The following is a 70,433-nucleotide window of genomic DNA, read 5'->3' as shown; positions in this document are numbered from 1 at the left end:
GCATCATAGCGAAAAGCTTTGGCAGTGTGTCTCGCAGAGAGATAGCTTAGGAGCGCAGCGCACTTATGCCTCCCTTGTCCAGAAACTCGATTTTACTGCACACTCCAAAAACAGTGCTCTTACCAGGGAAAGATGTCAGATGCTCCCTGATGGCCGTGCTCTCTTCCTCCTCTTGCCCAACTTGTTGTTTTAACGTGCACATGCCGTCCTGGCATTCAGTGCACAGTGAAAGCAATCGCAAAAGTCCAGGTGCTGCTGACTCCCAAACACAAGGCGCTGGCTATGTTCTTGCTTCTCGACAACTCAACGCAGCCCTTCATTTCTGCAGTTGCCATCGAGGTCTCTGCACTCGGAGACTCAGAGGACGCGCACGAGTTTCCCACGAGGGGCTGCATCAGGACGAATTCAAAACTCAGGAAAATTGTCCTGGAACACCTTCCCTAAGGATGCTAGAATGCAATTGAAGAGGCAGGCGAGCGGCCACCACGGTCCTCTAGCAGTCCTTAGGGTGCGCGCAGAAGCCCGGTGCTCTGCGGCTTCGTTCTTCGCCCTCGTACAAGCTACCGCTCTGTCCGGCTCGCGGAGCAGGAGAAGCGGCTGCTTCGCGCACACAACAGCCGTACGCTCCGAAGCGCAGCTTCAGCCGAAAGACGCCGGCGACCGGCGCTTGGCTTCGGACGGCTCCGGAGAGCCGTAGTGTGCGTCTGCACTAGACTGCATCATAGCGAAAAGCTTTGGCAGTGTGTCTCGCAGGGAGATAGCTTAGGAGCGCAGCGCACTTATGCCTCCCTTGTCCAGAAACACGATTTTACTGCACACTCCAAAAACAGTGCTCTTTCCAGGGAAAGATGTCAGATGCTCCCTGATGGCCGTGCTCTCTTCCTCCTCTTGCCCAACTTGTTGTTTTAACGTGCACATGCCGTCCTGGCATTCAGTGCACAGTGAAAGCAATCGCAAAAGTCCAGGTGCTGCTGACTCCCAAACACAAGGCGCTGGCTATGTTCTTGCTTCTCGACAACTCAACGCAGCCCTTCATTTCTGCAGTTGCCATCGAGGTCTCTGCACTCGGAGACTCAGAGGACGCGCACGAGTTTCCCACGAGGGGCTGCATCAGGACGAATTCAAAACTCAGGAAAATTGTCCTGGAACACCTTCCCTAAGGATGCTAGAATGCAATTGAAGAGGCAGGCGAGCGGCCACCACGGTCCTCTAGCAGTCCTTAGGGTGCGCGCAGAAGCCCGGTGCTCTGCGGCTTCGTTCTTCGCCCTCGTACAAGCTACCGCTCTGTCCGGCTCGCGGAGCAGGAGAAGCGGCTGCTTCGCGCACACAACAGCCGTACGCTCCGAAGCGCAGCTTCAGCCGAAAGACGCCGGCGACCGGCGCTTGGCTTCGGACGGCTCCGGAGAGCCGTAGTGTGCGTCTGCACTAGACTGCATCATAGCGAAAAGCTTTGGCAGTGTGTCTCGCAGGGAGATAGCTTAGGAGCGCAGCGCACTTATGCCTCCCTTGTCCAGAAACACGATTTTACTGCACACTCCAAAAACAGTGCTCTTACCAGGGAAAGATGTCAGATGCTCCCTGATGGCCGTGCTCTCTTCCTCCTCTTGCCCAACTTGTTGTTTTAACGTGCACATGCCGTCCTGGCATTCAGTGCACAGTGAAAGCAATCGCAAAAGTCCAGGTGCTGCTGACTCCCAAACACAAGGCGCTGGCTATGTTCTTGCTTCTCGACAACTCAACGCAGCCCTTCATTTCTGCAGTTGCCATCGAGGTCTCTGCACTCGGAGACTCAGAGGACGCGCACGAGTTTCCCACGAGGGGCTGCATCAGGACGAATTCAAAACTCAGGAAAATTGTCCTGGAACACCTTCCCTAAGGATGCTAGAATGCAATTGAAGAGGCAGGCGAGCGGCCACCACGGTCCTCTAGCAGTCCTTAGGGTGCGCGCAGAAGCCCGGTGCTCTGCGGCTTCGTTCTTCGCCCTCGTACAAGCTACCGCTCTGTCCGGCTCGCGGAGCAGGAGAAGCGGCTGCTTCGCGCACACAACAGCCGTACGCTCCGAAGCGCAGCTTCAGCCGAAAGACGCCGGCGACCGGCGCTTGGCTTCGGACAGCTCCGGAGAGCCGTAGTGTGCGTCTGCACTAGACTGCATGATAACGAAAAGCTTCGGCAGTGTGTCTTAGCAGGGAGAAAGCTTAGGAGCGCAGCGCACTTATGCCTCCCTTGTCCAGAAACACGATTTTACTGCACACTCCAAAAACAGTGCTCTTTCCAGGGAAAGATGTCAGATGCTCCCTGATGGCCGTGCTCTCTTCCTCCTCTTGCCCAACTTGTTGTTTTAACGTGCACATGCCGTCCTGGCATTCAGTGCACAGTGAAAGCAATCGCAAAAGTCCAGGTGCTGCTGACTCCCAAACACAAGGCGCTGGCTATGTTCTTGCTTCTCGACAACTCAACGCAGCCCTTCATTTCTGCAGTTGCCATCGAGGTCTCTGCACTCGGAGACTCAGAGGACGCGCACGAGTTTCCCACGAGGGGCTGCATCAGGACGAATTCAAAACTCAGGAAAATTGTCCTGGAACACCTTCCCTAAGGATGCTAGAATGCAATTGAAGAGGCAGGCGAGCGGCCACCACGGTCCTCTAGCAGTCCTTAGGGTGCGCGCAGAAGCCCGGTGCTCTGCGGCTTCGTTCTTCGCCCTCGTACAAGCTACCGCTCTCTCCGGCTCCCGGAGCAGGAGAAGCGGCTGCTTCGCGCACACAACAGCCGTACGCTCCGAAGCGCAGCTTCAGCCGAAAGACGCCGGCGACCGGCGCTTGGCTTCGGACAGCTCCGGAGAGCCGTAGTGTGCGTCTGCACTAGACTGCATGATAACGAAAAGCTTCGGCAGTGTGTCTTAGCAGGGAGAAAGCTTAGGAGCGCAGCGCACTTATGCCTTCCTGGTCCAGAAACTCGATTTTACTGCACACTCCAAAAACAGTGCTCTTACCAGGGAAAGATGTCAGATGCTCCCTGATGGCCGTGCTCTCTTCCTCCTCTTGCCCAACTTGTTGTTTTAACGTGCACATGCCGTCCTGGCATTCAGTGCACAGTGAAAGCAATCGCAAAAGTCCAGGTGCTGCTGACTCCCAAACACAAGGCGCTGGCTATGTTCTTGCTTCTCGACAACTCAACGCAGCCCTTCATTTCTGCAGTTGCCATCGAGGTCTCTGCACTCGGAGACTCAGAGGACGCGCACGAGTTTCCCACGAGGGGCTGCATCAGGACGAATTCAAAACTCAGGAAAATTGTCCTGGAACACCTTCCCTAAGGATGCTAGAATGCAATTGAAGAGGCAGGCGAGCGGCCACCACGGTCCTCTAGCAGTCCTTAGGGTGCGCGCAGAAGCCCGGTGCTCTGCGGCTTCGTTCTTCGCCCTCGTACAAGCTACCGCTCTGTCCGGCTCGCGGAGCAGGAGAAGCGGCTGCTTCGCGCACACAACAGCCGTACGCTCCGAAGCGCAGCTTCAGCCGAAAGACGCCGGCGACCGGCGCTTGGCTTCGGACAGCTCCGGAGAGCCGTAGTGTGCGTCTGCACTAGACTGCATGATAACGAAAAGCTTCGGCAGTGTGTCTTAGCAGGGAGAAAGCTTAGGAGCGCAGCGCACTTATGCCTTCCTTATCCAGAAACACGATTTTACTGCACACTCCAAAAACACTGCCCTTTCCAGGGCAAGATGCCAGATGCTCTCTGATGCCCGTGCTCCCTTCCTGCTCTTGCCCAGCTCGTTGTTTTAACGTGCACATGCCGTCCTGGCATTCAGTGCACAGTGAAAACAATCGCGAAAGTCCAGGTGCTGCTGACTCCCAAACACAAGGCGCTGGCTATGTTCTTGCTTCTCGACAACTGAACTCAGTCCTTCATTTCTGCAGTTGCCATCGAGGTCTCTGCACTCGGAGACTCAGACGACGAGCACGAGTTTCCCAGGAGGGGCTGCATCAGGACGAATTCAAAACTCAGGAAAATTGTCCTGGAACACCTTCCATAAGGATGCTAGAATGGAATTGAAGAGGCAGGCGAGCGGCCACCACGGTCCTCTAGCAGTCCTTAGGGTGTGCGCAGAAGCCCGGTGCTCTGCGGCTTCGTTCTTCGCCCTCGTACAAGCTACCGCTCTGTCCGGCTCGCGGAGCAGGAGAAGCGGCTGCTTCGCGCACACAACAGCCGTACGCTCCGAAGCGCAGCTTCAGCCGAAAGACGCCGGCGACCGGCGCTTGGCTTCGGACAGCTCCGGAGAGCCGTAGTGTGCGTCTGCACTAGACTGCATGATAACGAAAAGCTTCGGCAGTGTGTCTTAGCAGGGAGATAGCTTAGGAGCGCAGGGCACTTATGCCTCCCTTGTCCAGAAACTCGATTTTACTGCACACTCCAAAAACAGTGCTCTTTCCAGGGAAAGATGTCAGATGTTCTCTGATGGCCGTGCTCTCTTCCTCCTCTTGCCCAGCTCGTTGTTTTAACGTGCACATGCCGTCCTGGCATTCAGTGCACAGTGAAAGCAATCGCAAAAGTCCAGGTGCTGCTGACTCCCAAACACAAGGCGCTGGCTATGCTCTTGCTTCTCGACAACTCAACGCAGCCCTTCATTTCTGCAGTTGCCATCGAGGTTTCTGTACTCGGAGACTCAGAGGACGAGCACGGGTTTCCCACGAGGGGCTGCATCAGGAGGAATTCAAAACTCAGGAAAATTGTCCTGGAACACCTTCCCTAAGGATGCTAGAATGGAATTGAAGAGGCAGGCGAGCGGCCACCACGGTCCTCTAGCAGTCCTTAGGGTGCGCGCAGAAGCCCGGTGCTCTGCGGCTTCGTTCTTCGCCCTCGTACAAGCTACCGCTCTGTCCGGCTCGCGGAGCAGGAGAAGCGGCTGCTTCGCGCACACAACAGCCGTACGCTCCGAAGCGCAGCTTCAGCCGAAAGACGCCGGCGACCGGCGCTTGGCTTCGGACGGCTCCGGAGAGCCGTAGTGTGCGTCTGCACTAGACTGCATCATAGCGAAAAGCTTTGGCAGTGTGTCTCGCAGAGAGATAGCTTAGGAGCGCAGCGCACTTATGCCTCCCTTGTCCAGAAACTCGATTTTACTGCACACTCCAAAAACAGTGCTCTTACCAGGGAAAGATGTCAGATGCTCCCTGATGGCCGTGCTCTCTTCCTCCTCTTGCCCAACTTGTTGTTTTAACGTGCACATGCCGTCCTGGCATTCAGTGCACAGTGAAAGCAATCGCAAAAGTCCAGGTGCTGCTGACTCCCAAACACAAGGCGCTGGCTATGTTCTTGCTTCTCGACAACTCAACGCAGCCCTTCATTTCTGCAGTTGCCATCGAGGTCTCTGCACTCGGAGACTCAGAGGACGCGCACGAGTTTCCCACGAGGGGCTGCATCAGGACGAATTCAAAACTCAGGAAAATTGTCCTGGAACACCTTCCCTAAGGATGCTAGAATGCAATTGAAGAGGCAGGCGAGCGGCCACCACGGTCCTCTAGCAGTCCTTAGGGTGCGCGCAGAAGCCCGGTGCTCTGCGGCTTCGTTCTTCGCCCTCGTACAAGCTACCGCTCTGTCCGGCTCGCGGAGCAGGAGAAGCGGCTGCTTCGCGCACACAACAGCCGTACGCTCCGAAGCGCAGCTTCAGCCGAAAGACGCCGGCGACCGGCGCTTGGCTTCGGACGGCTCCGGAGAGCCGTAGTGTGCGTCTGCACTAGACTGCATCATAGCGAAAAGCTTTGGCAGTGTGTCTTAGCAGGGAGATAGCTTAGGAGCGCAGCGCACTTATGCCTCCCTTCTCCAGAAACTCGATTTTACTGCACACTCCAAAAACAGTGCTCTTACCAGGGAAAGATGTCAGATGCTCCCTGATGGCCGTGCTCTCTTCCTCCTCTTGCCCAACTTGTTGTTTTAACGTGCACATGCCGTCCTGGCATTCAGTGCACAGTGAAAGCAATCGCAAAAGTCCAGGTGCTGCTGACTCCCAAACACAAGGCGCTGGCTATGTTCTTGCTTCTCGACAACTCAACGCAGCCCTTCATTTCTGCAGTTGCCATCGAAGTCTCTGCACTCGGAGACTCAGAGGACGAGCACGAGTTTCCCACGAGGGGCTGCATCAGGACGAATTCAAAACTCAGGAAAATTGTCCTGGAACACCTTCCCTAAGGATGCTAGAATGCAATTGAAGAGGCAGGCGAGCGGCCACCACGGTCCTCTAGCAGTCCTTAGGGTGCGCGCAGAAGCCCGGTGCTCTGCGGCTTCGTTCTTCGCCCTCGTACAAGCTACCGCTCTGTCCGGCTCGCGGAGCAGGAGAAGCGGCTGCTTCGCGCACACAACAGCCGTACGCTCCGAAGCGCAGCTTCAGCCGAAAGACGCCGGCGACCGGCGCTTGGCTTCGGACAGCTCCGGAGAGCCGTAGTGTGCGTCTGCACTAGACTGCATGATAACAAAAAGCTTCGGCAGTGTGTCTTAGCAGGGAGAAAGCTTAGGAGCGCAGCGCACTTATGCCTTCCTTATCCAGAAACACGATTTTACTGCACACTCCAAAAACACTGCCCTTTCCAGGGCAAGATGCCAGATGCTCTCTGATGCCCGTGCTCCCTTCCTGCTCTTGCCCAGCTCGTTGTTTTAACGTGCACATGCCGTCCTGGCATTCAGTGCACAGTGAAAACAATCGCGAAAGTCCAGGTGCTGCTGACTCCCAAACACAAGGCGCTGGCTATGTTCTTGCTTCTCGACAACTGAACTCAGTCCTTCATTTCTGCAGTTGCCATCGAGGTCTCTGCACTCGGAGACTCAGACGACGAGCACGAGTTTCCCAGGAGGGGCTGCATCAGGACGAATTCAAAACTCAGGAAAATTGTCCTGGAACACCTTCCATAAGGATGCTAGAATGGAATTGAAGAGGCAGGCGAGCGGCCACCACGGTCCTCTAGCAGTCCTTAGGGTGTGCGCAGAAGCCCGGTTCTCTGCGGCTTCGTTCTTCGCCCTCGTACAAGCTACCGCTCTGTCCGGCTCGCGGAGCAGGAGAAGCGGCTGCTTCGCGCACACAACAGCCGTACGCTCCGAAGCGCAGCTTCAGCCGAAAGACGCCGGCGACCGGCGCTTGGCTTCGGACAGCTCCGGAGAGCCGTAGTGTGCGTCTGCACTAGACTGCATGATAACGAAAAGCTTCGGCAGTGTGTCTTAGCAGGGAGATAGCTTAGGAGCGCAGGGCACTTATGCCTCCCTTGTCCAGAAACTCGATTTTACTGCACACTCCAAAAACAGTGCTCTTTCCAGGGAAAGATGTCAGATGTTCTCTGATGGCCGTGCTCTCTTCCTCCTCTTGCCCAGCTCGTTGTTTTAACGTGCACATGCCGTCCTGGCATTCAGTGCACAGTGAAAGCAATCGCGAAAGTCCAGGTGCTGCTGACTCCCAAACACAAGGCGCTGGCTATGTTCTTGCTTCTCGACAACTCAACGCAGCCCTTCATTTCTGCAGTTGCCATCGAGGTTTCTGTACTCGGAGACTCAGAGGACGAGCACGGGTTTCCCACGAGGGGCTGCATCAGGAGGAATTCAAAACTCAGGAAAATTGTCCTGGAACACCTTCCCTAAGGATGCTAGAATGCAATTGAAGAGGCAGGCGAGCGGCCACCACGGTCCTCTAGCAGTCCTTAGGGTGCGCGCAGAAGCCCGGTGCTCTGCGGCTTCGTTCTTCGCCCTCGTACAAGCTACCGCTCTGTCCGGCTCGCGGAGCAGGAGAAGCGGCTGCTTCGCGCACACAACAGCCGTACGCTCCGAAGCGCAGCTTCAGCCGAAAGACGCCGGCGACCGGCGCTTGGCTTCGGACAGCTCCGGAGAGCCGTAGTGTGCGTCTGCACTAGACTGCATCATAGCGAAAAGCTTTGGCAGTGTGTCTCGCAGGGAGATAGCTTAGGAGCGCAGCGCACTTATGCCTCCCTTGTCCAGAAACTCGATTTTACTGCACACTCCAAAAACAGTGCTCTTACCAGGGAAAGATGTCAGATGCTCCCTGATGGCCGTGCTCTCTTCCTCCTCTTGCCCAACTTGTTGTTTTAACGTGCACATGCCGTCCTGGCATTCAGTGCACAGTGAAAGCAATCGCAAAAGTCCAGGTGCTGCTGACTCCCAAACACAAGGCGCTGGCTATGTTCTTGCTTCTCGACAACTCAACGCAGCCCTTCATTTCTGCAGTTGCCATCGAAGTCTCTGCACTCGGAGACTCAGAGGACGCGCACGAGTTTCCCACGAGGGGCTGCATCAGGACGAATTCAAAACTCAGGAAAATTGTCCTGGAACACCTTCCCTAAGGATGCTAGAATGCAATTGAAGAGGCAGGCGAGCGGCCACCACGGTCCTCTAGCAGTCCTTAGGGTGCGCGCAGAAGCCCGGTGCTCTGCGGCTTCGTTCTTCGCCCTCGTACAAGCTACCGCTCTGTCCGGCTCGCGGACCAGGAGAAGCGGCTGCTTCGCGCACACAACAGCCGTACGCTCCGAAGCGCAGCTTCATCCGAAAGACGCCGGCGACCGGCGCTTGGCTTCGGACGGCTCCGGAGAGCCGTAGTGTGCGTCTGCACTAGACTGCATCATAGCGAAAAGCTTTGGCAGTGTGTCTCGCAGAGAGATAGCTTAGGAGCGCAGCGCACTTATGCCTCCCTTGTCCAGAAACTCGATTTTACTGCACACTCCAAAAACAGTGCTCTTTCCAGGGAAAGATGTCAGATGCTCCCTGATGGCCGTGCTCTCTTCCTCCTCTTGCCCAACTTGTTGTTTTAACGTGCACATGCCGTCCTGGCATTCAGTGCACAGTGAAAGCAATCGCAAAAGTCCAGGTGCTGCTGACTCCCAAACACAAGGCGCTGGCTATGTTCTTGCTTCTCGACAACTCAACGCAGCCCTTCATTTCTGCAGTTGCCATCGAGGTCTCTGCACTCGGAGACTCAGAGGACGCGCACGAGTTTCCCACGAGGGGCTGCATCAGGACGAATTCAAAACTCAGGAAAATTGTCCTGGAACACCTTCCCTAAGGATGCTAGAATGCAATTGAAGAGGCAGGCGAGCGGCCACCACGGTCCTCTAGCAGTCCTTAGGGTGCGCGCAGAAGCCCGGTGCTCTGCGGCTTCGTTCTTCGCCCTCGTACAAGCTACCGCTCTGTCCGGCTCGCGGAGCAGGAGAAGCGGCTGCTTCGCGCACACAACAGCCGTACGCTCCGAAGCGCAGCTTCAGCCGAAAGACGCCGGCGACCGGCGCTTGGCTTCGGACGGCTCCGGAGAGCCGTAGTGTGCGTCTGCACTAGACTGCATCATAGCGAAAAGCTTTGGCAGTGTGTCTCGCAGGGAGATAGCTTAGGAGCGCAGCGCACTTATGCCTTCCTTGTCCAGAAACACGATTTTACTGCACACTCCAAAAACAGTGCTCTTTCCAGGGAAAGATGTCAGATGCTCCCTGATGGCCGTGCTCTCTTCCTCCTCTTGCCCAACTTGTTGTTTTAACGTGCACATGCCGTCCTGGCATTCAGTGCACAGTGAAAGCAATCGCAAAAGTCCAGGTGCTGCTGACTCCCAAACACAAGGCGCTGGCTATGTTCTTGCTTCTCGACAACTCAACGCAGCCCTTCATTTCTGCAGTTGCCATCGAGGTCTCTGCACTCGGAGACTCAGAGGACGCGCACGAGTTTCCCACGAGGGGCTGCATCAGGACGAATTCAAAACTCAGGAAAATTGTCCTGGAACACCTTCCCTAAGGATGCTAGAATGCAATTGAAGAGGCAGGCGAGCGGCCACCACGGTCCTCTAGCAGTCCTTAGGGTGCGCGCAGAAGCCCGGTGCTCTGCGGCTTCGTTCTTCGCCCTCGTACAAGCTACCGCTCTGTCCGGCTCGCGGAGCAGGAGAAGCGGCTGCTTCGCGCACACAACAGCCGTACGCTCCGAAGCGCAGCTTCAGCCGAAAGACGCCGGCGACCGGCGCTTGGCTTCGGACAGCTCCGGAGAGCCGTAGTGTGCGTCTGCACTAGACTGCATGATAACGAAAAGCTTCGGCAGTGTGTCTTAGCAGGGAGAAAGCTTAGGAGCGCAGCGCACTTATGCCTTCCTTATCCAGAAACACGATTTTACTGCACACTCCAAAAACACTGCCCTTTCCAGGGCAAGATGCCAGATGCTCTCTGATGCCCGTGCTCCCTTCCTGCTCTTGCCCAGCTCGTTGTTTTAACGTGCACATGCCGTCCTGGCATTCAGTGCACAGTGAAAACAATCGCGAAAGTCCAGGTGCTGCTGACTCCCAAACACAAGGCGCTGGCTATGTTCTTGCTTCTCGACAACTGAACTCAGTCCTTCATTTCTGCAGTTGCCATCGAGGTCTCTGCACTCGGAGACTCAGACGACGAGCACGAGTTTCCCACGAGGGGCTGCATCAGGACGAATTCAAAACTCAGGAAAATTGTCCTGGAACACCTTCCATAAGGATGCTAGAATGGAATTGAAGAGGCAGGCGAGCGGCCACCACGGTCCTCTAGCAGTCCTTAGGGTGTGCGCAGAAGCCCGGTGCTCTGCGGCTTCGTTCTTCGCCCTCGTACAAGCTACCGCTCTGTCCGGCTCGCGGAGCAGGAGAAGCGGCTGCTTCGCGCACACAACAGCCGTACGCTCCGAAGCGCAGCTTCAGCCGAAAGACGCCGGCGACCGGCGCTTGGCTTCGGACAGCTCCGGAGAGCCGTAGTGTGCGTCTGCACTAGACTGCATGATAACGAAAAGCTTCGGCAGTGTGTCTTAGCAGGGAGATAGCTTAGGAGCGCAGCGCACTTATGCCTCCCTTGTCCAGAAACTCGATTTTACTGCACACTCCAAAAACAGTGCTCTTTCCAGGGAAAGATGTCAGATGTTCTCTGATGGCCGTGCTCTCTTCCTCCTCTTGCCCAGCTCGTTGTTTTAACGTGCACATGCCGTCCTGGCATTCAGTGCACAGTGAAAGCAATCGCGAAAGTCCAGGTGCTGCTGACTCCCAAACACAAGGCGCTGGCTATGTTCTTGCTTCTCGACAACTCAACGCAGCCCTTCATTTCTGCAGTTGCCATCGAGGTTTCTGTACTCGGAGACTCAGAGGACGAGCACGGGTTTCCCACGAGGGGCTGCATCAGGAGGAATTCAAAACTCAGGAAAATTGTCCTGGAACACCTTCCCTAAGGATGCTAGAATGCAATTGAAGAGGCAGGCGAGCGGCCACCACGGTCCTCTAGCAGTCCTTAGGGTGCGCGCAGAAGCCCGGTGCTCTGCGGCTTCGTTCTTCGCCCTCGTACAAGCTACCGCTCTGTCCGGCTCGCGGAGCAGGAGAAGCGGCTGCTTCGCGCACACAACAGCCGTACGCTCCGAAGCGCAGCTTCAGCCGAAAGACGCCGGCGACCGGCGCTTGGCTTCGGACGGCTCCGGAGAGCCGTAGTGTGCGTCTGCACTAGACTGCATCATAGCGAAAAGCTTTGGCAGTGTGTCTCGCAGGGAGATAGCTTAGGAGCGCAGCGCACTTATGCCTCCCTTGTCCAGAAACTCGATTTTACTGCACACTCCAAAAACAGTGCTCTTACCAGGGCAAGATGTCAGATGCTCCCTGATGGCCGTGCTCTCTTCCTCCTCTTGCCCAACTTGTTGTTTTAACGTGCACATGCCGTCCTGGCATTCAGTGCACAGTGAAAGCAATCGCAAAAGTCCAGGTGCTGCTGACTCCCAAACACAAGGCGCTGGCTATGTTCTTGCTTCTCGACAACTCAACGCAGCCCTTCATTTCTGCAGTTGCCATCGAGGTCTCTGCACTCGGAGACTCAGAGGACGCGCACGAGTTTCCCACGAGGGGCTGCATCAGGAGGAATTCAAAACTCAGGAAAATTGTCCTGGAACACCTTCCCTAAGGATGCTAGAATGCAATTGAAGAGGCAGGCGAGCGGCCACCACGGTCCTCTAGCAGTCCTTAGGGTGTGCGCAGAAGCCCGGTGCTCTGCGGCTTCGTTCTTCGCCCTCGTACAAGCTACCGCTCTGTCCGGCTCGCGGAGCAGGAGAAGCGGCTGCTTCGCGCACACAACAGCCGTACGCTCCGAAGCGCAGCTTCATCCGAAAGACGCCGGCGACCGGCGCTTGGCTTCGGACGGCTCCGGAGAGCCGTAGTGTGCGTCTGCACTAGACTGCATCATAGCGAAAAGCTTTGGCAGTGTGTCTCGCAGAGAGATAGCTTAGGAGCGCAGCGCACTTATGCCTTCCTTATCCAGAAACACGATTTTACTGCACACTCCAAAAACACTGCCCTTTCCAGGGCAAGATGCCAGATGCTCTCTGATGCCCGTGCTCCCTTCCTGCTCTTGCCCAGCTCGTTGTTTTAACGTGCACATGCCGTCCTGGCATTCAGTGCACAGTGAAAACAATCGCGAAAGTCCAGGTGCTGCTGACTCCCAAACACAAGGCGCTGGCTATGTTCTTGCTTCTCGACAACTGAACTCAGTCCTTCATTTCTGCAGTTGCCATCGAGGTCTCTGCACTCGGAGACTCAGACGACGAGCACGAGTTTCCCAGGAGGGGCTGCATCAGGACGAATTCAAAACTCAGGAAAATTGTCCTGGAACACCTTCCATAAGGATGCTAGAATGGAATTGAAGAGGCAGGCGAGCGGCCACCACGGTCCTCTAGCAGTCCTTAGGGTGTGCGCAGAAGCCCGGTGCTCTGCGGCTTCGTTCTTCGCCCTCGTACAAGCTACCGCTCTGTCCGGCTCGCGGAGCAGGAGAAGCGGCTGCTTCGCGCACACAACAGCCGTACGCTCCGAAGCGCAGCTTCAGCCGAAAGACGCCGGCGACCGGCGCTTGGCTTCGGACAGCTCCGGAGAGCCGTAGTGTGCGTCTGCACTAGACTGCATGATAACGAAAAGCTTCGGCAGTGTGTCTTAGCAGGGAGATAGCTTAGGAGCGCAGGGCACTTATGCCTCCCTTGTCCAGAAACTCGATTTTACTGCACACTCCAAAAACAGTGCTCTTTCCAGGGAAAGATGTCAGATGTTCTCTGATGGCCGTGCTCTCTTCCTCCTCTTGCCCAGCTCGTTGTTTTAACGTGCACATGCCGTCCTGGCATTCAGTGCACAGTGAAAGCAATCGCGAAAGTCCAGGTGCTGCTGACTCCCAAACACAAGGCGCTGGCTATGTTCTTGCTTCTCGACAACTCAACGCAGCCCTTCATTTCTGCAGTTGCCATCGAGGTTTCTGTACTCGGAGACTCAGAGGACGAGCACGGGTTTCCCACGAGGGGCTGCATCAGGAGGAATTCAAAACTCAGGAAAATTGTCCTGGAACACCTTCCCTAAGGATGCTAGAATGCAATTGAAGAGGCAGGCGAGCGGCCACCACGGTCCTCTAGCAGTCCTTAGGGTGCGCGCAGAAGCCCGGTGCTCTGCGGCTTCGTTCTTCGCCCTCGTACAAGCTACCGCTCTGTCCGGCTCGCGGAGCAGGAGAAGCGGCTGCTTCGCGCACACAACAGCCGTACGCTCCGAAGCGCAGCTTCAGCCGAAAGACGCCGGCGACCGGCGCTTGGCTTCGGACAGCTCCGGAGAGCCGTAGTGTGCGTCTGCACTAGACTGCATCATAGCGAAAAGCTTTGGCAGTGTGTCTCGCAGGGAGATAGCTTAGGAGCGCAGCGCACTTATGCCTCCCTTGTCCAGAAACTCGATTTTACTGCACACTCCAAAAACAGTGCTCTTACCAGGGAAAGATGTCAGATGCTCCCTGATGGCCGTGCTCTCTTCCTCCTCTTGCCCAACTTGTTGTTTTAACGTGCACATGCCGTCCTGGCATTCAGTGCACAGTGAAAGCAATCGCAAAAGTCCAGGTGCTGCTGACTCCCAAACACAAGGCGCTGGCTATGTTCTTGCTTCTCGACAACTCAACGCAGCCCTTCATTTCTGCAGTTGCCATCGAAGTCTCTGCACTCGGAGACTCAGAGGACGCGCACGAGTTTCCCACGAGGGGCTGCATCAGGACGAATTCAAAACTCAGGAAAATTGTCCTGGAACACCTTCCCTAAGGATGCTAGAATGCAATTGAAGAGGCAGGCGAGCGGCCACCACGGTCCTCTAGCAGTCCTTAGGGTGCGCGCAGAAGCCCGGTGCTCTGCGGCTTCGTTCTTCGCCCTCGTACAAGCTACCGCTCTGTCCGGCTCGCGGACCAGGAGAAGCGGCTGCTTCGCGCACACAACAGCCGTACGCTCCGAAGCGCAGCTTCATCCGAAAGACGCCGGCGACCGGCGCTTGGCTTCGGACGGCTCCGGAGAGCCGTAGTGTGCGTCTGCACTAGACTGCATCATAGCGAAAAGCTTTGGCAGTGTGTCTCGCAGAGAGATAGCTTAGGAGCGCAGCGCACTTATGCCTCCCTTGTCCAGAAACTCGATTTTACTGCACACTCCAAAAACAGTGCTCTTTCCAGGGAAAGATGTCAGATGCTCCCTGATGGCCGTGCTCTCTTCCTCCTCTTGCCCAACTTGTTGTTTTAACGTGCACATGCCGTCCTGGCATTCAGTGCACAGTGAAAGCAATCGCAAAAGTCCAGGTGCTGCTGACTCCCAAACACAAGGCGCTGGCTATGTTCTTGCTTCTCGACAACTCAACGCAGCCCTTCATTTCTGCAGTTGCCATCGAGGTCTCTGCACTCGGAGACTCAGAGGACGCGCACGAGTTTCCCACGAGGGGCTGCATCAGGACGAATTCAAAACTCAGGAAAATTGTCCTGGAACACCTTCCCTAAGGATGCTAGAATGCAATTGAAGAGGCAGGCGAGCGGCCACCACGGTCCTCTAGCAGTCCTTAGGGTGCGCGCAGAAGCCCGGTGCTCTGCGGCTTCGTTCTTCGCCCTCGTACAAGCTACCGCTCTGTCCGGCTCGCGGAGCAGGAGAAGCGGCTGCTTCGCGCACACAACAGCCGTACGCTCCGAAGCGCAGCTTCAGCCGAAAGACGCCGGCGACCGGCGCTTGGCTTCGGACGGCTCCGGAGAGCCGTAGTGTGCGTCTGCACTAGACTGCATCATAGCGAAAAGCTTTGGCAGTGTGTCTCGCAGGGAGATAGCTTAGGAGCGCAGCGCACTTATGCCTTCCTTGTCCAGAAACACGATTTTACTGCACACTCCAAAAACAGTGCTCTTTCCAGGGAAAGATGTCAGATGCTCCCTGATGGCCGTGCTCTCTTCCTCCTCTTGCCCAACTTGTTGTTTTAACGTGCACATGCCGTCCTGGCATTCAGTGCACAGTGAAAGCAATCGCAAAAGTCCAGGTGCTGCTGACTCCCAAACACAAGGCGCTGGCTATGTTCTTGCTTCTCGACAACTCAACGCAGCCCTTCATTTCTGCAGTTGCCATCGAGGTCTCTGCACTCGGAGACTCAGAGGACGCGCACGAGTTTCCCACGAGGGGCTGCATCAGGACGAATTCAAAACTCAGGAAAATTGTCCTGGAACACCTTCCCTAAGGATGCTAGAATGCAATTGAAGAGGCAGGCGAGCGGCCACCACGGTCCTCTAGCAGTCCTTAGGGTGCGCGCAGAAGCCCGGTGCTCTGCGGCTTCGTTCTTCGCCCTCGTACAAGCTACCGCTCTGTCCGGCTCGCGGAGCAGGAGAAGCGGCTGCTTCGCGCACACAACAGCCGTACGCTCCGAAGCGCAGCTTCAGCCGAAAGACGCCGGCGACCGGCGCTTGGCTTCGGACAGCTCCGGAGAGCCGTAGTGTGCGTCTGCACTAGACTGCATGATAACGAAAAGCTTCGGCAGTGTGTCTTAGCAGGGAGAAAGCTTAGGAGCGCAGCGCACTTATGCCTTCCTTATCCAGAAACACGATTTTACTGCACACTCCAAAAACACTGCCCTTTCCAGGGCAAGATGCCAGATGCTCTCTGATGCCCGTGCTCCCTTCCTGCTCTTGCCCAGCTCGTTGTTTTAACGTGCACATGCCGTCCTGGCATTCAGTGCACAGTGAAAACAATCGCGAAAGTCCAGGTGCTGCTGACTCCCAAACACAAGGCGCTGGCTATGTTCTTGCTTCTCGACAACTGAACTCAGTCCTTCATTTCTGCAGTTGCCATCGAGGTCTCTGCACTCGGAGACTCAGACGACGAGCACGAGTTTCCCACGAGGGGCTGCATCAGGACGAATTCAAAACTCAGGAAAATTGTCCTGGAACACCTTCCATAAGGATGCTAGAATGGAATTGAAGAGGCAGGCGAGCGGCCACCACGGTCCTCTAGGAGTCCTTAGGGTGTGCGCAGAAGCCCGGTGCTCTGCGGCTTCGTTCTTCGCCCTCGTACAAGCTACCGCTCTGTCCGGCTCGCGGAGCAGGAGAAGCGGCTGCTTCGCGCACACAACAGCCGTACGCTCCGAAGCGCAGCTTCAGCCGAAAGACGCCGGCGACCGGCGCTTGGCTTCGGACAGCTCCGGAGAGCCGTAGTGTGCGTCTGCACTAGACTGCATGATAACGAAAAGCTTCGGCAGTGTGTCTTAGCAGGGAGATAGCTTAGGAGCGCAGCGCACTTATGCCTCCCTTGTCCAGAAACTCGATTTTACTGCACACTCCAAAAACAGTGCTCTTTCCAGGGAAAGATGTCAGATGTTCTCTGATGGCCGTGCTCTCTTCCTCCTCTTGCCCAGCTCGTTGTTTTAACGTGCACATGCCGTCCTGGCATTCAGTGCACAGTGAAAGCAATCGCGAAAGTCCAGGTGCTGCTGACTCCCAAACACAAGGCGCTGGCTATGTTCTTGCTTCTCGACAACTCAACGCAGCCCTTCATTTCTGCAGTTGCCATCGAGGTTTCTGTACTCGGAGACTCAGAGGACGAGCACGGGTTTCCCACGAGGGGCTGCATCAGGAGGAATTCAAAACTCAGGAAAATTGTCCTGGAACACCTTCCCTAAGGATGCTAGAATGCAATTGAAGAGGCAGGCGAGCGGCCACCACGGTCCTCTAGCAGTCCTTAGGGTGCGCGCAGAAGCCCGGTGCTCTGCGGCTTCGTTCTTCGCCCTCGTACAAGCTACCGCTCTGTCCGGCTCGCGGAGCAGGAGAAGCGGCTGCTTCGCGCACACAACAGCCGTACGCTCCGAAGCGCAGCTTCAGCCGAAAGACGCCGGCGACCGGCGCTTGGCTTCGGACGGCTCCGGAGAGCCGTAGTGTGCGTCTGCACTAGACTGCATCATAGCGAAAAGCTTTGGCAGTGTGTCTCGCAGGGAGATAGCTTAGGAGCGCAGCGCACTTATGCCTCCCTTGTCCAGAAACTCGATTTTACTGCACACTCCAAAAACAGTGCTCTTACCAGGGAAAGATGTCAGATGCTCCCTGATGGCCGTGCTCTCTTCCTCCTCTTGCCCAACTTGTTGTTTTAACGTGCACATGCCGTCCTGGCATTCAGTGCACAGTGAAAGCAATCGCAAAAGTCCAGGTGCTGCTGACTCCCAAACACAAGGCGCTGGCTATGTTCTTGCTTCTCGACAACTCAACGCAGCCCTTCATTTCTGCAGTTGCCATCGAGGTCTCTGCACTCGGAGACTCAGAGGACGCGCACGAGTTTCCCACGAGGGGCTGCATCAGGACGAATTCAAAACTCAGGAAAATTGTCCTGGAACACCTTCCCTAAGGATGCTAGAATGCAATTGAAGAGGCAGGCGAGCGGCCACCACGGTCCTCTAGCAGTCCTTAGGGTGCGCGCAGAAGCCCGGTGCTCTGCGGCTTCGTTCTTCGCCCTCGTACAAGCTACCGCTCTGTCCGGCTCGCGGAGCAGGAGAAGCGGCTGCTTCGCGCACACAACAGCCGTACGCTCCGAAGCGCAGCTTCATCCGAAAGACGCCGGCGACCGGCGCTTGGCTTCGGACGGCTCCGGAGAGCCGTAGTGTGCGTCTGCACTAGACTGCATCATAGCGAAAAGCTTTGGCAGTGTGTCTCGCAGAGAGATAGCTTAGGAGCGCAGCGCACTTATGCCTCCCTTGTCCAGAAACTCGATTTTACTGCACACTCCAAAAACAGTGCTCTTTCCAGGGAAAGATGTCAGATGCTCCCTGATGGCCGTGCTCTCTTCCTCCTCTTGCCCAACTTGTTGTTTTAACGTGCACATGCCGTCCTGGCATTCAGTGCACAGTGAAAGCAATCGCAAAAGTCCAGGTGCTGCTGACTCCCAAACACAAGGCGCTGGCTATGTTCTTGCTTCTCGACAACTCAACGCAGCCCTTCATTTCTGCAGTTGCCATCGAGGTCTCTGCACTCGGAGACTCAGAGGACGCGCACGAGTTTCCCACGAGGGGCTGCATCAGGACGAATTCAAAACTCAGGAAAATTGTCCTGGAACACCTTCCCTAAGGATGCTAGAATGCAATTGAAGAGGCAGGCGAGCGGCCACCACGGTCCTCTAGCAGTCCTTAGGGTGCGCGCAGAAGCCCGGTGCTCTGCGGCTTCGTTCTTCGCCCTCGTACAAGCTACCGCTCTGTCCGGCTCGCGGAGCAGGAGAAGCGGCTGCTTCGCGCACACAACAGCCGTACGCTCCGAAGCGCAGCTTCAGCCGAAAGACGCCGGCGACCGGCGCTTGGCTTCGGACGGCTCCGGAGAGCCGTAGTGTGCGTCTGCACTAGACTGCATCATAGCGAAAAGCTTTGGCAGTGTGTCTCGCAGAGAGATAGCTTAGGAGCGCAGCGCACTTATGCCTCCCTTGTCCAGAAACTCGATTTTACTGCACACTCCAAAAACAGTGCTCTTTCCAGGGAAAGATGTCAGATGCTCCCTGATGGCCGTGCTCTCTTCCTCCTCTTGCCCAACTTGTTGTTTTAACGTGCACATGCCGTCCTGGCATTCACTGCACAGTGAAAGCAATCGCAAAAGTCCAGGTGCTGCTGACTCCCAAACACAAGGCGCTGGCTATGTTCTTGCTTCTCGACAACTCAACGCAGCCCTTCATTTCTGCAGTTGCCATCGAGGTCTCTGCACTCGGAGACTCAGAGGACGCGCACGAGTTTCCCACGAGGGGCTGCATCAGGACGAATTCAAAACTCAGGAAAATTGTCCTGGAACACCTTCCCTAAGGATGCTAGAATGCAATTGAAGAGGCAGGCGAGCGGCCACCACGGTCCTCTAGCAGTCCTTAGGGTGCGCGCAGAAGCCCGGTGCTCTGCGGCTTCGTTCTTCGCCCTCGTACAAGCTACCGCTCTGTCCGGCTCGCGGAGCAGGAGAAGCGGCTGCTTCGCGCACACAACAGCCGTACGCTCCGAAGCGCAGCTTCAGCCGAAAGACGCCGGCGACCGGCGCTTGGCTTCGGACGGCTCCGGAGAGCCGTAGTGTGCGTCTGCACTAGACTGCATCATAGCGAAAAGCTTTGGCAGTGTGTCTCAGCAGGGAGATAGCTTAGGAGCGCAGCGCACTTATGCCTCCCTTGTCCAGAAACACGATTTTACTGCACACTCCAAAAACAGTGCTCTTTCCAGGGAAAGATGTCAGATGCTCCCTGATGGCCGTGCTCTCTTCCTCCTCTTGCCCAACTTGTTGTTTTAACGTGCACATGCCGTCCTGGCATTCAGTGCACAGTGAAAGCAATCGCAAAAGTCCAGGTGCTGCTGACTCCCAAACACAAGGCGCTGGCTATGTTCTTGCTTCTCGACAACTCAACGCAGCCCTTCATTTCTGCAGTTGCCATCGAGGTCTCTGCACTCGGAGACTCAGAGGACGCGCACGAGTTTCCCACGAGGGGCTGCATCAGGACGAATTCAAAACTCAGGAAAATTGTCCTGGAACACCTTCCCTAAGGATGCTAGAATGCAATTGAAGAGGCAGGCGAGCGGCCACCACGGTCCTCTAGCAGTCCTTAGGGTGCGCGCAGAAGCCCGGTGCTCTGCGGCTTCGTTCTTCGCCCTCGTACAAGCTACCGCTCTGTCCGGCTCGCGGAGCAGGAGAAGCGGCTGCTTCGCGCACACAACAGCCGTACGCTCCGAAGCGCAGCTTCAGCCGAAAGACGCCGGCGACCGGCGCTTGGCTTCGGACAGCTCCGGAGAGCCGTAGTGTGCGTCTGCACTAGACTGCATGATAACGAAAAGCTTCGGCAGTGTGTCTCGCAGGGAGAAAGCTTAGGAGCGCAGCGCACTTATGCCTTCCTTATCCAGAAACACGATTTTACTGCACACTCCAAAAACACTGCCCTTTCCAGGGCAAGATGCCAGATGCTCTCTGATGCCCGTGCTCCCTTCCTGCTCTTGCCCAGCTCGTTGTTTTAACGTGCACATGCCGTCCTGGCATTCAGTGCACAGTGAAAACAATCGCGAAAGTCCAGGTGCTGCTGACTCCCAAACACAAGGCGCTGGCTATGTTCTTGCTTCTCGACAACTGAACTCAGTCCTTCATTTCTGCAGTTGCCATCGAGGTCTCTGCACTCGGAGACTCAGACGACGAGCACGAGTTTCCCAGGAGGGGCTGCATCAGGACGAATTCAAAACTCAGGAAAATTGTCCTGGAACACCTTCCATAAGGATGCTAGAATGGAATTGAAGAGGCAGGCGAGCGGCCACCACGGTCCTCTAGCAGTCCTTAGGGTGTGCGCAGAAGCCCGGTGCTCTGCGGCTTCGTTCTTCGCCCTCGTACAAGCTACCGCTCTGTCCGGCTCGCGGAGCAGGAGAAGCGGCTGCTTCGCGCACACAACAGCCGTACGCTCCGAAGCGCAGCTTCAGCCGAAAGACGCCGGCGACCGGCGCTTGGCTTCGGACAGCTCCGGAGAGCCGTAGTGTGCGTCTGCACTAGACTGCATGATAACGAAAAGCTTCGGCAGTGTGTCTTAGCAGGGAGATAGCTTAGGAGCGCAGCGCACTTATGCCTCCCTTGTCCAGAAACTCGATTTTACTGCACACTCCAAAAACAGTGCTCTTTCCAGGGAAAGATGTCAGATGTTCTCTGATGGCCGTGCTCTCTTCCTCCTCTTGCCCAGCTCGTTGTTTTAACGTGCACATGCCGTCCTGGCATTCAGTGCACAGTGAAAGCAATCGCGAAAGTCCAGGTGCTGCTGACTCCCAAACACAAGGCGCTGGCTATGTTCTTGCTTCTCGACAACTCAACGCAGCCCTTCATTTCTGCAGTTGCCATCGAGGTTTCTGTACTCGGAGACTCAGAGGACGAGCACGGGTTTCCCACGAGGGGCTGCATCAGGAGGAATTCAAAACTCAGGAAAATTGTCCTGGAACACCTTCCCTAAGGATGCTAGAATGCAATTGAAGAGGCAGGCGAGCGGCCACCACGGTCCTCTAGCAGTCCTTAGGGTGCGCGCAGAAGCCCGGTGCTCTGCGGCTTCGTTCTTCGCCCTCGTACAAGCTACCGCTCTGTCCGGCTCGCGGAGCAGGAGAAGCGGCTGCTTCGCGCACACAACAGCCGTACGCTCCGAAGCGCAGCTTCAGCCGAAAGACGCCGGCGACCGGCGCTTGGCTTCGGACGGCTCCGGAGAGCCGTAGTGTGCGTCTGCACTAGACTGCATCATAGCGAAAAGCTTTGGCAGTGTGTCTCGCAGGGAGATAGCTTAGGAGCGCAGCGCACTTATGCCTCCCTTGTCCAGAAACTCGATTTTACTGCACACTCCAAAAACAGTGCTCTTTCCAGGGAAAGATGTCAGATGCTCCCTGATGGCCGTGCTCTCTTCCTCCTCTTGCCCAACTTGTTGTTTTAACGTGCACATGCCGTCCTGGCATTCAGTGCACAGTGAAAGCAATCGCAAAAGTCCAGGTGCTGCTGACTCCCAAACACAAGGCGCTGGCTATGCTCTTGCTTCTCGACAACTCAACGCAGCCCTTCATTTCTGCAGTTGCCATCGAGGTCTCTGCACTCGGAGACTCAGAGGACGCGCACGAGTTTCCCACGAGGGGCTGCATCAGGACGAATTCAAAACTCAGGAAAATTGTCCTGGAACACCTTCCCTAAGGATGCTAGAATGCAATTGAAGAGGCAGGCGAGCGGCCACCACGGTCCTCTAGCAGTCCTTAGGGTGCGCGCAGAAGCCCGGTGCTCTGCGGCTTCGTTCTTCGCCCTCGTACAAGCTACCGCTCTGTCCGGCTCGCGGAGCAGGAGAAGCGGCTGCTTCGCGCACACAACAGCCGTACGCTCCGAAGCGCAGCTTCAGCCGAAAGACGCCGGCGACCGGCGCTTGGCTTCGGACGGCTCCGGAGAGCCGTAGTGTGCGTCTGCACTAGACTGCATCATAGCGAAAAGCTTTGGCAGTGTGTCTCGCAGAGAGATAGCTTAGGAGCGCAGCGCACTTATGCCTCCCTTGTCCAGAAACTCGATTTTACTGCACACTCCAAAAACAGTGCTCTTTCCAGGGAAAGATGTCAGATGCTCCCTGATGGCCGTGCTCTCTTCCTCCTCTTGCCCAACTTGTTGTTTTAACGTGCACATGCCGTCCTGGCATTCAGTGCACAGTGAAAGCAATCGCAAAAGTCCAGGTGCTGCTGACTCCCAAACACAAGGCGCTGGCTATGTTCTTGCTTCTCGACAACTCAACGCAGCCCTTCATTTCTGCAGTTGCCATCGAGGTCTCTGCACTCGGAGACTCAGAGGACGCGCACGAGTTTCCCACGAGGGGCTGCATCAGGACGAATTCAAAACTCAGGAAAATTGTCCTGGAACACCTTCCATAAGGATGCTAGAATGGAATTGAAGAGGCAGGCGAGCGGCCACCACGGTCCTCTAGCAGTCCTTAGGGTGTGCGCAGAAGCCCGGTGCTCTGCGGCTTCGTTCTTCGCCCTCGTACAAGCTACCGCTCTGTCCGGCTCGCGGAGCAGGAGAAGCGGCTGCTTCGCGCACACAACAGCCGTACGCTCCGAAGCGCAGCTTCAGCCGAAAGACGCCGGCGACCGGCGCTTGGCTTCGGACAGCTCCGGAGAGCCGTAGTGTGCGTCTGCACTAGACTGCATGATAACGAAAAGCTTCGGCAGTGTGTCTTAGCAGGGAGATAGCTTAGGAGCGCAGCGCACTTATGCCTCCCTTGTCCAGAAACTCGATTTTACTGCACACTCCAAAAACAGTGCTCTTTCCAGGGAAAGATGTCAGATGTTCTCTGATGGCCGTGCTCTCTTCCTCCTCTTGCCCAGCTCGTTGTTTTAACGTGCACATGCCGTCCTGGCATTCAGTGCACAGTGAAAGCAATCGCGAAAGTCCAGGTGCTGCTGACTCCCAAACACAAGGCGCTGGCTATGTTCTTGCTTCTCGACAACTCAACGCAGCCCTTCATTTCTGCAGTTGCCATCGAGGTTTCTGTACTCGGAGACTCAGAGGACGAGCACGGGTTTCCCACGAGGGGCTGCATCAGGAGGAATTCAAAACTCAGGAAAATTGTCCTGGAACACCTTCCCTAAGGATGCTAGAATGCAATTGAAGAGGCAGGCGAGCGGCCACCACGGTCCTCTAGCAGTCCTTAGGGTGCGCGCAGAAGCCCGGTGCTCTGCGGCTTCGTTCTTCGCCCTCGTACAAGCTACCGCTCTGTCCGGCTCGCGGAGCAGGAGAAGCGGCTGCTTCGCGCACACAACAGCCGTACGCTCCGAAGCGCAGCTTCAGCCGAAAGACGCCGGCGACCGGCGCTTGGCTTCGGACGGCTCCGGAGAGCCGTAGTGTGCGTCTGCACTAGACTGCATCATAGCGAAAAGCTTTGGCAGTGTGTCTCGCAGGGAGATAGCTTAGGAGCGCAGCGCACTTATGCCTCCCTTGTCCAGAAACTCGATTTTACTGCACACTCCAAAAACAGTGCTCTTTCCAGGGAAAGATGTCAGATGCTCCCTGATGGCCGTGCTCTCTTCCTCCTCTTGCCCAACTTGTTGTTTTAACGTGCACATGCCGTCCTGGCATTCAGTGCACAGTGAAAGCAATCGCAAAAGTCCAGGTGCTGCTGACTCCCAAACACAAGGCGCTGGCTATGCTCTTGCTTCTCGACAACTCAACGCAGCCCTTCATTTCTGCAGTTGCCATCGAGGTCTCTGCACTCGGAGACTCAGAGGACGCGCACGAGTTTCCCACGAGGGGCTGCATCAGGACGAATTCAAAACTCAGGAAAATTGTCCTGGAACACCTTCCCTAAGGATGCTAGAATGCAATTGAAGAGGCAGGCGAGCGGCCACCACGGTCCTCTAGCAGTCCTTAGGGTGCGCGCAGAAGCCCGGTGCTCTGCGGCTTCGTTCTTCGCCCTCGTACAAGCTACCGCTCTGTCCGGCTCGCGGAGCAGGAGAAGCGGCTGCTTCGCGCACACAACAGCCGTACGCTCCGAAGCGCAGCTTCAGCCGAAAGACGCCGGCGACCGGCGCTTGGCTTCGGACGGCTCCGGAGAGCCGTAGTGTGCGTCTGCACTAGACTGCATCATAGCGAAAAGCTTTGGCAGTGTGTCTCGCAGAGAGATAGCTTAGGAGCGCAGCGCACTTATGCCTCCCTTGTCCAGAAACTCGATTTTACTGCACACTCCAAAAACAGTGCTCTTTCCAGGGAAAGATGTCAGATGCTCCCTGATGGCCGTGCTCTCTTCCTCCTCTTGCCCAACTTGTTGTTTTAACGTGCACATGCCGTCCTGGCATTCAGTGCACAGTGAAAGCAATCGCAAAAGTCCAGGTGCTGCTGACTCCCAAACACAAGGCGCTGGCTATGTTCTTGCTTCTCGACAACTCAACGCAGCCCTTCATTTCTGCAGTTGCCATCGAGGTCTCTGCACTCGGAGACTCAGAGGACGCGCACGAGTTTCCCACGAGGGGCTGCATCAGGACGAATTCAAAACTCAGGAAAATTGTCCTGGAACACCTTCCATAAGGATGCTAGAATGCAATTGAAGAGGCAGGCGAGCGGCCACCACGGTCCTCTAGCAGTCCTTAGGGTGCGCGCAGAAGCCCGGTGCTCTGCGGCTTCGTTCTTCGCCCTCGTACAAGCTACCGCTCTGTCCGGCTCGCGGAGCAGGAGAAGCGGCTGCTTCGCGCACACAACAGCCGTACGCTCCGAAGCGCAGCTTCAGCCGAAAGACGCCGGCGACCGGCGCTTGGCTTCGGACGGCTCCGGAGAGCCGTAGTGTGCGTCTGCACTAGACTGCATCATAGCGAAAAGCTTTGGCAGTGTGTCTCGCAGAGAGATAGCTTAGGAGCGCAGCGCACTTATGCCTCCCTTGTCCAGAAACTCGATTTTACTGCACACTCCAAAAACAGTGCTCTTTCCAGGGAAAGATGTCAGATGCTCCCTGATGGCCGTGCTCTCTTCCTCCTCTTGCCCAACTTGTTGTTTTAACGTGCACATGCCGTCCTGGCATTCAGTGCACAGTGAAAGCAATCGCAAAAGTCCAGGTGCTGCTGACTCCCAAACACAAGGCGCTGGCTATGTTCTTGCTTCTCGACAACTCAACGCAGCCCTTCATTTCTGCAGTTGCCATCGAGGTCTCTGCACTCGGAGACTCAGAGGACGCGCACGAGTTTCCCACGAGGGGCTGCATCAGGAGGAATTCAAAACTCAGGAAAATTGTCCTGGAACACCTTCCCTAAGGATGCTAGAATGCAATTGAAGAGGCAGGCGAGCGGCCACCACGGTCCTCTAGCAGTCCTTAGGGTGCGCGCAGAAGCCCGGTGCTCTGCGGCTTCGTTCTTCGCCCTCGTACAAGCTACCGCTCTGTCCGGCTCGCGGAGCAGGAGAAGCGGCTGCTTCGCGCACACAACAGCCGTACGCTCCGAAGCGCAGCTTCAGCCGAAAGACGCCGGCGACCGGCGCTTGGCTTCGGACAGCTCCGGAGAGCCGTAGTGTGCGTCTGCACTAGACTGCATGATAACGAAAAGCTTCGGCAGTGTGTCTTAGCAGGGAGAAAGCTTAGGAGCGCAGCGCACTTATGCCTTCCTTATCCAGAAACACGATTTTACTGCACACTCCAAAAACACTGCCCTTTCCAGGGCAAGATGCCAGATGCTCTCTGATGCCCGTGCTCCCTTCCTGCTCTTGCCCAGCTCGTTGTTTTAACGTGCACATGCCGTCCTGGCATTCAGTGCACAGTGAAAGCAATCGCGAAAGTCCAGGTGCTGCTGACTCCCAAACACAAGGCGCTGGCTATGTTCTTGCTTCTCGACAACTCAACGCAGCCCTTCATTTCTGCAGTTGCCATCGAGGTTTCTGTACTCGGAGACTCAGAGGACGAGCACGGGTTTCCCACGAGGGGCTGCATCAGGAGGAATTCAAAACTCAGGAAAATTGTCCTGGAACACCTTCCCTAAGGATGCTAGAATGGAATTGAAGAGGCAGGCGAGCGGCCACCGCAGTCCTTAGGGTGTGCGCAGAAGCCCGGTGCTCTGCGGCTTCGTTCTTCGCCCTCGTACAAGCTACCGCTCTGTCCGGCTCGCGGAGCAGGAGAAGCGGCTGCTTCGCGCAGACAACAGCCGTACGCTCCGAAGCGCAGCTTCAGCCGAAAGACGCCGGCGACCGGCGCTTGGCTTCGGACAGCTCCGGAGAGCCGTAGTGTGCGTCTGCACTAGACTGCATGATAACGAAAAGCTTCGGCAGTGTGTCTCGCAGGGAGAAAGCTTAGGAGCGCAGCGCACTTATGCCTTCCTTATCCAGAAACACGATTTTACTGCACACTCCAAAAACACTGCCCTTTCCAGGGCAAGATGCCAGATGCTCTCTGATGCCCGTGCTCCCTGCCTGCTCTTGCCCAGCTCGTTGTTTTAACGTGCACATGCCGTCCTGGCATTCAGTGCACAGTGAAAGCAATCGCAAAAGTCCAGGTGCTGCTGACTCCCAAACACAAGGCGCTGGCTATGTTCTTGCTTCTCGACAACTCAACGCAGCCCTTCATTTCTGCAGTTGCCATCGAGGTCTCTGCACTCGGAGACTCAGAGGACGCGCACGAGTTTCCCACGAGGGGCTGCATCAGGACGAATTCAAAACTCAGGAAAATTGTCCTGGAACACCTTCCCTAAGGATGCTAGAATGCAATTGAAGAGGCAGGCGAGCGGCCACCACGGTCCTCTAGCAGTCCTTAGGGTGCGCGCAGAAGCCCGGTGCTCTGCGGCTTCGTTCTTCGCCCTCGTACAAGCTACCGCTCTGTCCGGCTCGCGGAGCAGGAGAAGCGGCTGCTTCGCGCACACAACAGCCGTACGCTCCGAAGCGCAGCTTCAGCCGAAAGACGCCGGCGACCGGCGCTTGGCTTCGGACGGCTCCGGAGAGCCGTAGTGTGCGTCTGCACTAGACTGCATGATAACGAAAAGCTTCGGCAGTGTGTCTTAGCAGGGAGAAAGCTTAGGAGCGCAGCGCACTTATGCCTTCCTTATCCAGAAACACGATTTTACTGCACACTCCAAAAACACTGCCCTTTCCAGGGCAAGATGCCAGATGCTCTCTGATGCCCGTGCTCCCTTCCTGCTCTTGCCCAGCTCGTTGTTTTAACGTGCACATGCCGTCCTGGCATTCAGTGCACAGTGAAAGCAATCGCAAAAGTCCAGGTGCTGCTGACTCCCAAACACAAGGCGCTGGCTATGTTCTTGCTTCTCGACAACTCAACGCAGCCCTTCATTTCTGCAGTTGCCATCGAGGTCTCTGCACTCGGAGACTCAGAGGACGCGCACGAGTTTCCCACGAGGGGCTGCATCAGGACGAATTCAAAACTCAGGAAAATTGTCCTGGAACACCTTCCCTAAGGATGCTAGAATGCAATTGAAGAGGCAGGCGAGCGGCCACCACGGTCCTCTAGCAGTCCTTAGGGTGCGCGCAGAAGCCCGGTGCTCTGCGGCTTCGTTCTTCGCCCTCGTACAAGCTACCGCTCTGTCCGGCTCGCGGAGCAGGAGAAGCGGCTGCTTCGCGCACACAACAGCCGTACGCTCCGAAGCGCAGCTTCAGCCGAAAGACGCCGGCGACCGGCGCTTGGCTTCGGACAGCTCCGGAGAGCCGTAGTGTGCGTCTGCACTAGACTGCATGATAACGAAAAGCTTCGGCAGTGTGTCTTAGCAGGGAGAAAGCTTAGGAGCGCAGCGCACTTATGCCTTCCTTATCCAGAAACACGATTTTACTGCACACTCCAAAAACACTGCCCTTTCCAGGGCAAGATGCCAGATGCTCTCTGATGCCCGTGCTCCCTTCCTGCTCTTGCCCAGCTCGTTGTTTTAACGTGCACATGCCGTCCTGGCATTCAGTGCACAGTGAAAACAATCGCGAAAGTCCAGGTGCTGCTGACTCCCAAACACAAGGCGCTGGCTATGTTCTTGCTTCTCGACAACTGAACTCAGTCCTTCATTTCTGCAGTTGCCATCGAGGTCTCTGCACTCGGAGACTCAGACGACGAGCACGAGTTTCCCAGGAGGGGCTGCATCAGGACGAATTCAAAACTCAGGAAAATTGTCCTGGAACACCTTCCATAAGGATGCTAGAATGGAATTGAAGAGGCAGGCGAGCGGCCACCACGGTCCTCTAGCAGTCCTTAGGGTGTGCGCAGAAGCCCGGTGCTCTGCGGCTTCGTTCTTCGCCCTCGTACAAGCTACCGCTCTGTCCGGCTCGCGGAGCAGGAGAAGCGGCTGCTTCGCGCACACAACAGCCGTACGCTCCGAAGCGCAGCTTCAGCCGAAAGACGCCGGCGACCGGCGCTTGGCTTCGGACAGCTCCGGAGAGCCGTAGTGTGCGTCTGCACTAGACTGCATGATAACGAAAAGCTTCGGCAGTGTGTCTTAGCAGGGAGATAGCTTAGGAGCGCAGCGCACTTATGCCTCCCTTGTCCAGAAACTCGATTTTACTGCACACTCCAAAAACAGTGCTCTTTCCAGGGAAAGATGTCAGATGTTCTCTGATGGCCGTGCTCTCTTCCTCCTCTTGCCCAGCTCGTTGTTTTAACGTGCACATGCCGTCCTGGCATTCAGTGCACAGTGAAAGCAATCGCGAAAGTCCAGGTGCTGCTGACTCCCAAACACAAGGCGCTGGCTATGTTCTTGCTTCTCGACAACTCAACGCAGCCCTTCATTTCTGCAGTTGCCATCGAGGTTTCTGTACTCGGAGACTCAGAGGACGAGCACGGGTTTCCCACGAGGGGCTGCATCAGGAGGAATTCAAAACTCAGGAAAATTGTCCTGGAACACCTTCCCTAAGGATGCTAGAATGCAATTGAAGAGGCAGGCGAGCGGCCACCACGGTCCTCTAGCAGTCCTTAGGGTGCGCGCAGAAGCCCGGTGCTCTGCGGCTTCGTTCTTCGCCCTCGTACAAGCTACCGCTCTGTCCGGCTCGCGGAGCAGGAGAAGCGGCTGCTTCGCGCACACAACAGCCGTACGCTCCGAAGCGCAGCTTCAGCCGAAAGACGCCGGCGACCGGCGCTTGGCTTCGGACGGCTCCGGAGAGCCGTAGTGTGCGTCTGCACTAGACTGCATCATAGCGAAAAGCTTTGGCAGTGTGTCTCGCAGGGAGATAGCTTAGGAGCGCAGCGCACTTATGCCTCCCTTGTCCAGAAACTCGATTTTACTGCACACTCCAAAAACAGTGCTCTTTCCAGGGAAAGATGTCAGATGCTCCCTGATGGCCGTGCTCTCTTCCTCCTCTTGCCCAACTTGTTGTTTTAACGTGCACATGCCGTCCTGGCATTCAGTGCACAGTGAAAGCAATCGCAAAAGTCCAGGTGCTGCTGACTCCCAAACACAAGGCGCTGGCTATGCTCTTGCTTCTCGACAACTCAACGCAGCCCTTCATTTCTGCAGTTGCCATCGAGGTCTCTGCACTCGGAGACTCAGAGGACGCGCACGAGTTTCCCACGAGGGGCTGCATCAGGACGAATTCAAAACTCAGGAAAATTGTCCTGGAACACCTTCCCTAAGGATGCTAGAATGCAATTGAAGAGGCAGGCGAGCGGCCACCACGGTCCTCTAGCAGTCCTTAGGGTGCGCGCAGAAGCCCGGTGCTCTGCGGCTTCGTTCTTCGCCCTCGTACAAGCTACCGCTCTGTCCGGCTCGCGGAGCAGGAGAAGCGGCTGCTTCGCGCACACAACAGCCGTACGCTCCGAAGCGCAGCTTCATCCGAAAGACGCCGGCGACCGGCGCTTGGCTTCGGACGGCTCCGGAGAGCCGTAGTGTGCGTCTGCACTAGACTGCATCATAGCGAAAAGCTTTGGCAGTGTGTCTCGCAGAGAGATAGCTTAGGAGCGCAGCGCACTTATGCCTCCCTTGTCCAGAAACTCGATTTTACTGCACACTCCAAAAACAGTGCTCTTTCCAGGGAAAGATGTCAGATGCTCCCTGATGGCCGTGCTCTCTTCCTCCTCTTGCCCAACTTGTTGTTTTAACGTGCACATGCCGTCCTGGCATTCAGTGCACAGTGAAAGCAATCGCAAAAGTCCAGGTGCTGCTGACTCCCAAACACAAGGCGCTGGCTATGTTCTTGCTTCTCGACAACTCAACGCAGCCCTTCATTTCTGCAGTTGCCATCGAGGTCTCTGCACTCGGAGACTCAGAGGACGCGCACGAGTTTCCCACGAGGGGCTGCATCAGGACGAATTCAAAACTCAGGAAAATTGTCCTGGAACACCTTCCCTAAGGATGCTAGAATGCAATTGAAGAGGCAGGCGAGCGGCCACCACGGTCCTCTAGCAGTCCTTAGGGTGCGCGCAGAAGCCCGGTGCTCTGCGGCTTCGTTCTTCGCCCTCGTACAAGCTACCGCTCTGTCCGGCTCGCGGAGCAGGAGAAGCGGCTGCTTCGCGCACACAACAGCCGTACGCTCCGAAGCGCAGCTTCAGCCGAAAGACGCCGGCGACCGGCGCTTGGCTTCGGACGGCTCCGGAGAGCCGTAGTGTGCGTCTGCACTAGACTGCATCATAGCGAAAAGCTTCGGCAGTGTGTCTTAGCAGGGAGAAAGCTTAGGAGCGCAGCGCACTTATGCCTTCCTTATCCAGAAACACGATTTTACTGCACACTCCAAAAACACTGCCCTTTCCAGGGCAAGATGCCAGATGCTCTCTGATGCCCGTGCTCCCTTCCTGCTCTTGCCCAGCTCGTTGTTTTAACGTGCACATGCCGTCCTGGCATTCAGTGCACAGTGAAAGCAATCGCGAAAGTCCAGGTGCTGCTGACTCCCAAACACAAGGCGCTGGCTATGTTCTTGCTTCTCGACAACTCAACGCAGCCCTTCATTTCTGCAGTTGCCATCGAGGTTTCTGTACTCGGAGACTCAGAGGACGAGCACGGGTTTCCCACGAGGGGCTGCATCAGGAGGAATTCAAAACTCAGGAAAATTGTCCTGGAACACCTTCCCTAAGGATGCTAGAATGGAATTGAAGAGGCAGGCGAGCGGCCACCACGGTCCTCTAGCAGTCCTTAGGGTGCGCGCAGAAGCCCGGTGCTCTGCGGCTTCGTTCTTCGCCCCCGTACAAGCTACCGCTCTGTCCGGCTCGCGGAGCAGGAGAAGCGGCTGCTTCGCGCACACAACAGCCGTACGCTCCGAAGCGCAGCTTCAGCCGAAAGACGCCGGCGACCGGCGCTTGGCTTCGGACAGCTCCGGAGAGCCGTAGTGTGCGTCTGCACTAGACTGCATGATAACGAAAAGCTTCGGCAGTGTGTCTCGCAGGGAGAAAGCTTAGGAGCGCAGCGCACTTATGCCTTCCTTATCCAGAAACACGATTTTACTGCACACTCCAAAAACACTGCCCTTTCCAGGGCAAGATGCCAGATGCTCTCTGATGCCCGTGCTCCCTTCCTGCTCTTGCCCAGCTCGTTGTTTTAACGTGCACATGCCGTCCTGGCATTCAGTGCACAGTGAAAGCAATCGCAAAAGTCCAGGTGCTGCTGACTCCCAAACACAAGGCGCTGGCTATGTTCTTGCTTCTCGACAACTCAACGCAGCCCTTCATTTCTGCAGTTGCCATCGAGGTCTCTGCACTCGGAGACTCAGAGGACGCGCACGAGTTTCCCACGAGGGGCTGCATCAGGACGAATTCAAAACTCAGGAAAATTGTCCTGGAACACCTTCCCTAAGGATGCTAGAATGCAATTGAAGAGGCAGGCGAGCGGCCACCACGGTCCTCTAGCAGTCCTTAGGGTGCGCGCAGAAGCCCGGTGCTCTGCGGCTTCGTTCTTCGCCCTCGTACAAGCTACCGCTCTGTCCGGCTCGCGGAGCAGGAGAAGCGGCTGCTTCGCGCACACAACAGCCGTACGCTCCGAAGCGCAGCTTCAGCCGAAAGACGCCGGCGACCGGCGCTTGGCTTCGGACAGCTCCGGAGAGCCGTAGTGTGCGTCTGCACTAGACTGCATGATAACGAAAAGCTTCGGCAGTGTGTCTTAGCAGGGAGAAAGCTTAGGAGCGCAGCGCACTTATGCCTTCCTTATCCAGAAACACGATTTTACTGCACACTCCAAAAACACTGCCCTTTCCAGGGCAAGATGCCAGATGCTCTCTGATGCCCGTGCTCCCTTCCTGCTCTTGCCCAGCTCGTTGTTTTAACGTGCACATGCCGTCCTGGCATTCAGTGCACAGTGAAAACAATCGCGAAAGTCCAGGTGCTGCTGACTCCCAAACACAAGGCGCTGGCTATGTTCTTGCTTCTCGACAACTGAACTCAGTCCTTCATTTCTGCAGTTGCCATCGAGGTCTCTGCACTCGGAGACTCAGACGACGAGCACGAGTTTCCCAGGAGGGGCTGCATCAGGACGAATTCAAAACTCAGGAAAATTGTCCTGGAACACCTTCCATAAGGATGCTAGAATGGAATTGAAGAGGCAGGCGAGCGGCCACCACGGTCCTCTAGCAGTCCTTAGGGTGTGCGCAGAAGCCCGGTGCTCTGCGGCTTCGTTCTTCGCCCTCGTACAAGCTACCGCTCTGTCCGGCTCGCGGAGCAGGAGAAGCGGCTGCTTCGCGCACACAACAGCCGTACGCTCCGAAGCGCAGCTTCAGCCGAAAGACGCCGGCGACCGGCGCTTGGCTTCGGACAGCTCCGGAGAGCCGTAGTGTGCGTCTGCACTAGACTGCATGATAACGAAAAGCTTCGGCAGTGTGTCTTAGCAGGGAGATAGCTTAGGAGCGCAGCGCACTTATGCCTCCCTTGTCCAGAAACTCGATTTTACTGCACACTCCAAAAACAGTGCTCTTTCCAGGGAAAGATGTCAGATGTTCTCTGATGGCCGTGCTCTCTTCCTCCTCTTGCCCAGCTCGTTGTTTTAACGTGCACATGCCGTCCTGGCATTCAGTGCACAGTGAAAGCAATCGCGAAAGTCCAGGTGCTGCTGACTCCCAAACACAAGGCGCTGGCTATGTTCTTGCTTCTCGACAACTCAACGCAGCCCTTCATTTCTGCAGTTGCCATCGAGGTTTCTGTACTCGGAGACTCAGAGGACGAGCACGGGTTTCCCACGAGGGGCTGCATCAGGAGGAATTCAAAACTCAGGAAAATTGTCCTGGAACACCTTCCCTAAGGATGCTAGAATGCAATTGAAGAGGCAGGCGAGCGGCCACCACGGTCCTCTAGCAGTCCTTAGGGTGCGCGCAGAAGCCCGGTGCTCTGCGGCTTCGTTCTTCGCCCTCGTACAAGCTACCGCTCTGTCCGGCTCGCGGAGCAGGAGAAGCGGCTGCTTCGCGCACACAACAGCCGTACGCTCCGAAGCGCAGCTTCAGCCGAAAGACGCCGGCGACCGGCGCTTGGCTTCGGACGGCTCCGGAGAGCCGTAGTGTGCGTCTGCACTAGACTGCATCATAGCGAAAAGCTTTGGCAGTGTGTCTCGCAGGGAGATAGCTTAGGAGCGCAGCGCACTTATGCCTCCCTTGTCCAGAAACTCGATTTTACTGCACACTCCAAAAACAGTGCTCTTTCCAGGGAAAGATGTCAGATGCTCCCTGATGGCCGTGCTCTCTTCCTCCTCTTGCCCAACTTGTTGTTTTAACGTGCACATGCCGTCCTGGCATTCAGTGCACAGTGAAAGCAATCGCAAAAGTCCAGGTGCTGCTGACTCCCAAACACAAGGCGCTGGCTATGCTCTTGCTTCTCGACAACTCAACGCAGCCCTTCATTTCTGCAGTTGCCATCGAGGTCTCTGCACTCGGAGACTCAGAGGACGCGCACGAGTTTCCCACGAGGGGCTGCATCAGGACGAATTCAAAACTCAGGAAAATTGTCCTGGAACACCTTCCCTAAGGATGCTAGAATGCAATTGAAGAGGCAGGCGAGCGGCCACCACGGTCCTCTAGCAGTCCTTAGGGTGCGCGCAGAAGCCCGGTGCTCTGCGGCTTCGTTCTTCGCCCTCGTACAAGCTACCGCTCTGTCCGGCTCGCGGAGCAGGAGAAGCGGCTGCTTCGCGCACACAACAGCCGTACGCTCCGAAGCGCAGCTTCATCCGAAAGACGCCGGCGACCGGCGCTTGGCTTCGGACGGCTCCGGAGAGCCGTAGTGTGCGTCTGCACTAGACTGCATCATAGCGAAAAGCTTTGGCAGTGTGTCTCGCAGAGAGATAGCTTAGGAGCGCAGCGCACTTATGCCTCCCTTGTCCAGAAACTCGATTTTACTGCACACTCCAAAAACAGTGCTCTTTCCAGGGAAAGATGTCAGATGCTCCCTGATGGCCGTGCTCTCTTCCTCCTCTTGCCCAACTTGTTGTTTTAACGTGCACATGCCGTCCTGGCATTCAGTGCACAGTGAAAGCAATCGCAAAAGTCCAGGTGCTGCTGACTCCCAAACACAAGGCGCTGGCTATGTTCTTGCTTCTCGACAACTCAACGCAGCCCTTCATTTCTGCAGTTGCCATCGAGGTCTCTGCACTCGGAGACTCAGAGGACGCGCACGAGTTTCCCACGAGGGGCTGCATCAGGACGAATTCAAAACTCAGGAAAATTGTCCTGGAACACCTTCCCTAAGGATGCTAGAATGCAATTGAAGAGGCAGGCGAGCGGCCACCACGGTCCTCTAGCAGTCCTTAGGGTGCGCGCAGAAGCCCGGTGCTCTGCGGCTTCGTTCTTCGCCCTCGTACAAGCTACCGCTCTGTCCGGCTCGCGGAGCAGGAGAAGCGGCTGCTTCGCGCACACAACAGCCGTACGCTCCGAAGCGCAGCTTCAGCCGAAAGACGCCGGCGACCGGCGCTTGGCTTCGGACGGCTCCGGAGAGCCGTAGTGTGCGTCTGCACTAGACTGCATCATAGCGAAAAGCTTCGGCAGTGTGTCTTAGCAGGGAGAAAGCTTAGGAGCGCAGCGCACTTATGCCTTCCTTATCCAGAAACACGATTTTACTGCACACTCCAAAAACACTGCCCTTTCCAGGGCAAGATGCCAGATGCTCTCTGATGCCCGTGCTCCCTTCCTGCTCTTGCCCAGCTCGTTGTTTTAACGTGCACATGCCGTCCTGGCATTCAGTGCACAGTGAAAGCAATCGCGAAAGTCCAGGTGCTGCTGACTCCCAAACACAAGGCGCTGGCTATGTTCTTGCTTCTCGACAACTCAACGCAGCCCTTCATTTCTGCAGTTGCCATCGAGGTTTCTGTACTCGGAGACTCAGAGGACGAGCACGGGTTTCCCACGAGGGGCTGCATCAGGAGGAATTCAAAACTCAGGAAAATTGTCCTGGAACACCTTCCCTAAGGATGCTAGAATGGAATTGAAGAGGCAGGCGAGCGGCCACCACGGTCCTCTAGCAGTCCTTAGGGTGCGCGCAGAAGCCCGGTGCTCTGCGGCTTCGTTCTTCGCCCCCGTACAAGCTACCGCTCTGTCCGGCTCGCGGAGCAGGAGAAGCGGCTGCTTCGCGCACACAACAGCCGTACGCTCCGAAGCGCAGCTTCAGCCGAAAGACGCCGGCGACCGGCGCTTGGCTTCGGACAGCTCCGGAGAGCCGTAGTGTGCGTCTGCACTAGACTGCATGATAACGAAAAGCTTCGGCAGTGTGTCTCGCAGGGAGAAAGCTTAGGAGCGCAGCGCACTTATGCCTTCCTTATCCAGAAACACGATTTTACTGCACACTCCAAAAACACTGCCCTTTCCAGGGCAAGATGCCAGATGCTCTCTGATGCCCGTGCTCCCTTCCTGCTCTTGCCCAGCTCGTTGTTTTAACGTGCACATGCCGTCCTGGCATTCAGTGCACAGTGAAAGCAATCGCAAAAGTCCAGGTGCTGCTGACTCCCAAACACAAGGCGCTGGCTATGTTCTTGCTTCTCGACAACTCAACGCAGCCCTTCATTTCTGCAGTTGCCATCGAGGTCTCTGCACTCGGAGACTCAGAGGACGCGCACGAGTTTCCCACGAGGGGCTGCATCAGGACGAATTCAAAACTCAGGAAAATTGTCCTGGAACACCTTCCCTAAGGATGCTAGAATGCAATTGAAGAGGCAGGCGAGCGGCCACCACGGTCCTCTAGCAGTCCTTAGGGTGCGCGCAGAAGCCCGGTGCTCTGCGGCTTCGTTCTTCGCCCTCGTACAAGCTACCGCTCTGTCCGGCTCGCGGAGCAGGAGAAGCGGCTGCTTCGCGCACACAACAGCCGTACGCTCCGAAGCGCAGCTTCAGCCGAAAGACGCCGGCGACCGGCGCTTGGCTTCGGACAGCTCCGGAGAGCCGTAGTGTGCGTCTGCACTAGACTGCATGATAACGAAAAGCTTCGGCAGTGTGTCTCGCAGGGAGAAAGCTTAGGAGCGCAGCGCACTTATGCCTTCCTTATCCAGAAACACGATTTTACTGCACACTCCAAAAACACTGCCCTTTCCAGGGCAAGATGCCAGATGCTCTCTGATGCCCGTGCTCCCTTCCTGCTCTTGCCCAGCTCGTTGTTTTAACGTGCACATGCCGTCCTGGCATTCAGTGCACAGTGAAAGCAATCGCAAAAGTCCAGGTGCTGCTGACTCCCAAACACAAGGCGCTGGCTATGTTCTTGCTTCTCGACAACTCAACGCAGCCCTTCATTTCTGCAGTTGCCATCGAGGTCTCTGCACTCGGAGACTCAGAGGACGCGCACGAGTTTCCCACGAGGGGCTGCATCAGGACGAATTCAAAACTCAGGAAAATTGTCCTGGAACACCTTCCCTAAGGATGCTAGAATGCAATTGAAGAGGCAGGCGAGCGGCCACCACGGTCCTCTAGCAGTCCTTAGGGTGCGCGCAGAAGCCCGGTGCTCTGCGGCTTCGTTCTTCGCCCTCGTACAAGCTACCGCTCTGTCCGGCTCGCGGAGCAGGAGAAGCGGCTGCTTCGCGCACACAACAGCCGTACGCTCCGAAGCGCAGCTTCAGCCGAAAGACGCCGGCGACCGGCGCTTGGCTTCGGACAGCTCCGGAGAGCCGTAGTGTGCGTCTGCACTAGACTGCATGATAACGAAAAGCTTCGGCAGTGTGTCTTAGCAGGGAGAAAGCTTAGGAGCGCAGCGCACTTATGCCTTCCTTATCCAGAAACACGATTTTACTGCACACTCCAAAAACAGTGCTCTTACCAGGGAAAGATGTCAGATGCTCCCTGATGGCCGTGCTCTCTTCCTCCTCTTGCCCAACTTGTTGTTTTAACGTGCACATGCCGTCCTGGCATTCAGTGCACAGTGAAAGCAATCGCAAAAGTCCAGGTGCTGCTGACTCCCAAACACAAGGCGCTGGTTATGTTCTTGCTTCTCGACAACTCAACGCAGCCCTTCATTTCTGCAGTTGCCATCGAGGTCTCTGCACTCGGAGACTCAGAGGACGCGCACGAGTTTCCCAGGAGGGGCTGCATCAGGACGAATTCAAAACTCAGGAAAATTGTCCTGGAACACCTTCCCTAAGGATGCTAGAATGCAATTGAAGAGGCAGGCGAGCGGCCACCACGGTCCTCTAGCAGTCCTTAGGGTGCGCGCAGAAGCCCGGTGCTCTGCGGCTTCGTTCTTCGCCCTCGTACAAGCTACCGCTCTGTCCGGCTCGCGGAGCAGGAGAAGCGGCTGCTTCGCGCACACAACAGCCGTACGCTCCGAAGCGCAGCTTCAGCCGAAAGACGCCGGCGACCGGCGCTTGGCTTCGGACAGCTCCGGAGAGCCGTAGTGTGCGTCTGCACTAGACTGCATGATAACGAAAAGCTTCGGCAGTGTGTCTTAGCAGGGAGAAAGCTTAGGAGCGCAGCGCACTTATGCCTTCCTTATCCAGAAACACGATTTTACTGCACACTCCAAAAACACTGCCCTTTCCAGGGCAAGATGCCAGATGCTCTCTGATGCCCGTGCTCCCTTCCTGCTCTTGCCCAGCTCGTTGTTTTAACGTGCACATGCCGTCCTGGCATTCAGTGCACAGTGAAAACAATCGCGAAAGTCCAGGTGCTGCTGACTCCCAAACACAAGGCGCTGGCTATGTTCTTGCTTCTCGACAACTGAACTCAGTCCTTCATTTCTGCAGTTGCCATCGAGGTCTCTGCACTCGGAGACTCAGACGACGAGCACGAGTTTCCCAGGAGGGGCTGCAGCAGGACGAATTCAAAACTCAGGAAAATTGTCCTGGAACACCTTCCATAAGGATGCTAGAATGGAATTGAAGAGGCAGGCGAGCGGCCACCACGGTCCTCTAGCAGTCCTTAGGGTGTGCGCAGAAGCCCGGTGCTCTGCGGCTTCGTTCTTCGCCCTCGTACAAGCTACCGCTCTGTCCGGCTCGCGGAGCAGGAGAAGCGGCTGCTTCGCGCACACAACAGCCGTACGCTCCGAAGCGCAGCTTCAGCCGAAAGACGCCGGCGACCGGCGCTTGGCTTCGGACAGCTCCGGAGAGCCGTAGTGTGCGTCTGCACTAGACTGCATGATAACGAAAAGCTTCGGCAGTGTGTCTTAGCAGGGAGATAGCTTAGGAGCGCAGGGCACTTATGCCTCCCTTGTCCAGAAACTCGATTTTACTGCACACTCCAAAAACAGTGCTCTTTCCAGGGAAAGATGTCAGATGTTCTCTGATGGCCGTGCTCTCTTCCTCCTCTTGCCCAGCTCGTTGTTTTAACGTGCACATGCCGTCCTGGCATTCAGTGCACAGTGAAAGCAATCGCGAAAGTCCAGGTGCTGCTGACTCCCAAACACAAGGCGCTGGCTATGTTCTTGCTTCTCGACAACTCAACGCAGCCCTTCATTTCTGCAGTTGCCATCGAGGTTTCTGTACTCGGAGACTCAGAGGACGAGCACGGGTTTCCCACGAGGGGCTGCATCAGGAGGAATTCAAAACTCAGGAAAATTGTCCTGGAACACCTTCCCTAAGGATGCTAGAATGCAATTGAAGAGGCAGGCGAGCGGCCACCACGGTCCTCTAGCAGTCCTTAGGGTGCGCGCAGAAGCCCGGTGCTCTGCGGCTTCGTTCTTCGCCCTCGTACAAGCTACCGCTCTGTCCGGCTCGCGGAGCAGGAGAAGCGGCTGCTTCGCGCACACAACAGCCGTACGCTCCGAAGCGCAGCTTCAGCCGAAAGACGCCGGCGACCGGCGCTTGGCTTCGGACAGCTCCGGAGAGCCGTAGTGTGCGTCTGCACTAGACTGCATGATAACGAAAAGCTTCGGCAGTGTGTCTCGCAGGGAGAAAGCTTAGGAGCGCAGCGCACTTATGCCTTCCTTATCCAGAAACACGATTTTACTGCACACTCCAAAAACACTGCCCTTTCCAGGGCAAGATGCCAGATGCTCTCTGATGCCCGTGCTCCCTTCCTGCTCTTGCCCAGCTCGTTGTTTTAACGTGCACATGCCGTCCTGGCATTCAGTGCACAGTGAAAGCAATCGCAAAAGTCCAGGTGCTGCTGACTCCCAAACACAAGGCGCTGGCTATGTTCTTGCTTCTCGACAACTCAACGCAGCCCTTCATTTCTGCAGTTGCCATCGAGGTCTCTGCACTCGGAGACTCAGAGGACGCGCACGAGTTTCCCACGAGGGGCTGCATCAGGACGAATTCAAAACTCAGGAAAATTGTCCTGGAACACCTTCCCTAAGGATGCTAGAATGCAATTGAAGAGGCAGGCGAGCGGCCACCACGGTCCTCTAGCAGTCCTTAGGGTGCGCGCAGAAGCCCGGTGCTCTGCGGCTTCGTTCTTCGCCCTCGTACAAGCTACCGCTCTGTCCGGCTCGCGGAGCAGGAGAAGCGGCTGCTTCGCGCACACAACAGCCGTACGCTCCGAAGCGCAGCTTCAGCCGAAAGACGCCGGCGACCGGCGCTTGGCTTCGGACGGCTCCGGAGAGCCGTAGTGTGCGTCTGCACTAGACTGCATGATAACGAAAAGCTTCGGCAGTGTGTCTTAGCAGGGAGAAAGCTTAGGAGCGCAGCGCACTTATGCCTTCCTTATCCAGAAACACGATTTTACTGCACACTCCAAAAACACTGCCCTTTCCAGGGCAAGATGCCAGATGCTCTCTGATGCCCGTGCTCCCTTCCTGCTCTTGCCCAGCTCGTTGTTTTAACGTGCACATGCCGTCCTGGCATTCAGTGCACAGTGAAAGCAATCGCGAAAGTCCAGGTGCTGCTGACTCCCAAACACAAGGCGCTGGCTATGTTCTTGCTTCTCGACAACTCAACGCAGCCCTTCATTTCTGCAGTTGCCATCGAGGTTTCTGTACTCGGAGACTCAGAGGACGAGCACGGGTTTCCCACGAGGGGCTGCATCAGGAGGAATTCAAAACTCAGGAAAATTGTCCTGGAACACCTTCCCTAAGGATGCTAGAATGCAATTGAAGAGGCAGGCGAGCGGCCACCACGGTCCTCTAGCAGTCCTTAGGGTGCGCGCAGAAGCCCGGTGCTCTGCGGCTTCGTTCTTCGCCCTCGTACAAGCTACCGCTCTGTCCGGCTCGCGGAGCAGGAGAAGCGGCTGCTTCGCGCACACAACAGCCGTACGCTCCGAAGCGCAGCTTCAGCCGAAAGACGCCGGCGACCGGCGCTTGGCTTCGGACGGCTCCGGAGAGCCGTAGTGTGCGTCTGCACTAGACTGCATCATAGCGAAAAGCTTTGGCAGTGTGTCTCGCAGGGAGATAGCTTAGGAGCGCAGCGCACTTATGCCTCCCTTGTCCAGAAACTCGATTTTACTGCACACTCCAAAAACAGTGCTCTTACCAGGGAAAGATGTCAGATGCTCCCTGATGGCCGTGCTCTCTTCCTCCTCTTGCCCAACTTGTTGTTTTAACGTGCACATGCCGTCCTGGCATTCAGTGCACAGTGAAAGCAATCGCAAAAGTCCAGGTGCTGCTGACTCCCAAACACAAGGCGCTGGCTATGTTCTTGCTTCTCGACAACTCAACGCAGCCCTTCATTTCTGCAGTTGCCATCGAGGTCTCTGCACTCGGAGACTCAGAGGACGCGCACGAGTTTCCCACGAGGGGCTGCATCAGGACGAATTCAAAACTCAGGAAAATTGTCCTGGAACACCTTCCCTAAGGATGCTAGAATGCAATTGAAGAGGCAGGCGAGCGGCCACCACGGTCCTCTAGCAGTCCTTAGGGTGCGCGCAGAAGCCCGGTGCTCTGCGGCTTCGTTCTTCGCCCTCGTACAAGCTACCGCTCTGTCCGGCTCGCGGAGCAGGAGAAGCGGCTGCTTCGCGCACACAACAGCCGTACGCTCCGAAGCGCAGCTTCATCCGAAAGACGCCGGCGACCGGCGCTTGGCTTCGGACGGCTCCGGAGAGCCGTAGTGTGCGTCTGCACTAGACTGCATCATAGCGAAAAGCTTTGGCAGTGTGTCTCGCAGAGAGATAGCTTAGGAGCGCAGCGCACTTATGCCTCCCTTGTCCAGAAACTCGATTTTACTGCACACTCCAAAAACAGTGCTCTTTCCAGGGAAAGATGTCAGATGCTCCCTGATGGCCGTGCTCTCTTCCTCCTCTTGCCCAACTTGTTGTTTTAACGTGCACATGCCGTCCTGGCATTCAGTGCACAGTGAAAGCAATCGCAAAAGTCCAGGTGCTGCTGACTCCCAAACACAAGGCGCTGGCTATGTTCTTGCTTCTCGACAACTCAACGCAGCCCTTCATTTCTGCAGTTGCCATCGAGGTCTCTGCACTCGGAGACTCAGAGGACGCGCACGAGTTTCCCACGAGGGGCTGCATCAGGACGAATTCAAAACTCAGGAAAATTGTCCTGGAACACCTTCCCTAAGGATGCTAGAATGCAATTGAAGAGGCAGGCGAGCGGCCACCACGGTCCTCTAGCAGTCCTTAGGGTGCGCGCAGAAGCCCGGTGCTCTGCGGCTTCGTTCTTCGCCCTCGTACAAGCTACCGCTCTGTCCGGCTCGCGGAGCAGGAGAAGCGGCTGCTTCGCGCACACAACAGCCGTACGCTCCGAAGCGCAGCTTCAGCCGAAAGACGCCGGCGACCGGCGCTTGGCTTCGGACGGCTCCGGAGAGCCGTAGTGTGCGTCTGCACTAGACTGCATCATAGCGAAAAGCTTTGGCAGTGTGTCTCGCAGAGAGATAGCTTAGGAGCGCAGCGCACTTATGCCTCCCTTGTCCAGAAACTCGATTTTACTGCACACTCCAAAAACAGTGCTCTTTCCAGGGAAAGATGTCAGATGCTCCCTGATGGCCGTGCTCTCTTCCTCCTCTTGCCCAACTTGTTGTTTTAACGTGCACATGCCGTCCTGGCATTCAGTGCACAGTGAAAGCAATCGCAAAAGTCCAGGTGCTGCTGACTCCCAAACACAAGGCGCTGGCTATGTTCTTGCTTCTCGACAACTCAACGCAGCCCTTCATTTCTGCAGTTGCCATCGAGGTCTCTGCACTCGGAGACTCAGAGGACGCGCACGAGTTTCCCACGAGGGGCTGCATCAGGACGAATTCAAAACTCAGGAAAATTGTCCTGGAACACCTTCCCTAAGGATGCTAGAATGCAATTGAAGAGGCAGGCGAGCGGCCACCACGGTCCTCTAGCAGTCCTTAGGGTGCGCGCAGAAGCCCGGTGCTCTGCGGCTTCGTTCTTCGCCCTCGTACAAGCTACCGCTCTGTCCGGCTCGCGGAGCAGGAGAAGCGGCTGCTTCGCGCACACAACAGCCGTACGCTCCGAAGCGCAGCTTCAGCCGAAAGACGCCGGCGACCGGCGCTTGGCTTCGGACGGCTCCGGAGAGCCGTAGTGTGCGTCTGCACTAGACTGCATCATAGCGAAAAGCTTTGGCAGTGTGTCTCAGCAGGGAGATAGCTTAGGAGCGCAGCGCACTTATGCCTCCCTTGTCCAGAAACACGATTTTACTGCACACTCCAAAAACAGTGCTCTTTCCAGGGAAAGATGTCAGATGCTCCCTGATGGCCGTGCTCTCTTCCTCCTCTTGCCCAACTTGTTGTTTTAACGTGCACATGCCGTCCTGGCATTCAGTGCACAGTGAAAGCAATCGCAAAAGTCCAGGTGCTGCTGACTCCCAAACACAAGGCGCTGGCTATGTTCTTGCTTCTCGACAACTCAACGCAGCCCTTCATTTCTGCAGTTGCCATCGAGGTCTCTGCACTCGGAGACTCAGAGGACGCGCACGAGTTTCCCACGAGGGGCTGCATCAGGACGAATTCAAAACTCAGGAAAATTGTCCTGGAACACCTTCCCTAAGGATGCTAGAATGCAATTGAAGAGGCAGGCGAGCGGCCACCACGGTCCTCTAGCAGTCCTTAGGGTGCGCGCAGAAGCCCGGTGCTCTGCGGCTTCGTTCTTCGCCCTCGTACAAGCTACCGCTCTGTCCGGCTCGCGGAGCAGGAGAAGCGGCTGCTTCGCGCACACAACAGCCGTACGCTCCGAAGCGCAGCTTCAGCCGAAAGACGCCGGCGACCGGCGCTTGGCTTCGGACAGCTCCGGAGAGCCGTAGTGTGCGTCTGCACTAGACTGCATGATAACGAAAAGCTTCGGCAGTGTGTCTTAGCAGGGAGAAAGCTTAGGAGCGCAGCGCACTTATGCCTTCCTTATCCAGAAACACGATTTTACTGCACACTCCAAAAACACTGCCCTTTCCAGGGCAAGATGCCAGATGCTCTCTGATGCCCGTGCTCCCTTCCTGCTCTTGCCCAGCTCGTTGTTTTAACGTGCACATGCCGTCCTGGCATTCAGTGCACAGTGAAAACAATCGCGAAAGTCCAGGTGCTGCTGACTCCCAAACACAAGGCGCTGGCTATGTTCTTGCTTCTCGACAACTGAACTCAGTCCTTCATTTCTGCAGTTGCCATCGAGGTCTCTGCACTCGGAGACTCAGACGACGAGCACGAGTTTCCCAGGAGGGGCTGCATCAGGACGAATTCAAAACTCAGGAAAATTGTCCTGGAACACCTTCCATAAGGATGCTAGAATGGAATTGAAGAGGCAGGCGAGCGGCCACCACGGTCCTCTAGCAGTCCTTAGGGTGTGCGCAGAAGCCCGGTGCTCTGCGGCTTCGTTCTTCGCCCTCGTACAAGCTACCGCTCTGTCCGGCTCGCGGAGCAGGAGAAGCGGCTGCTTCGCGCACACAACAGCCGTACGCTCCGAAGCGCAGCTTCAGCCGAAAGACGCCGGCGACCGGCGCTTGGCTTCGGACAGCTCCGGAGAGCCGTAGTGTGCGTCTGCACTAGACTGCATGATAACGAAAAGCTTCGGCTGTGTGTCTTAGCAGGGAGATAGCTTAGGAGCGCAGCGCACTTATGCCTCCCTTGTCCAGAAACTCGATTTTACTGCACACTCCAAAAACAGTGCTCTTTCCAGGGAAAGATGTCAGATGTTCTCTGATGGCCGTGCTCTCTTCCTCCTCTTGCCCAGCTCGTTGTTTTAACGTGCACATGCCGTCCTGGCATTCAGTGCACAGTGAAAGCAATCGCGAAAGTCCAGGTGCTGCTGACTCCCAAACACAAGGCGCTGGCTATGTTCTTGCTTCTCGACAACTCAACGCAGCCCTTCATTTCTGCAGTTGCCATCGAGGTTTCTGTACTCGGAGACTCAGAGGACGAGCACGGGTTTCCCACGAGGGGCTGCATCAGGAGGAATTCAAAACTCAGGAAAATTGTCCTGGAACACCTTCCCTAAGGATGCTAGAATGCAATTGAAGAGGCAGGCGAGCGGCCACCACGGTCCTCTAGCAGTCCTTAGGGTGCGCGCAGAAGCCCGGTGCTCTGCGGCTTCGTTCTTCGCCCTCGTACAAGCTACCGCTCTGTCCGGCTCGCGGAGCAGGAGAAGCGGCTGCTTCGCGCACACAACAGCCGTACGCTCCGAAGCGCAGCTTCAGCCGAAAGACGCCGGCGACCGGCGCTTGGCTTCGGACGGCTCCGGAGAGCCGTAGTGTGCGTCTGCACTAGACTGCATCATAGCGAAAAGCTTTGGCAGTGTGTCTCGCAGGGAGATAGCTTAGGAGCGCAGCGCACTTATGCCTCCCTTGTCCAGAAACTCGATTTTACTGCACACTCCAAAAACAGTGCTCTTTCCAGGGAAAGATGTCAGATGCTCCCTGATGGCCGTGCTCTCTTCCTCCTCTTGCCCAACTTGTTGTTTTAACGTGCACATGCCGTCCTGGCATTCAGTGCACAGTGAAAGCAATCGCAAAAGTCCAGGTGCTGCTGACTCCCAAACACAAGGCGCTGGCTATGTTCTTGCTTCTCGACAACTCAACGCAGCCCTTCATTTCTGCAGTTGCCATCGAGGTCTCTGCACTCGGAGACTCAGAGGACGCGCACGAGTTTCCCACGAGGGGCTGCATCAGGACGAATTCAAAACTCAGGAAAATTGTCCTGGAACACCTTCCCTAAGGATGCTAGAATGCAATTGAAGAGGCAGGCGAGCGGCCACCACGGTCCTCTAGCAGTCCTTAGGGTGCGCGCAGAAGCCCGGTGCTCTGCGGCTTCGTTCTTCGCCCTCGTACAAGCTACCGCTCTGTCCGGCTCGCGGAGCAGGAGAAGCGGCTGCTTCGCGCACACAACAGCCGTACGCTCCGAAGCGCAGCTTCAGCCGAAAGACGCCGGCGACCGGCGCTTGGCTTCGGACGGCTCCGGAGAGCCGTAGTGTGCGTCTGCACTAGACTGCATCATAGCGAAAAGCTTTGGCAGTGTGTCTCGCAGAGAGATAGCTTAGGAGCGCAGCGCACTTATGCCTCCCTTGTCCAGAAACTCGATTTTACTGCACACTCCAAAAACAGTGCTCTTTCCAGGGAAAGATGTCAGATGCTCCCTGATGGCCGTGCTCTCTTCCTCCTCTTGCCCAACTTGTTGTTTTAACGTGCACATGCCGTCCTGGCATTCAGTGCACAGTGAAAGCAATCGCAAAAGTCCAGGTGCTGCTGACTCCCAAACACAAGGCGCTGGCTATGTTCTTGCTTCTCGACAACTCAACGCAGCCCTTCATTTCTGCAGTTGCCATCAAGGTCTCTGCACTCGGAGACTCAGAGGACGCGCACGAGTTTCCCACGAGGGGCTGCATCAGGACGAATTCAAAACTCAGGAAAATTGTCCTGGAACACCTTCCATAAGGATGCTAGAATGCAATTGAAGAGGCAGGCGAGCGGCCACCACGGTCCTCTAGCAGTCCTTAGGGTGCGCGCAGAAGCCCGGTGCTCTGCGGCTTCGTTCTTCGCCCTCGTACAAGCTACCGCTCTGTCCGGCTCGCGGAGCAGGAGAAGCGGCTGCTTCGCGCACACAACAGCCGTACGCTCCGAAGCGCAGCTTCAGCCGAAAGACGCCGGCGACCGGCGCTTGGCTTCGGACGGCTCCGGAGAGCCGTAGTGTGCGTCTGCACTAGACTGCATCATAGCGAAAAGCTTTGGCAGTGTGTCTCGCAGAGAGATAGCTTAGGAGCGCAGCGCACTTATGCCTCCCTTGTCCAGAAACTCGATTTTACTGCACACTCCAAAAACAGTGCTCTTTCCAGGGAAAGATGTCAGATGCTCCCTGATGGCCGTGCTCTCTTCCTCCTCTTGCCCAACTTGTTGTTTTAACGTGCACATGCCGTCCTGGCATTCAGTGCACAGTGAAAGCAATCGCAAAAGTCCAGGTGCTGCTGACTCCCAAACACAAGGCGCTGGCTATGTTCTTGCTTCTCGACAACTCAACGCAGCCCTTCATTTCTGCAGTTGCCATCGAGGTCTCTGCACTCGGAGACTCAGAGGACGCGCACGAGTTTCCCACGAGGGGCTGCATCAGGACGAATTCAAAACTCAGGAAAATTGTCCTGGAACACCTTCCCTAAGGATGCTAGAATGCAATTGAAGAGGCAGGCGAGCGGCCACCACGGTCCTCTAGCAGTCCTTAGGGTGCGCGCAGAAGCCCGGTGCTCTGCGGCTTCGTTCTTCGCCCTCGTACAAGCTACCGCTCTGTCCGGCTCGCGGAGCAGGAGAAGCGGCTGCTTCGCGCACACAACAGCCGTACGCTCCGAAGCGCAGCTTCAGCCGAAAGACGCCGGCGACCGGCGCTTGGCTTCGGACAGCTCCGGAGAGCCGTAGTGTGCGTCTGCACTAGACTGCATGATAACGAAAAGCTTCGGCAGTGTGTCTTAGCAGGGAGAAAGCTTAGGAGCGCAGCGCACTTATGCCTCCCTTGTCCAGAAACACGATTTTACTGCACACTCCAAAAACAGTGCTCTTTCCAGGGAAAGATGTCAGATGCTCCCTGATGGCCGTGCTCTCTTCCTCCTCTTGCCCAACTTGTTGTTTTAACGTGCACATGCCGTCCTGGCATTCAGTGCACAGTGAAAGCAATCGCAAAAGTCCAGGTGCTGCTGACTCCCAAACACAAGGCGCTGGCTATGTTCTTGCTTCTCGACAACTCAACGCAGCCCTTCATTTCTGCAGTTGCCATCGAGGTCTCTGCACTCGGAGACTCAGAGGACGCGCACGAGTTTCCCACGAGGGGCTGCATCAGGAGGAATTCAAAACTCAGGAAAATTGTCCTGGAACACCTTCCCTAAGGATGCTAGAATGCAATTGAAGAGGCAGGCGAGCGGCCACCACGGTCCTCTAGCAGTCCTTAGGGTGCGCGCAGAAGCCCGGTGCTCTGCGGCTTCGTTCTTCGCCCTCGTACAAGCTACCGCTCTGTCCGGCTCGCGGAGCAGGAGAAGCGGCTGCTTCGCGCACACAACAGCCGTACGCTCCGAAGCGCAGCTTCAGCCGAAAGACGCCGGCGACCGGCGCTTGGCTTCGGACAGCTCCGGAGAGCCGTAGTGTGCGTCTGCACTAGACTGCATGATAACGAAAAGCTTCGGCAGTGTGTCTTAGCAGGGAGAAAGCTTAGGAGCGCAGCGCACTTATGCCTTCCTTATCCAGAAACACGATTTTACTGCACACTCCAAAAACACTGCCCTTTCCAGGGCAAGATGCCAGATGCTCTCTGATGCCCGTGCTCCCTTCCTGCTCTTGCCCAGCTCGTTGTTTTAACGTGCACATGCCGTCCTGGCATTCAGTGCACAGTGAAAGCAATCGCGAAAGTCCAGGTGCTGCTGACTCCCAAACACAAGGCGCTGGCTATGTTCTTGCTTCTCGACAACTCAACGCAGCCCTTCATTTCTGCAGTTGCCATCGAGGTTTCTGTACTCGGAGACTCAGAGGACGAGCACGGGTTTCCCACGAGGGGCTGCATCAGGAGGAATTCAAAACTCAGGAAAATTGTCCTGGAACACCTTCCCTAAGGATGCTAGAATGGAATTGAAGAGGCAGGCGAGCGGCCACCGCAGTCCTTAGGGTGTGCGCAGAAGCCCGGTGCTCTGCGGCTTCGTTCTTCGCCCTCGTACAAGCTACCGCTCTGTCCGGCTCGCGGAGCAGGAGAAGCGGCTGCTTCGCGCAGACAACAGCCGTACGCTCCGAAGCGCAGCTTCAGCCGAAAGACGCCGGCGACCGGCGCTTGGCTTCGGACAGCTCCGGAGAGCCGTAGTGTGCGTCTGCACTAGACTGCATGATAACGAAAAGCTTCGGCAGTGTGTCTCGCAGGGAGAAAGCTTAGGAGCGCAGCGCACTTATGCCTTCCTTATCCAGAAACACGATTTTACTGCACACTCCAAAAACACTGCCCTTTCCAGGGCAAGATGCCAGATGCTCTCTGATGCCCGTGCTCCCTGCCTGCTCTTGCCCAGCTCGTTGTTTTAACGTGCACATGCCGTCCTGGCATTCAGTGCACAGTGAAAGCAATCGCAAAAGTCCAGGTGCTGCTGACTCCCAAACACAAGGCGCTGGCTATGTTCTTGCTTCTCGACAACTCAACGCAGCCCTTCATTTCTGCAGTTGCCATCGAGGTCTCTGCACTCGGAGACTCAGAGGACGCGCACGAGTTTCCCACGAGGGGCTGCATCAGGACGAATTCAAAACTCAGGAAAATTGTCCTGGAACACCTTCCCTAAGGATGCTAGAATGCAATTGAAGAGGCAGGCGAGCGGCCACCACGGTCCTCTAGCAGTCCTTAGGGTGCGCGCAGAAGCCCGGTGCTCTGCGGCTTCGTTCTTCGCCCTCGTACAAGCTACCGCTCTGTCCGGCTCGCGGAGCAGGAGAAGCGGCTGCTTCGCGCACACAACAGCCGTACGCTCCGAAGCGCAGCTTCAGCCGAAAGACGCCGGCGACCGGCGCTTGGCTTCGGACGGCTCCGGAGAGCCGTAGTGTGCGTCTGCACTAGACTGCATGATAACGAAAAGCTTCGGCAGTGTGTCTTAGCAGGGAGAAAGCTTAGGAGCGCAGCGCACTTATGCCTTCCTTATCCAGAAACACGATTTTACTGCACACTCCAAAAACACTGCCCTTTCCAGGGCAAGATGCCAGATGCTCTCTGATGCCCGTGCTCCCTTCCTGCTCTTGCCCAGCTCGTTGTTTTAACGTGCACATGCCGTCCTGGCATTCAGTGCACAGTGAAAACAATCGCGAAAGTCCAGGTGCTGCTGACTCCCAAACACAAGGCGCTGGCTATGTTCTTGCTTCTCGACAACTGAACTCAGTCCTTCATTTCTGCAGTTGCCATCGAGGTCTCTGCACTCGGAGACTCAGACGACGAGCACGAGTTTCCCAGGAGGGGCTGCATCAGGACGAATTCAAAACTCAGGAAAATTGTCCTGGAACACCTTCCATAAGGATGCTAGAATGGAATTGAAGAGGCAGACGAGTGGCCACCACGGTCCTCTAGCAGTCCTTAGGGTGTGCGCAGAAGCCCGGTGCTCTGCGGCTTCGTTCTTCGCCCTCGTACAAGCTACCGCTCTGTCCGGCTCGCGGAGCAGGAGAAGCGGCTGCTTCGCGCACACAACAGCCGTACGCTCCGAAGCGCAGCTTCAGCCGAAAGACGCCGGCGACCGGCGCTTGGCTTCGGACAGCTCCGGAGAGCCGTAGTGTGCGTCTGCACTAGACTGCATGATAACGAAAAGCTTCGGCAGTGTGTCTTAGCAGGGAGATAGCTTAGGAGCGCAGGGCACTTATGCCTCCCTTGTCCAGAAACACGATTTTACTGCACACTCCAAAAACAGTGCTCTTTCCAGGGAAAGATGTCAGATGTTCTCTGATGGCCGTGCTCTCTTCCTCCTCTTGCCCAGCTCGTTGTTTTAACGTGCACATGCCGTCCTGGCATTCAGTGCACAGTGAAAGCAATCGCGAAAGTCCAGGTGCTGCTGACTCCCAAACACAAGGCGCTGGCTATGTTCTTGCTTCTCGACAACTCAACGCAGCCCTTCATTTCTGCAGTTGCCATCGAGGTTTCTGTACTCGGAGACTCAGAGGACGAGCACGGGTTTCCCACGAGGGGCTGCATCAGGAGGAATTCAAAACTCAGGAAAATTGTCCTGGAACACCTTCCCTAAGGATGCTAGAATGGAATTGAAGAGGCAGGCGAGCGGCCACCACGGTCCTCTAGCAGTCCTTAGGGTGCGCGCAGAAGCCCGGTGCTCTGCGGCTTCGTTCTTCGCCCCCGTACAAGCTACCGCTCTGTCCGGCTCGCGGAGCAGGAGAAGCGGCTGCTTCGCGCAGACAACAGCCGTACGCTCCGAAGCGCAGCTTCAGCCGAAAGACGCCGGCGACCGGCGCTTGGCTTCGGACAGCTCCGGAGAGCCGTAGTGTGCGTCTGCACTAGACTGCATGATAACGAAAAGCTTCGGCAGTGTGTCTCGCAGGGAGAAAGCTTAGGAGCGCAGCGCACTTATGCCTTCCTTATCCAGAAACACGATTTTACTGCACACTCCAAAAACACTGCCCTTTCCAGGGCAAGATGCCAGATGCTCTCTGATGCCCGTGCTCCCTTCCTGCTCTTGCCCAGCTCGTTGTTTTAACGTGCACATGCCGTCCTGGCATTCAGTGCACAGTGAAAGCAATCGCAAAAGTCCAGGTGCTGCTGACTCCCAAACACAAGGCGCTGGCTATGTTCTTGCTTCTCGACAACTCAACGCAGCCCTTCATTTCTGCAGTTGCCATCGAGGTCTCTGCACTCGGAGACTCAGAGGACGCGCACGAGTTTCCCACGAGGGGCTGCATCAGGACGAATTCAAAACTCAGGAAAATTGTCCTGGAACACCTTCCCTAAGGATGCTAGAATGCAATTGAAGAGGCAGGCGAGCGGCCACCACGGTCCTCTAGCAGTCCTTAGGGTGCGCGCAGAAGCCCGGTGCTCTGCGGCTTCGTTCTTCGCCCTCGTACAAGCTACCGCTCTGTCCGGCTCGCGGAGCAGGAGAAGCGGCTGCTTCGCGCACACAACAGCCGTACGCTCCGAAGCGCAGCTTCAGCCGAAAGACGCCGGCGACCGGCGCTTGGCTTCGGACAGCTCCGGAGAGCCGTAGTGTGCGTCTGCACTAGACTGCATGATAACGAAAAGCTTCGGCAGTGTGTCTTAGCAGGGAGAAAGCTTAGGAGCGCAGCGCACTTATGCCTTCCTTATCCAGAAACACGATTTTACTGCACACTCCAAAAACACTGCCCTTTCCAGGGCAAGATGCCAGATGCTCTCTGATGCCCGTGCTCCCTTCCTGCTCTTGCCCAGCTCGTTGTTTTAACGTGCACATGCCGTCCTGGCATTCAGTGCACAGTGAAAACAATCGCGAAAGTCCAGGTGCTGCTGACTCCCAAACACAAGGCGCTGGCTATGTTCTTGCTTCTCGACAACTGAACTCAGTCCTTCATTTCTGCAGTTGCCATCGAGGTCTCTGCACTCGGAGACTCAGACGACGAGCACGAGTTTCCCAGGAGGGGCTGCATCAGGACGAATTCAAAACTCAGGAAAATTGTCCTGGAACACCTTCCATAAGGATGCTAGAATGGAATTGAAGAGGCAGGCGAGCGGCCACCACGGTCCTCTAGCAGTCCTTAGGGTGTGCGCAGAAGCCCGGTGCTCTGCGGCTTCGTTCTTCGCCCTCGTACAAGCTACCGCTCTGTCCGGCTCGCGGAGCAGGAGAAGCGGCTGCTTCGCGCACACAACAGCCGTACGCTCCGAAGCGCAGCTTCAGCCGAAAGACGCCGGCGACCGGCGCTTGGCTTCGGACAGCTCCGGAGAGCCGTAGTGTGCGTCTGCACTAGACTGCATGATAACGAAAAGCTTCGGCAGTGTGTCTTAGCAGGGAGATAGCTTAGGAGCGCAGCGCACTTATGCCTCCCTTGTCCAGAAACTCGATTTTACTGCACACTCCAAAAACAGTGCTCTTTCCAGGGAAAGATGTCAGATGTTCTCTGATGGCCGTGCTCTCTTCCTCCTCTTGCCCAGCTCGTTGTTTTAACGTGCACATGCCGTCCTGGCATTCAGTGCACAGTGAAAGCAATCGCGAAAGTCCAGGTGCTGCTGACTCCCAAACACAAGGCGCTGGCTATGTTCTTGCTTCTCGACAACTCAACGCAGCCCTTCATTTCTGCAGTTGCCATCGAGGTTTCTGTACTCGGAGACTCAGAGGACGAGCACGGGTTTCCCACGAGGGGCTGCATCAGGAGGAATTCAAAACTCAGGAAAATTGTCCTGGAACACCTTCCCTAAGGATGCTAGAATGCAATTGAAGAGGCAGGCGAGCGGCCACCACGGTCCTCTAGCAGTCCTTAGGGTGCGCGCAGAAGCCCGGTGCTCTGCGGCTTCGTTCTTCGCCCTCGTACAAGCTACCGCTCTGTCCGGCTCGCGGAGCAGGAGAAGCGGCTGTTTCGCGCACACAACAGCCGTACGCTCCGAAGCGCAGCTTCAGCCGAAAGACGCCGGCGACCGGCGCTTGGCTTCGGACGGCTCCGGAGAGCCGTAGTGTGCGTCTGCACTAGACTGCATCATAGCGAAAAGCTTTGGCAGTGTGTCTCGCAGGGAGATAGCTTAGGAGCGCAGCGCACTTATGCCTCCCTTGTCCAGAAACTCGATTTTACTGCACACTCCAAAAACAGTGCTCTTTCCAGGGAAAGATGTCAGATGCTCCCTGATGGCCGTGCTCTCTTCCTCCTCTTGCCCAACTTGTTGTTTTAACGTGCACATGCCGTCCTGGCATTCAGTGCACAGTGAAAGCAATCGCAAAAGTCCAGGTGCTGCTGACTCCCAAACACAAGGCGCTGGCTATGCTCTTGCTTCTCGACAACTCAACGCAGCCCTTCATTTCTGCAGTTGCCATCGAGGTCTCTGCACTCGGAGACTCAGAGGACGCGCACGAGTTTCCCACGAGGGGCTGCATCAGGACGAATTCAAAACTCAGGAAAATTGTCCTGGAACACCTTCCCTAAGGATGCTAGAATGCAATTGAAGAGGCAGGCGAGCGGCCACCACGGTCCTCTAGCAGTCCTTAGGGTGCGCGCAGAAGCCCGGTGCTCTGCGGCTTCGTTCTTCGCCCTCGTACAAGCTACCGCTCTGTCCGGCTCGCGGAGCAGGAGAAGCGGCTGCTTCGCGCACACAACAGCCGTACGCTCCGAAGCGCAGCTTCATCCGAAAGACGCCGGCGACCGGCGCTTGGCTTCGGACGGCTCCGGAGAGCCGTAGTGTGCGTCTGCACTAGACTGCATCATAGCGAAAAGCTTTGGCAGTGTGTCTCGCAGAGAGATAGCTTAGGAGCGCAGCGCACTTATGCCTCCCTTGTCCAGAAACTCGATTTTACTGCACACTCCAAAAACACTGCCCTTTCCAGGGAAAGATGTCAGATGCTCCCTGATGGCCGTGCTCTCTTCCTCCTCTTGCCCAACTTGTTGTTTTAACGTGCACATGCCGTACTGGCATTCAGTGCACAGTGAAAGCAATCGCAAAAGTCCAGGTGCTGCTGACTCCCAAACACAAGGCGCTGGCTATGTTCTTGCTTCTCGACAACTCAACGCAGCCCTTCATTTCTGCAGTTGCCATCGAGGTCTCTGCACTCGGAGACTCAGAGGACGCGCACGAGTTTCCCACGAGGGGCTGCATCAGGACGAATTCAAAACTCAGGAAAATTGTCCTGGAACACCTTCCCTAAGGATGCTAGAATGCAATTGAAGAGGCAGGCGAGCGGCCACCACGGTCCTCTAGCAGTCCTTAGGGTGCGCGCAGAAGCCCGGTGCTCTGCGGCTTCGTTCTTCGCCCTCGTACAAGCTACCGCTCTGTCCGGCTCGCGGAGCAGGAGAAGCGGCTGCTTCGCGCACACAACAGCCGTACGCTCCGAAGCGCAGCTTCAGCCGAAAGACGCCGGCGACCGGCGCTTGGCTTCGGACGGCTCCGGAGAGCCGTAGTGTGCGTCTGCACTAGACTGCATCATAGCGAAAAGCTTCGGCAGTGTGTCTTAGCAGGGAGAAAGCTTAGGAGCGCAGCGCACTTATGCCTTCCTTATCCAGAAACACGATTTTACTGCACACTCCAAAAACACTGCCCTTTCCAGGGCAAGATGCCAGATGCTCTCTGATGCCCGTGCTCCCTTCCTGCTCTTGCCCAGCTCGTTGTTTTAACGTGCACATGCCGTCCTGGCATTCAGTGCACAGTGAAAGCAATCGCGAAAGTCCAGGTGCTGCTGACTCCCAAACACAAGGCGCTGGCTATGTTCTTGCTTCTCGACAACTCAACGCAGCCCTTCATTTCTGCAGTTGCCATCGAGGTTTCTGTACTCGGAGACTCAGAGGACGAGCACGGGTTTCCCACGAGGGGCTGCATCAGGAGGAATTCAAAACTCAGGAAAATTGTCCTGGAACACCTTCCCTAAGGATGCTAGAATGGAATTGAAGAGGCAGGCGAGCGGCCACCACGGTCCTCTAGCAGTCCTTAGGGTGCGCGCAGAAGCCCGGTGCTCTGCGGCTTCGTTCTTCGCCCCCGTACAAGCTACCGCTCTGTCCGGCTCGCGGAGCAGGAGAAGCGGCTGCTTCGCGCACACAACAGCCGTACGCTCCGAAGCGCAGCTTCAGCCGAAAGACGCCGGCGACCGGCGCTTGGCTTCGGACAGCTCCGGAGAGCCGTAGTGTGCGTCTGCACTAGACTGCATGATAACGAAAAGCTTCGGCAGTGTGTCTCGCAGGGAGAAAGCTTAGGAGCGCAGCGCACTTATGCCTTCCTTATCCAGAAACACGATTTTACTGCACACTCCAAAAACACTGCCCTTTCCAGGGCAAGATGCCAGATGCTCTCTGATGCCCGTGCTCCCTTCCTGCTCTTGCCCAGCTCGTTGTTTTAACGTGCACATGCCGTCCTGGCATTCAGTGCACAGTGAAAGCAATCGCAAAAGTCCAGGTGCTGCTGACTCCCAAACACAAGGCGCTGGCTATGTTCTTGCTTCTCGACAACTCAACGCAGCCCTTCATTTCTGCAGTTGCCATCGAGGTCTCTGCACTCGGAGACTCAGAGGACGCGCACGAGTTTCCCACGAGGGGCTGCATCAGGACGAATTCAAAACTCAGGAAAATTGTCCTGGAACACCTTCCCTAAGGATGCTAGAATGCAATTGAAGAGGCAGGCGAGCGGCCACCACGGTCCTCTAGCAGTCCTTAGGGTGCGCGCAGAAGCCCGGTGCTCTGCGGCTTCGTTCTTCGCCCTCGTACAAGCTACCGCTCTGTCCGGCTCGCGGAGCAGGAGAAGCGGCTGCTTCGCGCACACAACAGCCGTACGCTCCGAAGCGCAGCTTCAGCCGAAAGACGCCGGCGACCGGCGCTTGGCTTCGGACAGCTCCGGAGAGCCGTAGTGTGCGTCTGCACTAGACTGCATGATAACGAAAAGCTTCGGCAGTGTGTCTTAGCAGGGAGAAAGCTTAGGAGCGCAGCGCACTTATGCCTTCCTTATCCAGAAACACGATTTTACTGCACACTCCAAAAACACTGCCCTTTCCAGGGCAAGATGCCAGATGCTCTCTGATGCCCGTGCTCCCTTCCTGCTCTTGCCCAGCTCGTTGTTTTAACGTGCACATGCCGTCCTGGCATTCAGTGCACAGTGAAAACAATCGCGAAAGTCCAGGTGCTGCTGACTCCCAAACACAAGGCGCTGGCTATGTTCTTGCTTCTCGACAACTGAACTCAGTCCTTCATTTCTGCAGTTGCCATCGAGGTCTCTGCACTCGGAGACTCAGACGACGAGCACGAGTTTCCCAGGAGGGGCTGCATCAGGACGAATTCAAAACTCAGGAAAATTGTCCTGGAACACCTTCCATAAGGATGCTAGAATGGAATTGAAGAGGCAGGCGAGCGGCCACCACGGTCCTCTAGCAGTCCTTAGGGTGTGCGCAGAAGCCCGGTGCTCTGCGGCTTCGTTCTTCGCCCTCGTACAAGCTACCGCTCTGTCCGGCTCGCGGAGCAGGAGAAGCGGCTGCTTCGCGCACACAACAGCCGTACGCTCCGAAGCGCAGCTTCAGCCGAAAGACGCCGGCGACCGGCGCTTGGCTTCGGACAGCTCCGGAGAGCCGTAGTGTGCGTCTGCACTAGACTGCATGATAACGAAAAGCTTCGGCAGTGTGTCTTAGCAGGGAGATAGCTTAGGAGCGCAGCGCACTTATGCCTCCCTTGTCCAGAAACTCGATTTTACTGCACACTCCAAAAACAGTGCTCTTTCCAGGGAAAGATGTCAGATGTTCTCTGATGGCCGTGCTCTCTTCCTCCTCTTGCCCAGCTCGTTGTTTTAACGTGCACATGCCGTCCTGGCATTCAGTGCACAGTGAAAGCAATCGCGAAAGTCCAGGTGCTGCTGACTCCCAAACACAAGGCGCTGGCTATGTTCTTGCTTCTCGACAACTCAACGCAGCCCTTCATTTCTGCAGTTGCCATCGAGGTTTCTGTACTCGGAGACTCAGAGGACGAGCACGGGTTTCCCACGAGGGGCTGCATCAGGAGGAATTCAAAACTCAGGAAAATTGTCCTGGAACACCTTCCCTAAGGATGCTAGAATGCAATTGAAGAGGCAGGCGAGCGGCCACCACGGTCCTCTAGCAGTCCTTAGGGTGCGCGCAGAAGCCCGGTGCTCTGCGGCTTCGTTCTTCGCCCTCGTACAAGCTACCGCTCTGTCCGGCTCGCGGAGCAGGAGAAGCGGCTGCTTCGCGCACACAACAGCCGTACGCTCCGAAGCGCAGCTTCAGCCGAAAGACGCCGGCGACCGGCGCTTGGCTTCGGACGGCTCCGGAGAGCCGTAGTGTGCGTCTGCACTAGACTGCATCATAGCGAAAAGCTTTGGCAGTGTGTCTCGCAGGGAGATAGCTTAGGAGCGCAGCGCACTTATGCCTCCCTTGTCCAGAAACTCGATTTTACTGCACACTCCAAAAACAGTGCTCTTTCCAGGGAAAGATGTCAGATGCTCCCTGATGGCCGTGCTCTCTTCCTCCTCTTGCCCAACTTGTTGTTTTAACGTGCACATGCCGTCCTGGCATTCAGTGCACAGTGAAAGCAATCGCAAAAGTCCAGGTGCTGCTGACTCCCAAACACAAGGCGCTGGCTATGCTCTTGCTTCTCGACAACTCAACGCAGCCCTTCATTTCTGCAGTTGCCATCGAGGTCTCTGCACTCGGAGACTCAGAGGACGCGCACGAGTTTCCCACGAGGGGCTGCATCAGGAGGAATTCAAAACTCAGGAAAATTGTCCTGGAACACCTTCCCTAAGGATGCTAGAATGCAATTGAAGAGGCAGGCGAGCGGCCACCACGGTCCTCTAGCAGTCCTTAGGGTGCGCGCAGAAGCCCGGTGCTCTGCGGCTTCGTTCTTCGCCCTCGTACAAGCTACCGCTCTGTCCGGCTCGCGGAGCAGGAGAAGCGGCTGCTTCGCGCACACAACAGCCGTACGCTCCGAAGCGCAGCTTCATCCGAAAGACGCCGGCGACCGGCGCTTGGCTTCGGACGGCTCCGGAGAGCCGTAGTGTGCGTCTGCACTAGACTGCATCATAGCGAAAAGCTTTGGCAGTGTGTCTCGCAGAGAGATAGCTTAGGAGCGCAGCGCACTTATGCCTCCCTTGTCCAGAAACTCGATTTTACTGCACACTCCAAAAACAGTGCTCTTTCCAGGGAAAGATGTCAGATGCTCCCTGATGGCCGTGCTCTCTTCCTCCTCTTGCCCAACTTGTTGTTTTAACGTGCACATGCCGTCCTGGCATTCAGTGCACAGTGAAAGCAATCGCAAAAGTCCAGGTGCTGCTGACTCCCAAACACAAGGCGCTGGCTATGTTCTTGCTTCTCGACAACTCAACGCAGCCCTTCATTTCTGCAGTTGCCATCGAGGTCTCTGCACTCGGAGACTCAGAGGACGCGCACGAGTTTCCCACGAGGGGCTGCATCAGGACGAATTCAAAACTCAGGAAAATTGTCCTGGAACACCTTCCCTAAGGATGCTAGAATGCAATTGAAGAGGCAGGCGAGCGGCCACCACGGTCCTCTAGCAGTCCTTAGGGTGCGCGCAGAAGCCCGGTGCTCTGCGGCTTCGTTCTTCGCCCTCGTACAAGCTACCGCTCTGTCCGGCTCGCGGAGCAGGAGAAGCGGCTGCTTCGCGCACACAACAGCCGTACGCTCCGAAGCGCAGCTTCAGCCGAAAGACGCCGGCGACCGGCGCTTGGCTTCGGACGGCTCCGGAGAGCCGTAGTGTGCGTCTGCACTAGACTGCATCATAGCGAAAAGCTTCGGCAGTGTGTCTTAGCAGGGAGAAAGCTTAGGAGCGCAGCGCACTTATGCCTTCCTTATCCAGAAACACGATTTTACTGCACACTCCAAAAACACTGCCCTTTCCAGGGCAAGATGCCAGATGCTCTCTGATGCCCGTGCTCCCTTCCTGCTCTTGCCCAGCTCGTTGTTTTAACGTGCACATGCCGTCCTGGCATTCAGTGCACAGTGAAAGCAATCGCGAAAGTCCAGGTGCTGCTGACTCCCAAACACAAGGCGCTGGCTATGTTCTTGCTTCTCGACAACTCAACGCAGCCCTTCATTTCTGCAGTTGCCATCGAGGTTTCTGTACTCGGAGACTCAGAGGACGAGCACGGGTTTCCCACGAGGGGCTGCATCAGGAGGAATTCAAAACTCAGGAAAATTGTCCTGGAACACCTTCCCTAAGGATGCTAGAATGCAATTGAAGAGGCAGGCGAGCGGCCACCACGGTCCTCTAGCAGTCCTTAGGGTGCGCGCAGAAGCCCGGTGCTCTGCGGCTTCGTTCTTCGCCCCCGTACAAGCTACCGCTCTGTCCGGCTCGCGGAGCAGGAGAAGCGGCTGCTTCGCGCACACAACAGCCGTACGCTCCGAAGCGCAGCTTCAGCCGAAAGACGCCGGCGACCGGCGCTTGGCTTCGGACAGCTCCGGAGAGCCGTAGTGTGCGTCTGCACTAGACTGCATGATAACGAAAAGCTTCGGCAGTGTGTCTCGCAGGGAGAAAGCTTAGGAGCGCAGCGCACTTATGCCTTCCTTATCCAGAAACACGATTTTACTGCACACTCCAAAAACACTGCCCTTTCCAGGGCAAGATGCCAGATGCTCTCTGATGCCCGTGCTCCCTTCCTGCTCTTGCCCAGCTCGTTGTTTTAACGTGCACATGCCGTCCTGGCATTCAGTGCACAGTGAAAGCAATCGCAAAAGTCCAGGTGCTGCTGACTCCCAAACACAAGGCGCTGGCTATGTTCTTGCTTCTCGACAACTCAACGCAGCCCTTCATTTCTGCAGTTGCCATCGAGGTCTCTGCACTCGGAGACTCAGAGGACGCGCACGAGTTTCCCACGAGGGGCTGCATCAGGACGAATTCAAAACTCAGGAAAATTGTCCTGGAACACCTTCCCTAAGGATGCTAGAATGCAATTGAAGAGGCAGGCGAGCGGCCACCACGGTCCTCTAGCAGTCCTTAGGGTGCGCGCAGAAGCCCGGTGCTCTGCGGCTTCGTTCTTCGCCCTCGTACAAGCTACCGCTCTGTCCGGCTCGCGGAGCAGGAGAAGCGGCTGCTTCGCGCACACAACAGCCGTACGCTCCGAAGCGCAGCTTCAGCCGAAAGACGCCGGCGACCGGCGCTTGGCTTCGGACAGCTCCGGAGAGCCGTAGTGTGCGTCTGCACTAGACTGCATGATAACGAAAAGCTTCGGCAGTGTGTCTTAGCAGGGAGAAAGCTTAGGAGCGCAGCGCACTTATGCCTTCCTTATCCAGAAACACGATTTTACTGCACACTCCAAAAACAGTGCTCTTACCAGGGAAAGATGTCAGATGCTCCCTGATGGCCGTGCTCTCTTCCTCCTCTTGCCCAACTTGTTGTTTTAACGTGCACATGCCGTCCTGGCATTCAGTGCACAGTGAAAGCAATCGCAAAAGTCCAGGTGCTGCTGACTCCCAAACACAAGGCGCTGGTTATGTTCTTGCTTCTCGACAACTCAACGCAGCCCTTCATTTCTGCAGTTGCCATCGAGGTCTCTGCACTCGGAGACTCAGAGGACGCGCACGAGTTTCCCACGAGGGGCTGCATCAGGACGAATTCAAAACTCAGGAAAATTGTCCTGGAACACCTTCCCTAAGGATGCTAGAATGCAATTGAAGAGGCAGGCGAGCGGCCACCACGGTCCTCTAGCAGTCCTTAGGGTGCGCGCAGAAGCCCGGTGCTCTGCGGCTTCGTTCTTCGCCCTCGTACAAGCTACCGCTCTGTCCGGCTCGCGGAGCAGGAGAAGCGGCTGCTTCGCGCACACAACAGCCGTACGCTCCGAAGCGCAGCTTCAGCCGAAAGACGCCGGCGACCGGCGCTTGGCTTCGGACAGCTCCGGAGAGCCGTAGTGTGCGTCTGCACTAGACTGCATGATAACGAAAAGCTTCGGCAGTGTGTCTTAGCAGGGAGAAAGCTTAGGAGCGCAGCGCACTTATGCCTTCCTTATCCAGAAACACGATTTTACTGCACACTCCAAAAACACTGCCCTTTCCAGGGCAAGATGCCAGATGCTCTCTGATGCCCGTGCTCCCTTCCTGCTCTTGCCCAGCTCGTTGTTTTAACGTGCACATGCCGTCCTGGCATTCAGTGCACAGTGAAAACAATCGCGAAAGTCCAGGTGCTGCTGACTCCCAAACACAAGGCGCTGGCTATGTTCTTGCTTCTCGACAACTGAACTCAGTCCTTCATTTCTGCAGTTGCCATCGAGGTCTCTGCACTCGGAGACTCAGACGACGAGCACGAGTTTCCCAGGAGGGGCTGCAGCAGGACGAATTCAAAACTCAGGAAAATTGTCCTGGAACACCTTCCATAAGGATGCTAGAATGGAATTGAAGAGGCAGGCGAGCGGCCACCACGGTCCTCTAGCAGTCCTTAGGGTGTGCGCAGAAGCCCGGTGCTCTGCGGCTTCGTTCTTCGCCCTCGTACAAGCTACCGCTCTGTCCGGCTCGCGGAGCAGGAGAAGCGGCTGCTTCGCGCACACAACAGCCGTACGCTCCGAAGCGCAGCTTCAGCCGAAAGACGCCGGCGACCGGCGCTTGGCTTCGGACAGCTCCGGAGAGCCGTAGTGTGCGTCTGCACTAGACTGCATGATAACGAAAAGCTTCGGCAGTGTGTCTTAGCAGGGAGATAGCTTAGGAGCGCAGGGCACTTATGCCTCCCTTGTCCAGAAACTCGATTTTACTGCACACTCCAAAAACAGTGCTCTTTCCAGGGAAAGATGTCAGATGTTCTCTGATGGCCGTGCTCTCTTCCTCCTCTTGCCCAGCTCGTTGTTTTAACGTGCACATGCCGTCCTGGCATTCAGTGCACAGTGAAAGCAATCGCGAAAGTCCAGGTGCTGCTGACTCCCAAACACAAGGCGCTGGCTATGTTCTTGCTTCTCGACAACTCAACGCAGCCCTTCATTTCTGCAGTTGCCATCGAGGTTTCTGTACTCGGAGACTCAGAGGACGAGCACGGGTTTCCCACGAGGGGCTGCATCAGGAGGAATTCAAAACTCAGGAAAATTGTCCTGGAACACCTTCCCTAAGGATGCTAGAATGCAATTGAAGAGGCAGGCGAGCGGCCACCACGGTCCTCTAGCAGTCCTTAGGGTGCGCGCAGAAGCCCGGTGCTCTGCGGCTTCGTTCTTCGCCCTCGTACAAGCTACCGCTCTGTCCGGCTCGCGGAGCAGGAGAAGCGGCTGCTTCGCGCACACAACAGCCGTACGCTCCGAAGCGCAGCTTCAGCCGAAAGACGCCGGCGACCGGCGCTTGGCTTCGGACAGCTCCGGAGAGCCGTAGTGTGCGTCTGCACTAGACTGCATGATAACGAAAAGCTTCGGCAGTGTGTCTCGCAGGGAGAAAGCTTAGGAGCGCAGCGCACTTATGCCTTCCTTATCCAGAAACACGATTTTACTGCACACTCCAAAAACACTGCCCTTTCCAGGGCAAGATGCCAGATGCTCTCTGATGCCCGTGCTCCCTTCCTGCTCTTGCCCAGCTCGTTGTTTTAACGTGCACATGCCGTCCTGGCATTCAGTGCACAGTGAAAGCAATCGCAAAAGTCCAGGTGCTGCTGACTCCCAAACACAAGGCGCTGGCTATGTTCTTGCTTCTCGACAACTCAACGCAGCCCTTCATTTCTGCAGTTGCCATCGAGGTCTCTGCACTCGGAGACTCAGAGGACGCGCACGAGTTTCCCACGAGGGGCTGCATCAGGACGAATTCAAAACTCAGGAAAATTGTCCTGGAACACCTTCCCTAAGGATGCTAGAATGCAATTGAAGAGGCAGGCGAGCGGCCACCACGGTCCTCTAGCAGTCCTTAGGGTGCGCGCAGAAGCCCGGTGCTCTGCGGCTTCGTTCTTCGCCCTCGTACAAGCTACCGCTCTGTCCGGCTCGCGGAGCAGGAGAAGCGGCTGCTTCGCGCACACAACAGCCGTACGCTCCGAAGCGCAGCTTCAGCCGAAAGACGCCGGCGACCGGCGCTTGGCTTCGGACGGCTCCGGAGAGCCGTAGTGTGCGTCTGCACTAGACTGCATGATAACGAAAAGCTTCGGCAGTGTGTCTTAGCAGGGAGAAAGCTTAGGAGCGCAGCGCACTTATGCCTTCCTTATCCAGAAACACGATTTTACTGCACACTCCAAAAACACTGCCCTTTCCAGGGCAAGATGCCAGATGCTCTCTGATGCCCGTGCTCCCTTCCTGCTCTTGCCCAGCTCGTTGTTTTAACGTGCACATGCCGTCCTGGCATTCAGTGCACAGTGAAAACAATCGCGAAAGTCCAGGTGCTGCTGACTCCCAAACACAAGGCGCTGGCTATGTTCTTGCTTCTCGACAACTGAACTCAGTCCTTCATTTCTGCAGTTGCCATCGAGGTCTCTGCACTCGGAGACTCAGACGACGAGCACGAGTTTCCCAGGAGGGGCTGCATCAGGACGAATTCAAAACTCAGGAAAATTGTCCTGGAACACCTTCCCTAAGGATGCTAGAATGGAATTGAAGAGGCAGACGAGCGGCCACCACGGTCCTCTAGCAGTCCTTAGGGTGTGCGCAGAAGCCCGGTGCTCTGCGGCTTCGTTCTTCGCCCTCGTACAAGCTACCGCTCTGTCCGGCTCGCGGAGCAGGAGAAGCGGCTGCTTCGCGCACACAACAGCCGTACGCTCCGAAGCGCAGCTTCAGCCGAAAGACGCCGGCGACCGGCGCTTGGCTTCGGACAGCTCCGGAGAGCCGTAGTGTGCGTCTGCACTAGACTGCATGATAACGAAAAGCTTCGGCAGTGTGTCTTAGCAGGGAGATAGCTTAGGAGCGCAGGGCACTTATGCCTCCCTTGTCCAGAAACTCGATTTTACTGCACACTCCAAAAACAGTGCTCTTTCCAGGGCAAGATGTCAGATGTTCTCTGATGGCCGTGCTCTCTTCCTCCTCTTGCCCAGCTCGTTGTTTTAACGTGCACATGCCGTCCTGGCATTCAGTGCACAGTGAAAGCAATCGCGAAAGTCCAGGTGCTGCTGACTCCCAAACACAAGGCGCTGGCTATGTTCTTGCTTCTCGACAACTCAACGCAGCCCTTCATTTCTGCAGTTGCCATCGAGGTTTCTGTACTCGGAGACTCAGAGGACGAGCACGGGTTTCCCACGAGGGGCTGCATCAGGAGGAATTCAAAACTCAGGAAAATTGTCCTGGAACACCTTCCCTAAGGATGCTAGAATGGAATTGAAGAGGCAGGCGAGCGGCCACCACGGTCCTCTAGCAGTCCTTAGGGTGTGCGCAGAAGCCCGGTGCTCTGCGGCTTCGTTCTTCGCCCTCGTACAAGCTACCGCTCTGTCCGGCTCGCGGAGCAGGAGAAGCGGCTGCTTCGCGCACACAACAGCCGTACGCTCCGAAGCGCAGCTTCAGCCGAAAGACGCCGGCGACCGGCGCTTGGCTTCGGACAGCTCCGTAGAGCCGTAGTGTGCGTCTGCACTGGACTGCATCATAGCGAAAAGCTTTGGCAGTGTGTCTCGCAGGGAGATAGCTTAGGAGCGCAGCGCACTTATGCCTCCCTTGTCCAGAAACACGATTTTACTGCACACTCCAAAAACAGTGCTCTTTCCAGGGAAAGATGTCAGATGCTCTCTGATGGCCGTGCTCTCTTCCTCCTCTTGCCCACCTTGTTGTTTTAACGTGCACATGCCATCCTGGCATTCAGTGCACAGTGAAAGCAATCGCGAAAGTCCAGGTGCTGCTGACACCCAAACACAAGGCGCTGGCTATGTTCTTGCTTCTCGACAACTGAACTCAGTCCTTCATTTCTGCAGTTGCCATCGAGGTCTCTGCACTCGGAGACTCAGACGACGAGCACGAGTTTCCCAGGAGGGGCTGCATCAGGACGAATTCAAAACTCAGGAAAATTGTCCTGGAACACCTTCCCTAAGGATGCTAGAATGGAATTGAAGGGGCAGGCGAGCGGCCACCACGGTCCTCTAGCAGTCCTTAGGGTGCGCGCAGAAGCCCGGTGCTCTGCGGCTTCGTTCTTCGCCCTCGTGCAAGCTACCGCTCTGTCCGGCTCCCGGAGCAGGAGAAGCGGCTGCTTCGCGCACACAACAGCCGTACGCTCCGAAGCGCAGCTTCAGCCGAAAGACGCCGGCGACCGGCGCTTGGCTTCGGACAGCTCCGGAGAGCCGTAGTGTGCGTCTGCACTGGACTGCATCATAGCGAAAAGCTTTGGCAGTGTGTCTCGCAGGGAGATAGCTTAGGAGCGCAGCGCACTTATGCCTCCCTTGTCCAGAAACACGATTTTACTGCACACTCCAAAAACAGTGCTCTTTCCAGGGCAAGATGTCAGATGCTCTCTGATGGCCGTGCTCTCTTCCTCCTCTTGCCCAACTTGTTGTTTTAACGTGCACATGCCGTCCTGGCATTCAGTGCACAGTGAAAGCAATCGCGAAAGTCCAGGTGCTGCTGACTCCCAAACACAAGGCGCTGGCTATGTTCTTGCTTCTCGACAACTCAACGCAGCCCTTCATTTCTGCAGCTGCCATCGATGTTTCTGCATGTCGGAGCCTCAGGGGACGAGCATGAATTTCCCAGGAGGGGTTGTATCAGGACGAACCAATAAGCAATGAAAGTTGTCCTGGAACAGCTCCATAGAGCATGCCAGCTGTGAATTGATGGGTTAGGGAGCAGCAGCCACCTTCCTCTAGCAGCCCGTAGGCTGTGCACACAAGTCCGGTGGTCTGCGGCTTCGTTCTTCGCCCTCGTACAAGCTACCGCTCTGTCCGGCTCCCGGAGCAGGAGAAGCGGCTGCTTCGCGCACACTACACCGGAGCTAGCAAACAGAATTAGGGCCTTAGATGTGGGAATCCAGGTCCCAAATTCCCGTTCTCCATTATCCCATATCCTTTGGCACTGGTGTTGATTTTGTTTGAGTGCCACAGTGTGCTGGTGCCCTTCTGTCATGAGAAAATACTTCTGGTTTCAAATGCTGTAACACGTTTTCTCAAGCTACTCTTTCTCTCTCATTCTTTTGTATTTGTTGTTTAGATCTTCTTTGTAGGCTCTCAGCAGCACTGGTACTCTTTCCAAAAACAAGGGTGAGGTCCTGGGCTGCCTAAAGCAGCTAGAAATTTTGCTTGGATGTCAAAGAACATATGAAAGAAGATCTGCCCTTATAGGAATTTTGTTTGTTCCTGTTATGATTGTAGGGTAAGATTCTTTCTGGGTCTCCGGTTGGACTAGGATAGTGCAATGGAAAAAGCAAAGAAGAATTATGGTGACATTTTTTTTTTCTTAAAAGACCTTGCTCTGTTAATGTGTAGGAGTGCAAAATGTGTAGAAGGTATTGGTAAACCCGAGGCAGTTTGTGCATGCATTAACAAGAAAATAAATTCAGGTCTGAGATCTGCACAGTGTTGTAGAGAGATTGTGGGACTGCCAGAGACACGTGTATGGTTTTACAACTCTTGTGATGCAATGGTATGTCTCTGGGAGTTATCCCAGCATAAGTTTTGGTAAGCGTAGTTGTTGGAGATGCTAAGTTTGCTATCTGTGAAACTAACCTGGGTAACAAAGACACGTGTTTTCTTGGATTCTTTGTTAGCCACTACTGAGCTCTTGTGTATAAAAGCTCTAAGTGTCAGAATCTGAGGTATTGATGATTCCGAGATTGTAGAATGTCTCTGTCTTTCTGCGCCGTTGCAAAAGAAGAAGTCATAATTCATCTGTGCTCTTTCCAAGGTTGTTTATTCTTGCTTATCTCTAACATGTTCTGCTGCCCTGCCGCAGGTCTGTCCTGCAGGGCAGCGTGTGGAGCTCTGCCCTCAGTGGGATGTTACAAACATTATATACCAGAAACTACCTGCGCTATATTTACAATAACGTGCCAATATCTGCCACCTACGTTGAACAGCGTGTCCCCAGCCTAAACCAATAGAAAAATGCCAACACTACAGTGAAACATGGAGGGCATGAAGAAGAAGAAAAAGGACAAGACACACCCAATTTCCTCCATCTTGTCCCCTTTGACCCCTAATCTAGAATCCTAAAATTTTACTTTTGCACCCATGCCACACTTAATTATTACTTATATCAAACACTCAGAGCTTGTAATTCATCCTGTAGGATTGAAAACTCTTTTCCATGGACAGAGATCACAGACAGTGTCTCTGGGGGCTCTGTACAGAGGGATTCCTGACCCCCTGCCAGGGTCCCAGACCTTCCAGGGCAGCCAGAGGGAAGCTCTGCATTCCCACACATAGAAGTCTAGATGGGTTGTCTGGAGTTGTTATAAATTACAAAAAAAAATATCTTAGCCTATTCTATAAACTTGTTTTGAAAGCAAAATGAAATTAGAAGCAGATAGGTTGGCTTGTATGAAACAGATAGGTTAAATCAATTGTGATAGTGAATACTGAGAGCTATTTTGTCATGCAACGATTACAACAATGAGAAAAACAGGAGGAAATATTTGTAGCTGAAGTCACTAAAATGTACCATAAGTAATGTTCCTGGAATGTGTTTGTCAGATTTCATGTTGTTTTTCTGAGGGTCACTGAACAGAGACAGATAAAAACTGACTGGGGAGAGCTCTTATCATCACAGATGTCATCCTAGAGTGTCTCAGAGGGATCCATCATTACACTAACACTCTTATAATAGAAGCCTGCTCTGGTGCTAAACCTGGATTTTGGCTGCTTTTACTAGGTGAGAAAAACTCCCTGGAGGCCTCATTTTCTGAGTCACAGCTTTGGAACACTATCTGAATAGCTCTGGGGATGACAATGTTAAAGGTGCAGCAAGTAAGGTCTCGAGAAATTCTTTTTCAGAATCTGGACAGCTTCAAGGCTCCCTCTTGCAATTTGAAAACTCAGTCTTGCAGGATTCATTCTTTTTAGACTTCAAATGTATGTAGAAGTTTAAGAATGTAGACAGAGCCAAAGATCTCTGAGTCTGCAGTCAAGATAATTTTCATTTGATACTGTCAAAATATAGTGTTTAGATTCTCAGATTTTTTATATTTTCTCTTGCAAAACCAACTTCAGATTTCCTGTCCTTCCTTCTGAGGGGTATTGTTTCCTTTTTCCTGTCCACTCCATCACTCTTCAGTTTCCATCCTAAAGGAAACCATGACTGTGGAGAGCTCCACAGTTCAGCAACATGGAATCCCAGAATAATAGAATGTTATGTGTTGGAAGGGACCTTAAAGATCATCCAGTCCCAACCCTCAACATGGGAGGAGTGGAATCATCACAAGAGGACCAGTAAACTGATGCAGAAATGCTCTGAAAGAATCTGGATTCTTTGGAGATACTATTTTAGCCGCGAAAAGCCTTCTCTGTAATGGGAGAAGAAGTAAGCTGGGCAATGACCAGTTTAAATGCTTTTGGGTTTCTCTTACACATGACACAATTTCTTTGTATTCTGCTCTGTCATGGATAAAACTACCATGATCTTCATACCAAGATTACATCTGGAGGATTGTGTAAATCTTATGGTTGCTCTTGTGTTTCAATAGCCAAATGCTTACAACAGATTTTTTTTTTTTTTTTAATTTCTGTTATTTTCTGTGTAATTTATGAGGGAACCAAAAGAGTTACAAAATTTCAGGAGGGGATTGGATGGAGTATTTACCTAAAGTAGTATGAACGTGTATGTTGTGTGAAAAACTGAGATGATGTGAAATACAGACTGAGCAAACTGGGCCTGAAACTGTTTACAAACAGCTGCATTCTCAGCTTTGAAGTTATCAGTTCTCAAAGTGATCTAGATATGAGATGCACAGTGGGGGAAACTAATATATTTTCTCCTCTGTAATGGGGGTGATCTGAATTTATTTCACATTTATTCTGCACACAGTACTGGTAGAAAAACATAAGCCCATTTGATGCTGTATCTGAATCCACTGCCCATTTCTGAGTATCTTTTGAGTGTTCAAAGCTGCAATCTGACTACTCATCCAACTTTTGCAAGCAGGCCAGTCTCTCCAGTGGGCCACTCTGTGATCAAACCCAAAATCGTGACTCCATCTTTTCCTGTTTTGAGGACATTTCCCTGTTAATATATGAATTTTACTTCATGAGCTTGCCATGTCTGTCTACTGCTGATAGCAGATAGCTTTCTATTTTCCAGGAGCTTTATCTGTGCTCAGAGGGAGCAGCCAGCCTGAGAACGAATTTCCCAGAAGGGCCTGCACCAGCACGAATTCAAAACCCAGGAAAATTGTCCTGGAACACCTTCCATAGAGCATGCCAGCTGTGAATTGATGGGTTACGGAGCTGCAGCCACCATCCTCTAGCAGCCCGTAGGCTGTGCACACAAATCCGGTGCTCTGCGGCTTCGTTCTTCGCCCTCGTACACGACACCGCTCTCTCCGGCTCCCGGAGCAAGACAAACGGCTGCTTCGTGCACACAACAGCGGAGCTTCGGGCGAAAGACGCCGGGGAGCGGCACTTCCCCCGGAACAGCAGCGGAGAGCCGTAGTTTGAGTCTGCACTAGACTGCATCATAGCGAAAAGCTTTGCCAGTGTGTCTCGCTGGGAGATAGCTTAGGAGCGCAGGGCACTTATGCCGCCCTTGTCCAGAAACACGGATTTGCTGCACACTCCAAAAACACTGCTCTTTCCAGGGCAATATATAAGCTGCTTTCTGACGGCCGTGATCTTTCGATTACTCTTGCCCAGCTCGTTGTTTTAACGTGCACATGCCGTCCTGGCATTCAGTGCACAGTGAAAACAATCGCGAAAGTCCAGCACCTCCTGACTCCCAAACACAAGGCGCTGGCTATGTTCTTGCTTCTCGACAACTCAACGCAGCCCTTCATTTCTGCAGTTGCCATCGAGGTCTCTGCACTCGGAGACTCAGAGGACGCGCACGAGTTTCCCACGAGGGGCTGCATCAGGACGAATTCAAAACTCAGGAAAATTGTCCTGGAACACCTTCCCTAAGGATGCTAGAATGCAATTGAAGAGGCAGGCGAGCGGCCACCACGGTCCTCTAGCAGTCCTTAGGGTGCGCGCAGAAGCCCGGTGCTCTGCGGCTTCGTTCTTCGCCCTCGTACAAGCTACCGCTCTGTCCGGCTCGCGGAGCAGGAGAAGCGGCTGCTTCGCGCACACAACAGCCGTACGCTCCGAAGCGCAGCTTCATCCGAAAGACGCCGGCGACCGGCGCTTGGCTTCGGACGGCTCCGGAGAGCCGTAGTGTGCGTCTGCACTAGACTGCATCATAGCGAAAAGCTTTGGCAGTGTGTCTCGCAGAGAGATAGCTTAGGAGCGCAGCGCACTTATGCCTCCCTTGTCCAGAAACTCGATTTTACTGCACACTCCAAAAACAGTGCTCTTTCCAGGGAAAGATGTCAGATGCTCCCTGATGGCCGTGCTCTCTTCCTCCTCTTGCCCACCTTGTTGTTTTAACGTGCACATGCCGTCCTGGCATTCAGTGCACAGTGAAAGCAATCGCAAAAGTC

This window comes from Lonchura striata, unplaced genomic scaffold, assembly GCF_046129695.1.
Source record: "Lonchura striata isolate bLonStr1 unplaced genomic scaffold, bLonStr1.mat Scaffold_97, whole genome shotgun sequence".
Classification (NCBI taxonomy): Eukaryota; Metazoa; Chordata; class Aves; order Passeriformes; family Estrildidae; genus Lonchura; species Lonchura striata.
Note: the sequence above shows the minus strand (reverse complement) of the source record.